This window comes from Hyperoodon ampullatus (genome assembly GCF_949752795.1).
Source record: "Hyperoodon ampullatus genome assembly, chromosome: 1".
Taxonomy (NCBI): domain Eukaryota; kingdom Metazoa; phylum Chordata; class Mammalia; order Artiodactyla; family Ziphiidae; genus Hyperoodon; species Hyperoodon ampullatus.
Genome location: NC_136914.1, coordinates 63,821,854 through 63,882,801, shown reverse-complemented (window position 1 = coordinate 63,882,801; position 60,948 = coordinate 63,821,854). Strand labels below are relative to the sequence as shown.

The 60,948-nt window shown below is 40.0% G+C and overlaps 1 protein-coding gene across 1 annotated transcript; it reads right to left on the bottom strand.

Annotated features, from left to right (window-relative positions):
• Positions 1-261: 261 nt before the first annotated feature.
• On the bottom strand, positions 262-13,186 carry KAT6B (lysine acetyltransferase 6B; the record flags this gene model as incomplete). The annotated part of the gene is made up of 7 exons (XM_079710756.1): positions 262-328; positions 2,431-4,948; positions 7,620-7,911; positions 10,180-10,506; positions 11,102-11,261; positions 11,578-11,809; positions 13,162-13,186. 7 exons carry the CDS (start codon positions 13,184-13,186, stop codon positions 262-264), a joined length of 3,621 nt encoding a protein of 1,206 aa, XP_079566882.1.
• Between the last annotated feature and the right edge of the window lie 47,762 nt (positions 13,187-60,948).

The following is a 60,948-nucleotide window of genomic DNA, read 5'->3' as shown; positions in this document are numbered from 1 at the left end:
CACTTCCAGGCTGGGGCAGCCTCTTGCCTGAGGTGTGGATCCACTGGGCTGCTAAGATCCTCAGCAGCTCCCACACAGATGCCAGCAGTTGATTCCAACAGGCAGCACACCATCGCTACCTGCTCTGAAGGGGTATGAGAGGTCTCCTTTCCTACCAGCAAAGCACCTTAAAGCTTCTCTTCTCCTCGTGGTGATGACAGCCCTTGCAGACGCGTCTTCTTGGAAGCCCTCCTCAGCCACTACAGATATTCCCCCCACTGGCTATGCAGCTGTGGGGAGAAGGGACCAAAAGATAAAATCTTGACACCAAGCCCAGACTGCTTCGTAACTGTGGGAAAAGATAATAAGGGTGAGTGCAGAAGGCAAAACCCTGCCAGGCATCCTCCCTCCATTGGGACCTGTGATTCGGGGCTGTATGTACTGTGCTTTCCACATGGGTGCCAAGTCAAGCATTCATTTCAAGGCCTGTCACTTGAATAAGCAAATGTTTTAACAGTCAGAACTTTCTCTGAATGCCGTAAGATAACGTTTGTGAACAATGACTTTTTTTTTTTAAATCTAAACTTTAGATTCTAAAAAATAACATCCAATCACTCATGCACAACAGAGCAAAACTTTCACGCCTTTTTCAAGAAAATGATTTTTCAAACATACAAGTCCAAATTGGGTGTTTTTTGTATTAACCTTTAAAAAAATGAAGTTTGCTACCACTGGACTAGGCCCTGAGGGGAGTTTATACAGACTGTATAAATGAGGCAGCTGGATATTTGGGCAGGATCCCTTTGCAAATGAAGATCAAAGTCAAAAAGAAAAAAACAAATTCACTTTATTTTAAAGACAATGATTGGCATACAGAAGGTATGCACTAGCATAAAATAAACTTTCATGAAAAGCATTAAAATCCATTATAAATTAATTTATTAAATAGGTATTTGGTATATGTGATGGTTTTATTAGATATTACTCTTATTTATTGCCAACCCCCTCCCACAAAGTCAAAACAAATCAGAAAATCTCTTAACTCCGATTTACACTAAATAATTTATTTTCCCAAAATGTGTATGTGTTCTGAGATGTGACACATGATACAGTTCAATTGGTCATTCTCTTATCAATCATAATATGACAGGACACAAGAGGCTAAAAATGGCTCATCATAATTTATTTTATGTTAAAATGTACAGCTTTTTTTGTTTTTTTTGTTTTTGTTTTTTTTTCTTGAAGTGACTGACTAAAAAGAGAACAGATAAATACAAGAGTGTCGCTGGCTCCTATTTTATACAAGGATTACGCCTCTCCTGCTTGGCCCTTACAGTCACCCTGTACAGGTACAAAGGCTACAAAAAAGGAAGCAATATAAACAGACACAAATAACTTTTTTGCTTTTTTACATGCGATTTGTAAGCTTAGTTTGAGCTATTCACAAGCTACTTCTCTATTTTTCCTTAAAAAATAACTCCAATATTTTATAAAGATAGAAAAATCTACAGATGGAATGAAAATGTAAAGTTAGAGGCATTTCCATAAAATAGCAACTTTACACCAAATTCACTATTTTTTTTTAAATCCTGCCAAGTATTTGGACATATATGAAATGTTTCAAAACCTGACAGATAAACACTGAGATATGCTTCATTCAATAAACAGAAGTCTGCATTTATAAAACAGAAAGCTGCCTTTTTTTCCCCAAAGAAATCTGTCACCAAAATGGAAAAGGGTCTCAACTTTACACCAAACATTTAGCAATAAAACCCTTTTGACTAACCAAATGGGAATAGCTTTTATAGCTCTTTACAGTTTTATAATTAACAAAAATATAGTTTTTTTTTAAACCCTCAAATTAGGGCACCCTAATCAAGGCAAAAAACTTAAGAAATGGCTTACCGTTAGCACAACACTTGTACAGTACTACAAAATGCACTGTCACTAACAAAGACATTAGCGGCATGCTGAAGTGTCACCTCAAACAAAATATACAATAACTGAAATGCTAAAGGCATTTACATGGAGTAGACGGGGAAGAAAAAAAAAAAACTCTAGGTTCAGTATTAAAACAGATAATTGGGGGTGGGCTGGGGCATGGGGCTTGATATCCACATTGTTTAATGGAAGCAGGCACAGCAAGTGGCTGCCTCCAAACTGTAGTCCAAAGAGAGGCCTTCCTTTGCAGAGAATTTCATATAAAAGTAACAGAAACAAAGGTGCCAAAAAAGAAAAAGGAAAAAAAAAAAAAAAAGAAGAAAGAAAAACAACTTGTATAAGGCTTTCTGCTGCATACAGCTTTTTTTTTTTTTTTTAAATAAATGGTGCCAACAAATGTTTTTGCATTCACACCAATTGCTGGTTTTGAAATCGTACTCTTCGAAGGTATTTGTGCAGATCAATCCAAGAGTGATGCCCAGGGGTTTTGTGACTGCCCATTTTGCCTACCTTCTCATGTAGGACCCATTGAGAGACTGTTTGGACATGCCCGGGTTCATGTAGCCGTGATGCCCGGGGGCCGTGTACATCATGTTACTGTGGGGCGGGGTCTGCATTGGCTGCTGGGCATATGGCTGGGTTCCCATCATGCCCATCTGCATCTGCATAGGGTATTGGGGCGTTTGATTCATGTAGCCATGATTGCTGTGGTAGCCACTGTTCATCATCGGCTGGGACATGCTGTACCCATTCATGGCATTGAGAGTGTTCATGTTCATGTTCACAGAGTTGACATTGTAGGCTGGGGATGGCATCAAGTTCACACTCATGTTCATGCCTCTTTGCATCGTTAAAGTCCGTGCAGGACCCTGCATGGCTACAGTCTGGGAGCGCCCATAGATTTGCGACTGATGGGTGGCAGCGGCTGGTGACAGAGATGCCGATTTGGTTCTCATGGAGACGTGGCCCTTGCTGGCAATCTGGGTTTGCAGTCTTTGGCTGTGGGAGATGCCAATGTTTGATGCAGCCATGTTCCGTTGCAAAAGAGGCGGTGGCAGATTCATAGGAGGAGGAGTCAGGTTGGGGGGTGGGGTCATGGTAGCTTGTGCTTGGGGTCCCCCAGGGACCGAGTGTGGAGACTGAGAAAGCTGAACAAGCCCTGTGTTACTTAATGGTGTGGACAAAGAGGCACTGTTTGCATAGGAAGTTACAGCAGCGGAATGGCTGTAAGGCAATGAATGATCAATAAGTGTATTAGTTAACTGCTGTAGTTTGGCAAGGCTGAAGGTGGCTGATGGCTGTGGGTAATGCCCAGCCCCAAAATCACTCTGACCCATTCGTTCATATAAGCCAAGGTTGGTACTGCCGGTCTCGGGGATCTCAGCCAGCTGCATGGGCGGCGTGAAGTTAGCAGCCATGCTACACTGAGCCAGCTGCTGGCTGCTGCTCGGGGGCCTCTCCACCACGCAGCCTTGGGGAGACTTGACGCTGCAGGTTGGGGGAGAGCTGATGCTGGTCTGTTGCAGCATGCTGCAGCTCCCACCGATGTTGGACATCTGCTGGGTGACAGCACAGCTGCTCTGTGTCAGATTGCTGGAGGTGAGGTTGCTATAGGAGCAGCTGTTCTGTGAAGAGCCGTTTCCACAAATGCTGCCACCCATAGTAGAATCATAGCTGCTTGGGTTCTCGTAGTTCTCAGTCGTACTCTCGATACTGCCCAGGTCACTAAATCCGCTGTCTACGACTTGCTGTGAGTGATCTGAAACGGATGGGACATCCATCATTGGACTGGTTTCCATGTTCTGCAAAGATGGCACTGAGATGGCATTTTGATCTGGGCTGATTTGGGCATAGCTGTTTTCCAGGGCAGGGACACTTGGACTGTTGACAGAACGTACTGACTGGCTGGGGTGGGAATGGACGGATGAAACTGGGCTGCTGTGGTCTGACTGTTGGCAGTCGTCTAGAGTGGCGGCGATCTGTGGGCTTTGGTCTGCGTGAGTGTAGTTCTGTAGGCTTCTACAGGCCTCTTGAGTCTCAGCACAATCCTGAAAGGTATCGTCCTGTTCACTGTTCTCCTGGGTCAAGGACTGAACCGCTTGGACGGTCTCAGAGTCGATTTCCAAGGTTGCTGTGTTTCCCTCTTTGAACTCAGAATCTACTTCTTCACTGTTCTTTTGGTCCTGCTCCTGTGCCTGTTCTCCTGCGGGTTCCTCATCAGATTCAAGGGCAGTTTCAGTGGCTCCAGCAAGCTCCTTAGGTTCACTGTTACACGAAGCTGTAAGGTCAACGCCGCAGTCCACTAGGACCTCTGGGTTTGAATGACTAGGCTGCACACTAAGGTCTAAAAAAGCCTCCTGGGTTTCCAGTACTTCTTTGAAGGCTTCTCTTGGGCGTTCTTCCTTCTCCGATTCAGCAGACTCCATGTGACTGTCATCTTCATCGTCTGCATCATGCCCCTCATTGTGAGATGGCTCTTCATCCTCTTCCTCCTCCTCTTCATGATCATCCAAACGCACAGGGTCTTCTTTGTCCGTGCAGACTTCTGGCTCCTCTTTTTCCTGGCTTTTGGCACCACAGGGGTCTTTTTCTACATTTCCTTCTTCTTCTTCTTCTTCCTCCTCCTCCTCCTCCTCTTCCTCCTCGGGTTTGATTAGATCGTCTTCAGGTTTTTCACCTGGCGATTTATTTGGACTTACAGGTGCACACGTTTCCTCACTTCTGTTTTCGTCCCCAGGCAGCAGGGGTTCCACGGCTTCCTTGACCTCCTCCTCAGTCCTGGTGGGAGCGGGGCTGGTTTTGTCTGCTGGAGTCTCCTTCTGTTCTTCCACTGTTACCTGGTCATCGGGCTCCATGGGTGTTTCTGGCGGGGTGTACAAGTTCAGTTTAAATCCAGTCTTCCTCTCTTTATTTGGTCTCCACTTAGATAGACCACGCTTTGTTCCTTTTGGCCATTGTTTGCACTTTAGAGGTTCAGGATTGTCTCTACTGGCTTCTTTCAAGTTATTTGCATCATCATCCATATTGTCTTAGTGAGGAGACAGAGAGAAAGAGAGAGGAAGGAAAATAAAATCTTAGAAAGCATCACCATGAACAACTTGAATTCATTCTTCTAAATAATTTAGCACATACTGCTTTCAATTTAGCATTTTAAGAGTTGATGCTAACGACACAGTCAAACCTAATACAGAATAATATTGTGGTATAAATGGAGTAAATAACCTAGGACCGGAAAACAATATATGGTGCACACATCACACACCTCCACACACAACCCACTCTTAACAGAAAGTTGTGCTTTTTATAGGAAGCACATGGATACAGGCCACTATAATAAACGTATTTGAGTTTGACAAACAAGACATTCTCTGATACAAAAGCCTGGAATTCCACAATGTAAAGAGAATCAATTTGAATATTTGCAAATTAGGAAATGCAGGGGAAAGGGTTAAAGTTAGCTCATATCCCAATCACCACTGTACTGGAGAAATGACTAGAACTAACTGGCATATTTATCCTGAGAAAGTGAACTTCAGCTTGTGGACATTTACTGGATTGAAATGATCTCAGATGACATTATTTACTTTGATGTGAATGTTCTCTCTGGCATAAAAATAAACTATGTACCTCTGAAACAAATGAATAAATAACTAAATAACCAGAACATAAATACATCTGTAATCTACTCCAGGATCATCATTTCTGGATAACACAAACTATAATGTAATTACCATGAAATTATTGAACATTTAAAATACAGGTATTCTTTTTATCACTAATTCTATCCACATTGCATTTTGAATCAATGTGCAAATGTATGGTATGGTTTGAATATTAAATAAGAAACAAACCATAACTGTCGAGTTCATTTTAGCTCAGCTAATCTTATTTTTACTGTACCTACATGCATATATGAACATGAATAAATATGTAAATATATTTATATATTATAAATATATTTATATAAATATAAGCAAGCAAACAAGTAAATATATGAATAAATACAAACATAAAACACCCAAGTCTTAAGATATTTATAAAATTAAAGATTATACTGATCTCCTAGAGGGGTCAGTTTAAAGGGAAAGCTTCACAAAGAGAAATAGCCTTATTAGAAACACTATTTTGGAGAACAAAAACAAGATCTAATAATCAGTGCGGAACAGAGATCCCTTTTGCCAGATTGGATATCTAATCCTATCAGTGCAGAACAGGGTAAGCTCTTAGCTCATTTATGTAATAAAAGGATTACACGTAAACTTACCTGAATGTATTACATTCAAATTGGCTAGCTGAAAAGATACGGTGCTGTAGACTGATTCCTTCAGAAGTGCAAAGTACAATCTCCAGTTAATAGACATCTCACTATGTTCATGTCTATACATATGGACAGGCAACAGGCATACTAATGACCTTGGATTCCACATTCTTATTCCACGTGCTACTAGACCTATCAGCATTTGTAGGAAACCCCTCTAAGTCAGAAGGTGAGTTTTCCAATAATTATTTTTTAAGAAAGAAGATCCTGAAAGGAATCAGGTATAATATGGCAACTTGGAGTTTTTAAACGCAAGTGGCACAAAGTGGAGCATGAAGGCAGTGATGATTCATGTGCAGGCTCCCAAGAAGACAGCTAAGAAGTGGAAATAAGGCTCAAATTCCACACCAAAAAATGACCTCTTTCTGCAGTTGTTTTGTATGTTTATTTAAGGAAATTAACAAACAAGGCTTGGTTCCTCTATACCCAGGGTGAAATGTCACTGCCTCAGCGAAGTATGTATGTGGCAATAGTATTCTTGTTAATTAAGAAAGTCAAGGAGCTGCTTGCTCATATTCTTAAAACTGTGGCTTTTCAAAGGCAAGAGTGATAACCTGTGGTTTCCAGGGAAGTGAGATGGCCTGTTCTCTAGACTGAGATAAAGTAAGGTTTTGAATAGAGTCATTTCCATTGTAGAGTACAGACTGTCCCACAAATCCTCACGATTCAGCTGGGAGCTCAAGTTCCCAGCCTGACAGGCAAGGGATGGTTTCTTTTAAATAGGGCATCAAAGAGGAGTCAATGGTGTTTAATATTTTTTTTAGAAGATGGGGTGGGGTGTCCCTGCCAATAGCAACTGTAAAACAGTAATTTGAAAGGAAGGATAATCTCCTGATTTCCACATTATCCTATATTATCAAAGCTAATAGTGATGGTGTGGGTAGGTTTTAGATGATTCTTGATAAGAACATATCCAAAGACACCACTGATTATAGGACACATCATCAATTTACTAATATTTGTTTTTCAGGAAAAAAGAAACTACTGCATTCAATACTCACACATCAATAATAATATATACCCTGATTTCAGAAATGTTAAATGTGAAAAAAAGTACATATTAGAATCAAGGAAGTGCAGTGTGTTTCTTATTGACAGACTTCAAAATTTTTGAGGATAAGCCAATTTCTGGAAAGTAAGATGAACCCACCTAGAGGGATGTTCTGGCCTATGTTAAACTTCTAAAGTTGTTGAACATAAAAATCCAATTCCAGGAAGAAGGGATGGAACCTTTTATGAATGAGAAAGGACAGATGAGCACTTATTTCTGGTGGGTCGGTACAGCCTCAGAAATGCCTCTGGGTAGAATTCAGGTGCCTGCTTTTTGGCAATAGTAGACAGATACTCACAAGGGTAAGGGTTTTATAATTCCTCCACTTACTTCTACAGGGGTCAGCATTCTTAAAGCAATGATTGTCTTTTCCTTCCTCTTCCTCTGTCTGTCTTTTCTTCCCAGGCTGATGTTGGAATGCTTTTCTCAGCACTGGCTTCCCGCCATCCTCCTCTACTTCAATCTCACAGGTAGGCTCCAGCTGTGGCATTGGCCTCTCTTCGTCTGAGTTGTCAAAGGGCTCGTTCAGTACTTCTGTCGTCTCTGAAATGGTCTCAGTTGTTACACTGCTGTTGATCCTTCTGCGTTTACGACCCCTTTTCTTCTTTAGCACAAAAGGCCTCTGAAATTAATGCCAAACATAATACATCAGAGCTCATGAGAAATTACAGTGTTGAGTCGATATGCAGCAAACATGTACTGAACGCGTGTCTGAGACTCTTACACATAAAAACTTCTGTAATGTCTTTGTACTTAACCTTCCATTTGATGTTTAACATCCCTCTCGGGCTCCTACTACAGAGGCAAGTGCTTTCCAAATAAAACAATTGTTTACTCAAGCAGATGCTTTGAGAGGGAACATCCTAGCAGCTGAACTACTGTAGATTTTAAAAGCCAAGGTTTGCTTTTCTAGCATATATTTTCCAGTAGTACCTGCTGGCTTCAAAATCCTGTATACCATAGTGATTAAGTCATCATGGACACCAATGTTTCTATAAACGTTTCAACAATCAACTAGCCACTGGGTCACTCATTTTAATACTTGATAACTGTTCAAGGAGCACCTACTCTGTGCAAAGCACTGTAAGATATATGATGGTGTACAAGACTAGCCTACTTGTTCCCCATTTCATATGACGTCAGGAATGATGCAAAAGAAGAAAGGGTACCTGAAGAAAGAATTACTCTGTTTACAATGTTAGAGTCATGTATTGGTGGCTGCAGGGATATCACTGATAATTTTACTTTTTTTCTTTTCTGGGCCGTGTCGCGAGGCTTGTGGGATGTTAGCCCCTGGCAGTGGAAGCGTGCAGTCCTAACCACTGGACCGCCAGGGAATTCCCCAAATTATTTTAACATAGATGGCATCTAAAGAAAATCTAAAGACATGTGGAAAGTGTCTTATTTATATAAGATATAAATTTTTTTTTCTAATTGTACTATGGGTTGGCACAAATGACTCTCCATAATTGCAAATATAAAATGTTTTTTTTTCTTCCAAGCAAAAAGTATTCAATGATACAAAATTCAAATATAAGAAGAACAGGTAGATTTGCTGCTAAGATGTAATCTGTCAATAATGGGTCTGAAAAATTATTGAAAATACATTGCAAAGAAGGGTTCAATATGCTTGGTTAAAACTCAAACTCTAAGTAAACTGTATCCAAGAATTATCATGTCTCACATTTTTAACTGTATGAATGTTCACTGAAGTGCACATATAAATCCTGACAGTCACATTCTGTAATTTAACACTTATAATTATTAATCCCCCCAGCTGGCCTGCTCTCTCCGTAATTCATTAGAATTTTCCCAAACATAAGTATAGCCAATATACAGAACTGGTTTTCTTTAGGTTGAGTCCATTTATATGACAGTAGGCATTTATCATGCCGTGGATAATTCTGGTTTTTGATGTTTTTAAAACAAATTTCTTTTGTTGTATACATAACGAATACATTTTCCTTGTAAGAAATCAAAATATTATTCATAAGCCTAAAGTCCACTCTATGGGATGCTCCTTTCTAGCACCTCCCCACAGCTGCCCTTCCACTCGAAGATTGCCGGGCTTAGATGAAGGCATGCCAAGCTGGGAGCCAGAACAGCAGGTTCTTGGACAGACACCACGTAGGGTGGCCTTGGGGCACAGCCTTAACTTGTGCTGTCACTATTAGTCTTGGCTATCTTGCAGTGTCTGGTCCCTCTCTATGTCACAGATAGATACTAAAGACAAAGATATCAGCTCTGGGTTGAGCAGTTACCTAAAGACAAAATCAATTTTTTACTTTCTGCACAGGGTATGTGTATCTAGAGAAACCACCAGGCTACTAAGATATGAGACATTTCAGTAATGTGTACTTGCATAAATGCAGAATAGCATTAAACTGAAGGGCTTAAAATACCTTCTAACAATTCTATGCCAAGAACAAGAAATAGCATCAGGAGTGCTGGGCTTGGAGTCTGAGCACTCATCTGGTTCTGCCTCCATCTCTGAAGAGTTGTGTGACCTTGGACAAGTCTCCTATCCTCTCTCCACCTTGGTGTTTCTATCAAAATTCACTGAAGGGTGGTTTAAGTGCTCCCCTGGGCCCTTTCCTGTTCCCATAGCCTGATTTACTCCAGTCCCATGAACCAGCAGGTGGCAGTAACTACCAGACTAGCAAGCCTGCCTGTCCCTGGTTTCCTGTCACAGCACTAACAAACCACAAAGAATAAACATAATCATGACTGTAAGATAAACGATGACGATACATGATCAGTGGGACTGGATACAAATAAACTACATCTAAAGAATGGAGAGTGAAACAAATACTAATAGATAGAATGTTTGCAATGACAAATAAGATGTGATTGAAACTGATGCAGACGGAAAATCTAAACAGACACATACCTTTCTCTTTATGGCAACTGACTGTGGTTTAGTCAACCTTGGAGGAGAGCTTTGAATATTTTCTTCTTCTTCCTCCTCTTCCTCCTCTTCCTCCTCCTCTTCCTCCTCCTCCTCCTCCTCCTCCTCTTCCTCTTCCTCTTCGCTGCTCTCTTTAGACAGCTCCATTAGCGGCCCTCGCTCCCCGGCCACTGGCCGGCTCTCCGGGGAATGCAAATATTTATTTTTCGATTGTACTTTTGCAGGTGATTGCCTACTGTTAGCTCTAGATGACAGGATTTCTTGCTCCTCCTTTTCCCAGCAGCTAGCTTGTTCCATTAGCCGCTCAGCCTAAGGGGGGAGGGTAAAAATAGCGGGCCAGTGAGAGGGCAGTTACAGAGCCAGAGCCTCTAAGGATCAAAGGCAAAGGACCTCTAAGTCGTTTCTGATCAGGATAGTCAGCCAGCCAAGCAGCATTCCAGCTGCATCATCTCAGAACTCTTTTGCATCAGTTAGGATAACAAATCAAAGAAGATTGGGTTTCATGGGATATTTAGCGGTATTAATGATGCAGCAAAGTGGTTTGAGTCCTTTATCACTACATTACATGCTCACTGGCATGGAGCACTTTAAGCAAGTTCATAAACACAAAGAATCGATTGACATTGCAGCCTTGGAGCTCAGCACCAAATTTGATCTGATTACATGCTGTCAGTAGTGAAAAATGCTGCTTTGTGATCAATGATAAATGTTTCATTTTTCATACTCAATTCAATAAAATTATCATGTCTTACCATGCAACCTCAGTTAGGATAAATTAGTGTCCTATCATTTCACGAGCTCTCTCTAGATGACCAAGCTTTTGACAATGATGTTAATGACTTCCTGAGCTTCAGAATGCTACAAGATTGAAGTTACACAACTTAGGCTGATGAAGCCAAATTACCTCTTTTTCAGCTTCTCGTTCTTCTTCAGAAACTGCAGCATTAGAAATTAAAATTGGGGTCCACCTCAGACTCTCTGGATCAAGCTCATTAGTCCGGGAACAGGTTTTCAACTTTTCCATGTGGCCCAATATCAACTTTTCCCGTCTAATGATGACAAATCTGTAATGTGAGGAGGCAGAACAAAGTGCAATCAAAAGCTGAAATTTCATTTCACCTTCACCTATTGATGTATGCTAGCACTAATATTACCTGGGTTAGGAAAAGCCAGAAAGCTCATCAATGAAAGGGTACAGCAAATTGAAATCTGGGCAGCAAAAAAGCGTCATTTCCTGTTTTCTTTTTAGGAGAAAGGTTTTGATAATACCGTTGGGGAACCTCTTATCTTTAACTGGAATGAATCCACCTCACTTTAGGGACCCTTTCCGATGTAAGATGCTTAAGAGGCAGCCGGGTCGCCCAGGGCACCAGTACTCACCTGCCGTCCCTCTTGTCAATCATGTGGAGGTGCTGCAGAGTGGTGGCGATGTCATGTGGGCACATGCCCGTAGCTCTGCTGATGGCCTTGATGCTGATGTGCCGCTCATGGTGGTGGTAGAGATATTCTAAGATGACACTCTTCCAGTAGGCCAGGTAGGAGAGACGGCCCAGATCAGAGAGTGGCTTTTCAGGAGATCCTGCTTGGCCTTCTCTTCTAGAAAGCAAATAGCCTAGGGCAGAAAAAGCAAAAGTGGACCTCACTGTGGTGTTTTCAGACGTTGGAACAGGGGCCACTTGAAATAATATAAGTTGCAACAAGGTAAAAACATCACATCAGAGAAGTGCATTAATTTTATGTATAGTCTCTTCCCAGCTACAGTGATTTGATCTCCACGAAGTTTATGCTCCTGAATCTTTTATAGCAGCCCTGTAAGTCAATTCACGTAGCTGGTGGCAGCATTCCAGACATACACTGTGGCATATTTAACGAAGCTAAGGTTGAACACATTACTTCTGATAAGTCTCAACGTCCAAGTCCCCCAGCTTTAGATCCTTTCAAAAACTAAATGTCAGGCACTCACTCAGAAATCCTGTCGAGGGACCACCCCGAACATTAATGGGTGAGTTGTTTTCCACAGGAAGGACCGAATGACCCTTTGACAGCTGGGTCTTAATAAAAGCGAAGGGCCTCTGTTGACTGAGATCCTATATTGCTTGTTACATTTAACTAGCGGCTGATCTGAAGCTTTGTTTTAGGACTAATAAAAGAATGTCTTTTAAGTCAACTGCTGCAACTCATATCAGCTCCACTAGCTCTATTTTCACCTCTTTCATGGAAATTAATTTATAATCCAACCGTTGCTCCTACAAATTAAAGCAAAACAACCTCCTTAAGACACACTGTTTCATGTGAACTCAGAAAAGCCCTGAGCGCAGTATGCTTCTGAACGCACACTCGACAGCATTGCTGTGAAGGTTCCTTGGCAAAGGAACTTTAAAATGAGAAAGACTTTAAACCCACTTGAAGGTAAATGAATGAAAGCTGGCGGCTGTCTCGGTAATTAAGAGCCACTTATGGAGTAGAGAAGAAATGTTATAAACTAATGATGTCTACCTTGCTCTAATTATCTATTTCAACAGCCTCACCTTCATGAACTTCCTAAATTTAAACAAACATCAACCACATACAGTAGGTGGCAGCAATTACAAAATCATGCTGCTCTGTAAACCACCCAAATCTTCAGCATTTTTCTTCTTTATCTACATTTTCAAAATGGCCGCATTTTCAAGGATTTTTCTCAATTTTGGATTTTTTGTTAGAAGAAATCAATGCCTCTGATGCATTTTCCTGCCTCTCAGAATCACTGTAAATGCAAAAATATAGAACAAGAGATTCACTCTGACCCTGGAGGGGTATAACCACAACATTTTGCATTTTGATGGTTTTAATCTGAATGCTATTATAAAGGATAGGCATGTATTTAACTTTAGGTTTTGTTGAAGTCTTTTTGACTTGTCTCTTTAACTCATGTTTAAGTGCAAAGTATTTGATAGAATGCGAACAAGCACCACAAAATTTGACAGTCAAACCACTGTCGACACGTCATTCGGCTGCACACCAAGGCTTTCAAGAGCAGTATGTCAGGAATGCTAACGCTGACGGCCACTGTGCAGAATCCAGCCCAGATCGTGCCCTGTCAACGTGGAGAAGAGCTCTCTGTCACCAGAGTACAAAGTGTGCCCAAACTTCAGAACACAGATAATTGGCACATCTGTCACCTGCCCCCTAAGTGCCTGGCACATGCTGAGAAATTTACTCCGTCGGCTGGAGGCCCCAGCTCTGTACTTCTGGGGCAGCGGGTCAGGGGGAGGGTAGGGGAAAAGAGCCACAGTATCGCGGATATGGGACTATCCACTTTTGTCCAAGAGACCCCGCCATTAAAAGTCTCCTGCAGTGACTGTGAAATTCCCTAGCCCCTCGTTGGTTCTTATCTGAACCCCACAGTTGGGGACAGAAAGCCCCCCTGCCACCACCCCAGCCCAGCAGAAAAAATCTCTGTACAACCAAAGTGGTCAGAAGGTAGTATGTGCCCTCCCTACCTTATATCCCCACTGTGATGAGCAACCTTACCCAGGAAGCACATGTATTTCTTTGTTCTGTCTTCTCTTCCCACAGTCCCTACACTGGGCTAAGAGAAAGCAGCCAGAATCCCTCCCAAACGTAGTTTACACAGTGCAAGCTTTTACACCGTGAGGTAGTAGCATATACCTTCTCAGGGCCTGAGACCAGATGCGTTAGGCCACTGGAACTCTCAGGCAACCTAGGGTCTGTGGAGGGAGAGCACCTAGGCATGGACCTTTCAGCACCTGCTGTTCCCACTGTGTTAAGTGGCTGTCTCCTGGGACACTCCCTTGGACACAGTCTGTGGTCTGTGACTGAGCCCCACCGAGCCCACGTATACCACGCGCACTGGACATTGACAGCGAACACGTCTGTACTGCGCTAGCAAAGGCTGCAAAGGCTACCGACACCTGCCAGGAAGTGATACTTTCCTGGATGCGGGAGAGAAAAAACTGCAAACCCAAACTCCAGCCAGAAAACATCAAGCAGGTTTTCAGGGATGATGGGCACCAACATTACAGACCCCACAATGCCACTGTCTGAAGGCATCATTGCACTGTCTGCAGTTAGTTTTCCCTTCTCCTCTCGGACTCACGAGCCCCTCAAGGAGCTTACACCAGTGGAAGGAACTTACACTTATGCTAAGAGCCATTTGTAAGCCCACGAAGTCTCCTCCTGAAGGAGAAGTTTTTGGTTCAAATGGAATCCATTTCGACAACCAAAATAACCAAGGACAAATTTCTGGTTCCCTACGAGTTAACTGAAATCACTGGTAATATGTTAAAGTATGTACAGCAGCTTAGCAGGAAAAGCTGTGCCATGTCAACTCTACTCCGTTTGTGCACGAGGTTGATGTAACACATGATTTAAATGTTACCTGCAGCAGGCACTTGTCCTCAAAAAAGCTGTAGCTGGTGGCACTTCATGACTTGACCTCCATAACATGGAATGTTTTAAATAATGAATTTCTTGCCATCTTTTGTTTCCTTCTACTTTTTCTAGGCTCCTTAAATCATCATTACTATAGAGCCCATGGACATAATAATTTTTGGTAAGAACATTTACTTATTGAGTGATTATAGAGATGTGGTGCTTTAAGTTACAGCTCTTAAATTTAACTTACCAAAAAGATTCCAAATAATTGATCTAAGATGCAGGGAAATAAAAAGCACTTATCTTGGAAGCCGGTGTATTATCCTGAAGCATCTGAAACAAGTACAATACACCCCTGGTGAATAGATTCCCGTGGTGCTCTAACACCTTTCCTTAACTCAGGATACTTTCAATCAGAAAACCTGAACTACCCCTGGGGAAACCTGGCTGTTCAGACTGGAAACAGTGATGTTTGTGGGACAAATCCCAGTAGCTGCAGTGTAATTAATTGCTGGTGAAATTATTCCCTTTAAATTGTCTGTGAGCCAGAGGTGCTGGCAAACAGCACTTACTCTGTGATCGGGAGACTTGCAATTGAAAGCTGACTGGCCCGTATACCCCTCATCCACATCAACTATCTTGATAACTATCTCGAGGAAACTAGCTGCTTCTTTGGCTTCACTGGAACTACTTACCCAAAGGAAAGTGAGGTCTGAGTTTCAGTGTATGGACCACACACTATATTCAAAAGATTATCAAGGTATTTGCTTACAGGGAAAGTAAGAACAAGGTGATGTCTGCAAAAAAGTAAACGTTTCTAGGCTGTATTGCATGGGACCCAAATTTAACCTCACCTCTGTTAAGTCTGACCTACTTGTAGTAAGATAATGAGTCCTCATGTTAACTACCTCTGATCTCTAATGTTTGAAATGGTTAACTCTCTCCTAGGGGTTGGAAAAAAAAAAAGTGGTAGAGAGTTGCTTTCCTGTAGTCAGATCCATTAGGATAAGGAAGGAACTATCTGGACAAGGTCACGATTTGTTTTCGCAGCCTAAATTCCCAAATTAGCTCAACTCCCAGCATATTAAATGCAAGGTTAACCCTTGCTTAATATGAAACATTCCTTCCTTTTAAACAAGTAATATTTTAAGAATATTAGACTAGACCAGAGTGGAATAATGTTCTTCAGCAAGCGGGTAGGCACAGGTAAGGATTTCCCTCCCAAAGGCAGCCACCCTCACCCTTGCACACCTTTTTCTTCTACCACCTGGAGCCAAACCGTATGAACTTCCTCAAAGACAAAAGGGCAGACTTGGGCAAGGTACTCCCAAATCCCATCTATCTGGATTATATGGGTTTGGAGTAACTAGCTGCTTTTAGGGAAAAATAATCTTCAAGGATTACACACTTTTCATCGGACACCTGTTTAGCTCAGCAAACCCCGCTGAAGGGTTCTTATCAGTAGTCAGCACTGGGTTTGCAAGCCTGGGAGCTAACAGCAGGCCAGGGATTTATGGCCGCTCTTGATCAGAGGAAATCCAATGGCTCTAACCATGTATCTCATGACTGGCGACGGAAATTCACTGGTCCACGCTCATCTGTTACTGGTTTCTGGGGTTAAGCAGCTCTGTGACCAAGTGGACAAATGGCATGTCAGTTTAAAAGGTGGCGATAAGTGAATTTCACAGGCTATTTACGTCTCCTCACTGAAATTTTGTGGTGATTTTGCAATTAGTAAAGAAGGAAGCTGAACCTTAGCCTTCCTACTGTTTTAAGAGACTAGGGGTATTCTAAATGATCTGGGACCTGCCTGAATTCTTACTGCTTTCCATTTATTAAAAGATACAGGGGCTTCCCTGGTGGTTCAGTGGTTGAGAGTCCGCTTGCCGATGCAAGGGACATGGGTTCGTGCCCCGGTCCGGGAAGATCCCACATGCCGCGGAGCGGCTGGGCCCGTGAGCCATGGCCGCTGAGCCTGCGCATCCGGAGCCTGTGCTCCGCAACGGAAGAGGCCACAACAGTGAGAGGCCTGCATATCGCGCAAAAAAAAAAAGATACAGATGCGTCCCCAGTAAAATTGGAAATTTTGAATTTTTGAGATATTTTGTATTTTAAGAGTTTGGTTTTGAAAATGTGGAAGTTTAAGACATCGCTCCCATAATTATATGGGCTTGATGTAATTATGTAACAACTTGAATAAACATTGCTTGACTTCTCAGTCTACTGTCTACAGACCAGTGGTCTTCAGAGCATGGTACCAGACTAACAGTATCAGCATCACCTGGGAACTTGTTAGAACTGCAAATTCTCAGGCCTATGAATCAGAACTTTTGGGGGCAGAACCCAGCGCCCGGCCTTAAGCCCTCCAGGTGATTCTGATGCACACAAGTTTGAGGACCATAAACTCTGCTGTGGGGCTGCTGACTTTGATGGGGATGTGAAAACCGCCTTGTGCGGTAGGAGAGCCAATGAAGAGACAGTGGGACTGAAGAAGCTCAGGTGAGGAGACCTCACCCAGATCCTTGGTGGTAGAGAATTGGGGACAGGAATCTCCAAAGCCCCACCATACTGAAGTTTAGCCAGGGTCACTGAGTCGCAGAGTGCCTTTGTCCATAGCTTCTATGCCTATGCTTCTCAACCTTCACTATGCAAACAATCACCTCTTGTTACAACTGGTTTCTGATTTGGTAGGTGTGCGGTGGGGCCCGAGATTCTGCATTTCTAACAAGCTCCTATACCATGAACCACACTTGAAGAGCAAGGGTTTATACATTAAATCAGTGATTCTCAAACTTTTGGGTCTCAGGATCTCTTTACATTAAAAACAAGTTGTTTAAGAGCTTCTGTTTATAAGGGCTATAGATATTAATTTTAGAGAGAAATGTGACAAATATTTATTTATTCATTCATTCATTAAAAAAAAACACCCCATAAACCCATTATGTGTTAACATGATTTTCTAAAATACGAAACAAACAAACAAAAAAAAGTGAGAAGAGTGGCACTGTTTTACATTTTTGCAAAACTCTCACAAAACTGGCTTGAGAGAAAACAGCTAGATTCTCATATCTGTTTTGGTAATCAATCTGTTGTGATATCACAGGTCATGAAATTCTTGACAACTCCACTGAACGCTCCTGGGGGAATGAGAGTGAAAAGGACAAATAGTATCTTACTATTACTTTGAAAACAGTTATCTTGCACATTCCCTGAAAGGGCCTTAGGGATTCCCCAGGGGTCCCTGGACCATACTTTGAGACCATCTGCATTAAATAAAAGATGAGAAGAATTTTTAAAAGATGGGCAACAAGGCCACAAGTATTTTAAAACAATATGGCACTTACTGAATACAGTATAACAGATCACAAGAGGCACTACAGGTTGGTTAAGGGCAAGGGTTCTAGAGCTAGACTGCCTGCAACGTAATCCAGGGTCTGCATGTTCCAGCTATGTGGCTTCGGGCAAGTTATTTAATCTCTTGTAGGGATCCCTCATCCATACAATGTGGAGAGTAATCATACTGATCACTTAGGGTTGTCATAATAATTAAATGAATTAATACAAAGCATGCAGAACAGTGCTTGGCATATTACAGAAACCCTATGAGTGTTAGCTATTATTATTATTCAACATATTGAATGAATAAAATCTCAAGGTGATCATTTGGTGACTAGACATCCTTACTGTAGGGGAAATAAAATTTGGACAGAAGGAGACAGACTGCTGTATGGAGTCAGACTGAGAAGAGCTCCTTTTCCTTTTTCCTACTTTCGCCTGAGATGCCTGAAAACCATTCCACCCACTCTACTGCCTCAGACAGTTCTCCTCCCACCCCCACCCCCATCTAACCACCCAAATATAAATTTAATTAAAGGAAGAAACTATGAAAAAGCAAACAAACCAACAAACATATTCTGCCTTGAAGAACGATCTTAAGAAACTGGCGGCTGAAAGCTCCCAGCAAGCACAGTTCTGTGCTGCCTAAATTCCCTTTGGCCCTTAAGTCCTTAACTTCAAGGACTACCCTCAGGAAACAGCAAGCCTATCAAACCACAATAACAATGATGGCTGGAGGGTTTCAGCAGAACCCAGGGACGGTCCCAGAACAGATGAAACAAAGACCCAAATGTTCTAGAAGACCCAAGTGTGTCCCTGGGAAAATGACCTGAGCCAGTGAAACCCAGAGAATAGAAACAGCCAGTTTTTGGAGGAGGAGGGCTGGCTACCCTGGGTCACATGCCACCCTGTTTCTCTAAGCCTCCCTTTATTTTGTTTTTATTTTTACTTTTTTAAACATCTTTATTGGAGTATAACTGCTTTACAATGGTGTGTTAATTTCTGCTGTATCACAAAGTGAATCAGCTACACATATACATATATCCCCATACCCCCTCCCTCTTGTGTCTCCCTCCCTTCCACCCTCCCTATCCCACCCCTCTACGTGGTCACAAAGCACCAAGCTGATCTCCCTGTGCTATGCGGCTGCTTCCCACTAGCTATTTTACATTTGGTAGTGTATATATGTCCATGCCACTCTCTCACTTCGTCCCAGCTTACCCTTCCCCCTCCCCGTGTCCTCAAGTCCATTCCCTATGTCTGCATCTTTATTCCTGTCCTGCCCCTAGGTTCTTCAGAACCTTTTTTTTTTTTTTTTTTAGATTCCATATATATGTGTTAGCATACGGTATTTGTTTTTCTCTTTCTGACTTACTTCACTCTGTGTGACAGACTCCAGGTCCACCCACCTCACTACAAATAACTCAATTTTGTTTCTTTTTATGTTAGTCGCCCTTTAAAATCTCCCTTCTCAAAGATCCCACCAGCTCCTCCGCAGACTGCTCTGGTGCTGGGCTCTCCCTCAGTCACGCAGCGGGGCCACTGGTCTTTCTTACTGAACACCCCCGCCTCTCTCCCAAGTCTAGTGGAAGAGGAATGAGGGGAAGCTGTATGATTGGGGCATGAGGCCCCTGCTGCGCTGTGTGTGCGCGTGCGTGTGTGTGCCTGCGCGCGTGTGCATGCAAGCCTACAAAACCATGCTGAAATTTACCAGATGAGTTCCATGATTCTGTGAGCGGGTATGGCCTCTCTTGAAGGGGGTGGTCATTCTGTGTGTCAGTCACTCAGGGAAAAGGTAGGTATTTATATGAACTCACGAAAACAAACTCATAAGCAGGGCACCAGGAGGCAGGAAAGGGGACTCTCCTCCCTCTGTGGTGCCCTTGTGTTGAGGAGGGTGAACATCTGTGAATGAGTTCCTAAGCTGGGGGTGACCAGGGCTAGAGACAGACCCCTGTGAGACAGCCACAGGGCAAAGATGAGTTAATGGTGTTTTATAACCGATAATCTAATTGAGTGAGACTGCATCGCTTTATTTCTCCTTTTTCTATCTTCTGGTCTAGCCCAATGGTTCTCAACCCTGGCTGCATACCAGAATCACTCAGGGGCTTTAAAAAACTACAGATGTCCATATCCCACCCAGTCTCAACTCTTGCCTCTCAAGCCACTCTGGTCTCAGATGTATTAGAGGGTATATTAGGCAAAGGGTCTTGGTGACTATATCTTGGCCAGAATATTAAGTTGGGGTGCAACACCAATCCCACTTCTCCATTTCTGTCTCCCCAAATGGCTGTGGTTGTAGCAAGTAGAAGGTGAATCTTGGGCGAAACAGAGACCTCTAAGAGCTGAGGCCAGGGAGGAGAGGATCACTTGGCAGAGAGGTCTGTGATAGACTTCACAGAAGCTTCACTTATTTAAACATCTAACTGAGAAACATTTGTTTATGTATGGCATGTCCCACACCAGCAAGGTCCTGGTCTGGTGTCTTAGAACAATTTAATTTTTCTTTCTAAGAAGATGATCATATATGAAGTAGATTCAGTCTCTCAATTTTCTTGTTAGGAAAACGAGGCACCTCTGACAAGGATAAAATGATGAGCGAATGAGAGATGTTATACTTTGTCAGTATCACTTATTCCCAAACTAAAATCATTTGGGGAAGGCAAGAATTTAAAAAAATATCTTTCCTTAAATATATTTGGGAAGTAACCAGATTCTTCATGAGGCCCTTGCCTATTGCAAATTAAGTAAAGCTCTGACTCATCACTCAGAGGCACCTCTGGTTAGGTAACAGCAATACAGTACGGGTACCATGACCTCTGAAGTGACAGAAATTAGAAAGACATGTCAGAAGAATGCCCTCCTCTTTGACCTTTTGTAGGTTTCCACAGTTCAAACCACTTTTAAATTCTGGAAACTTTTGGAAAAAACAAATTTACCCCCCAAAATTTTTTTTACGATGAAGTAATTTGGCATTTAAAAATTATGTCCTTTCTTGTAAATAGGCAAAAGGTCCACATTGGAGATTCAATCTGAAAAACAATTTCAGAAACTAATTTCTTCCAAGTTGAAACCTGGATAAAATTTTCATATTTAAGTTACAAAATCCTGGTAACAAGAATTTATCTTTGAACAGTTACAACATTTTAAATACCGCATTAAACCCATACACACTTCAAATAAAGCATCTCCTCTGAGCAAGTAACTGTATGTACTCATAACACTTGACCTGTGAGACCATTCTCCTGTAAAACATTACAACTGAACCCTCCTTTAAGTAAAGTACTAAAACCAAAAACTGGAGATTCTTTTGACCACTGAGGTTCTGTGGTTCTGGGGGGGTAGCTGAGATAGTTCATTGTCTGGTCTAATCCTCCTGGCCGACTGAGGGGGAGCATTTAAACCAACGTGGACACTGGCCACTGATTTCAGACCAAGTTCGGAGATAAGACAGAAGAGCAACTTGCCTTTCCATTTGTTCTCCCACAACTCCCCTAAAATACTGTGTCTCTGTGTGTGTGTGTGTGTGTGTGTGTGTGTGTGTATTTACCTGCTAATCCTGGGTGATAAGCTTTCACACGGCAAACACAAGAATACAGCAAGACTGAAGAAAGAAAAAAGTGGGAAGAGAAATCTCTCTAAAATTTTTCTTTGTTTTCAAAGTACATTTCAAAAGGGATTTGTCAGTCTTTGAGACAACTTTCTAAAATCAAAGCACAGCCTATCTCTCAATCTGATTGATCAACTAATGCTGAAAATGTAAGGCAGAGAAACTATCTCTAGTTGTCCTCAGGTCATCTAGACAAACAGTCCTATTCTGCTGGTCTACAGAAGTCGAAAACTTCTCTTTTCATTCATTTTTTATTTATCTCCTTATAAGCTTTCAAACAGGATTCGAGGTAAAAAGCCTCTGGCAATAAATTGGTATCCCCACAGGGTTACTGATGAGCCCTTTCTGACAGATGCGCAGGCTTCAGGGGGTGGGGTAGGGAGCTGGGCTGGGGTGAGGTATTCAGTCAAGTGACTGGCTGGTTTGCCAGTGGACTTGGTATCATGTAGGTATCTAGCCTTTAATCCTATAGGGATCTTAAAGCCCAAACTGGCTACAGTCAGATGTTAGCTGTTGGAAAAACAAAAACCTATGCAATATCATCACTAGCAGTATGAAAAGACATCAGTTTTTACCCCTTCAGTTAGTGGGTGATACCTTTCTCAAAGTCCACTGTTTAGATTGGCTCCCTAATTCTAGCAGTACTTAGAGCTGAGAGTTCAGTAACAATGTATTAATATTACCCCCCGTAAGCCTTTTTACTCTGTGGTCACTGTTAATCAAAGAATGTCCATCCAACTTTCCAAGCGTTGGGATGGTTTAGCAGTGCATTTAGCAGCTGAGCGCCCACTGTGTTCTAGGCACTTTTCTAGTTAAGTTGTAGACAGACACTCCATTTTCCAAATTTAATAAGCAAAAAAGCTCTGGGAGTTTAATTTGTTAACCAGTATGCAACTGTTGAACACAAGAACCACAAACTACGTAAATAACAGGAACTCAAATAGACATGTTAACAGCTAAAGTTCGTTTTTAAGAATCAATTCAATATGCTACATGCAAGCAATCAATTACACTGCAATCATCATTTACAAATCAAACTATGATGCGGATACTCGTGGGGGTATATACAACTAGGTGGAAGTATGTGATTAAGGACAAACAGATTGAAACTGTGAATTATATAACTGTCTCTTGTAATTACCCTGCTTGAGAACCAAAAGAAACTTCCTGTATAATTTTGCAGGAGAATGTGGATCGAGATATAGAATTGCTTTTTATTTGGTTTTAACCCTTCAACAGTTATTTAATTATGTGCGATGAGGTCAAAGAAAGTTTATGCTTAATTTATGAAAAGTTGGCAGGGAGGTATTTCAAAGTGATCCTCTGAGAAGCTCCAGATTATTCACGAAAACTGAGGATTTCTCTTCCTTTTCAAGAAAGATTTATCTAAGTTATTTGGTAAAATAAAGAACATTTAAAACAAATTCACAGGCATCATTCATTTTATTTCCTCTCTAAAAACATTCTTTATGGTCTGCAAGTTTTTAACTGGATGTAACTGAAAGCTGCAGGTGCAGAAGTCTGTCAGAGCCCTCAGACGCATCTTCTGCTTTGGTAGGAAAAAAATCTCATTAGCTTCCTTAAATCATGGGGAAAAGCTCCAACACTAGGCAAACCATAGGGCAGGACTTCTAATCTATGAACAGAGAATCATCTGCTTCTTAAGAAGGAGGAAGCCTGTTTTTGCAATAAATAATCAGCAGAACCTTGTTTCAGCATATTTTAAGACATTCTAGCCTTTTTCTTTCCCTTTCTTAAAATCTAAGTTTTTAACATCTTTTCTTTTCTGTAAGCGCTGTTTCTAGTGCCTAAAAATCTTCCCCAAATATTAGAACTGTTGAACACCTGGCATTCTAGGTGGAAGGAAGGGCAATTTCCTACACTTGCAATGTCTTCCAGTATTGCTTTCCCTCATTTTGGATTAAAAAAAAAAAAAAAAAAGGAAGGAAGGAAAGATGGAAGGTAGGGGATGGAGGAAGGGAGGAAGAGAGGGAGGGAGGGAGGAAAGAGAAAAGTCCCAATGCTGCAGTGTCTCTGTATCTTCTTGGCCTTTCTGTTCCATATTTTCTCCTCAGTCCACCCCAGTTCTGCATAGCCATTCCTTGCCCAAATCCTCTATTTTATCACCTGTGTTAACATACAGCCCTTCATTTATGTTTCTCTAGGTTTAAGAGTAGAAGTGTAATTTATAGGTATGCTATTTTTCTAATGGACTTGACTCAACACGTGAGAGGATATGATTCTAGTAAATTTCAGTACATTTCCTTCATATAAAAATGATTCTGCGAAGTCTGACATAAAGGTGATACCAATACACCAAATACCCTTGTACTCATGTTTCGATCTCAAAGCAGAAAAGGTGAAAAACTACATCTTTTAAAAACATTACTGGGCTTCCCTGGTGGCACAGTGGTTGAAAGTCTGCCTGCTGATGCAGGGGACACGGGTTCGTGCCCCGGTCTGGGAGGATCCCACATGCCGCAGAGCGGCTGGGCCTGTGAGCCATGGCTGCTGGGCCTGTGCGTCCAGAGCCTGTGCTCCGCAACGGGAGAGGCCACAACAGTGAGAGGCCCGCGTACCGCAAAACAAAACAAAACAAACATCACTAATATAATGCCACCAATAAATAAGAAAAGTTTTCCAGCTCTAAGAGTTACAAAAATCTAAGCCCTAAAACACACCATAGGGCACAACCTCCTATTTTAAGACCACCACTTTCTTTAAAAAACAAACAACAACAAAAGCAAAAATAAAACACAGATACAAAAAATGACATTAAACAAATATATACAGCTTAATGGATTATTATAAGACAACCACCCTTATAACCATCACTCGGGATCAAGAAATAGAAGTTTGCCAGCTATCCTCAAAAACCTCCCACTTGTCCCATCCCGTTCACCCCTCCTTTTTCCCTCATTAAGTGACCACAATCGTGACTAATAGTAATCCCTCGTGTTTCTTTATACTTTTAACACCAAAATGTCCCCAGGCACTACAGTATAATCTTGTCCATTAAAAAAAAAAGAATAAGGAATGTCTTTTAAGTCTCTTTTAATCCATGGGTTCCCCCCTCCACTCCCTTGTTCTCCTTGTAATTTATCTGCTGATGAACAGGGGCCATTTGACTACAGTTTCCTAAATCTGGATTTTCCTGATTGCATACATCCAGTGCAGTTCAATTTGTTCCTTTTTCCTCTGTTTTCCTGCAAAATGGCAGCTGGGTCCAGAGGCTTGATCAGACTTGAGTTCGATTCACTGGCAAAACTACAGATGATGGTATGTTCCTTGATCATGAAGCATATAAATTGTGTCCCCCTTTTTGCAATGTTTGCTGCTGCTCTTGTTCAATGTCTAGATCCATTAACCATTAATTCACTGGTCAAACTGCAAAATGTGATGTTTTAATTCTATCATTTTAATTCTATCACTTCATTTCATTTATTAGCTGGAATACGTTTATAAAAAGATGCTTGCCTTCATTTACTATTTGGTTACCTAGTGGTATAGTTCATATAGGAAAGGCAGGTTAAATGCTTTATTTACCAGTTTGCAAGATAAGATACTAGTTCCCATCATCCTCTTTTGTTTGTTTTAAAATGTCATCATGAATGTGTGAGGTTATACATTTGATGAGTTTCAATTAATTGCAATTGTTATCTTTATTATTATATTTAATGTCTAGTGGGAGCCTCCTCAAGTTGAATCCTGAGTCCTTTTGACAAGACCCTAATATAATTTTTGCCTCCTTGCTGTCTAGTATGAAACAAAGGAAAACTCCTTTTACAGAAAGAATTCTCTACTTCATTTTATTATTTATTTATTTATTGGCTGTGTTGGGTCTTTGTTGCAGTGCGTGGGCTTCTCAATGCAGTGGCTTCTCTTGTTGTGGAGCACGGGCTCTAGGCGCATGGGCTTCAGTAGTTGTGGCTCACGGGCTCTACAGTGCAGGCTCAGTAGTTGTGGCGCACGGGCTTGGTTGCTCCACGGCATGTGGGATCTTCCCAGACAAGGGCTCATGCCCCCTGCATTGGCAGGCGGATTCTTAAACACTGAGCCACCAGGGAAGTCCCTCTACTTCATTTTAAATAATGGTTCAATTTGGCCCCCGAAAAGGACATATGCAAACATACTGGGTATAGTGAGGTCTACTTATATTACATTTTCCTCAAGATTTCAGCAACACTTCTTTCAATACCTTCTGCTGTATTTTTTTCAATGTGGATAAATGCATAACTGAATTACTTTTAATCCACCCAACTATTTTTAAGCAGTTTATAAACATTAATTTAAAACAATTTTGTTGAAAAAAGGAGCTCCTCCATGATGTTAATTCAAAGCAGGACTCAACATGAATAAGTATAAAACAAGGTTTTTATATTGGCAAACATGAAAATGTAGCACTAATATTAGAGCAGAAACACATTAAACACAAACCTATGGGGGAGAAAAAAAATCTGATTTCTTTCTTTCTTTCTTTCTTTCTTTTTTGGCTGCACCACACAGCTTGCAGGGTCTTAGTTCTCCAACCAGGGATTGAACCAGGGTCCCCAGCACTGGAATCGCAGAGGGCTAACTCCTGGACCGCTAGGGAATTCCCCAGATTTCTAACTAGTATTTTCCTAACAGAATTCTAAACAAATGCAAGAAAATTGCTTTACCCAAAACAAATTGATATTAAAAAATTACTACCTTACAACCAGCTGAAATTATAAATATATTATTTAGAAATACCCTCATGAGAGGATATTATCAAACTATTAGCTTAGAAAATTCTACTTCAAACATACTACTACAAGCTGGAAAATACGTTTATGGGGAATATAGTTCCCTTGAAACCAAAACCAGGTATAGCACTAATTTCCACCAATCAGAACAAAATCTTTCTTGCTCTTGGTTTAATAATGGAAAAATGCTTCCCTTGCATATATCTTAACTGGGAAAATGGAGACAAGAGTTGGAAGCATTTCCTCCTCTGCACTGATGGAGCCCCACACACATGGCATACATGGCGGGGTGAATCCTCAGTGTGTCTATCCACTTCCCTGTGGGCAAAAACTGGGGCATTTATCCTGATGTTCTCATCACCAAGGCCAACTCTGGCAGAGCATGTTGACTGAAGGAAAGGATGAAGGGATCAATGAGTGGAAAACAAACAAAGACAGAGAGGAGATCTGAGATCAAGCACCAATTCTGCCATAAGCTGGCTGGGTGAATCTGGCAGGTGTTGTCAATGACACAAAGAAGAGGACTCACTACATTTGGGGATTAATTTATTCACTCACTCCCTCAACAAATCTTTTGTGGGCTGGCCTCCTACATGCGTGGCACTGTGCTTGTGGTTTGGAGTTTGGCAGTGAACACGTCCTAGGCCCCGTGACGGTGTTGCCAGGGTTCCCTTTACTCCTTTTTTTTTGGCCTCGCTGCACGGCTTGTGGGATCTTAGTTCCTCGACCAGCGATTGAACCCGGGCCCTTGGCAGTGAGACCATGGAGTCCTAACCACTGGACCGCCAGAGTATTCCCAGGGTTCCCTTTACTCTTTTTTTTTTTTTTTTTTTTTTTTTCCACTTTTGGCTGCCTTGGGTCTTTGTTGCTGCGCACAGGTTTTCTCTAGTTGTGGTGAGCGGGGGCTACTCTTGGTTGTGCTGTGTGGGCTTCTCATTGCGGTGGCTTCTCTTGCTGCCAAGCATGGGCTCTAGGCATGCAGGCTTCAGTAGTTGTGGCACGCGGGCTCAGCAGTTATGGCTCACAGGCTCTAGAGTGCAGCCTCAGTAGTTGTGGCACACGGGCTTAGTTGTGGCACACATGCTCCATGGCATGTGGGATCTTCCCGGATCAGGGCTGGAACCCGTGTGCCCTGCACTGGCAGGTGGATTCTTAACCACTGCGCCACCAGGGAAGCCCCCCCTTTACTCTTGAAGGCTAGGTTTTCTCATACTAATTATTGGAGTGGAATTTGCCCAGTAGTGGGTTTCAAAATGACTTGCTGAAAATGCCGGTCAATGCTAGAAATCTAAACAGACAAAAGATTTGTTAAAAAAAAAAAAAAAAAAAGAATCCACCTACATGCCAAAATTTGAAAAATTCTCAGCTACGTAAGGCAAAATGGTAGCTGCAGACCGTATGTTTCATATTTACAATGTTTTCATTGAAGCAATGAATACAAACTATTGTATAAGAGCTACTTATTTGCTCTTATTTATGACAAGCTTAGTTTAAAAAAAGATACATAAATAAATCGTTAGCTGCACTGCCTCATGCAACTCATTTCAATGTATTCAGTAAAAGTCACCCTCTGAATAAATCACTGAGAGCTCAATTTTCAACCTTGATGTTATCTTTAGCATATTAAAATATAGTGTACTTCAGCCCAATGTAATAAAGCAGTCATGACAAAGGCTTCTAGTGCAACATATTATAATGAGAAAATAAGGAAAAATAGCCATTTTCCTTATTATATTATAAACTAGGAGCCTATTAAAATATATGTCATCATTATACTTGATCACACAGGTCAAAACATGTCTTCTAAAACCCAGCAGAAGTCTGAGGATATAGCTGCTGGTTCTATCTTCTAACAAGTGTCACGGTGGAGGTGGGGAAGCAGTTATTTTCTCAGAAAAGGCCATAAAGGACTCGAGCACAATTTCAAAAGCATAACTTATTATTCTTTAATGGTTGCCTTGCCTGTGCTCACCCAGGGAGGACAGCTGCTGGGAAAGCTCTGCAGAGAGAAGCCTTCTTGACAGTTTCCAAGGACTAAAGTTGGAATTCTCCTTCCAAAATAAATGCATGAAGAAACGAATTATCTGATAGAAGTAAGGAAAAGATAAGTGTCTCTTCGACCAACTGTGTGTAAATGTGAATTCTGTCACAGCTCTCATTTCTCTGCCCAAGGTTTATAGTAAATTAACGACAGCCTCCTTTCTGATGCAACTTATATGATCCTAAAATAGAGGCTGCCCTTGAACAAAAATACCAGACCTCAAAAGAAGGCAGGGTGTACCTGACATCATTTGGAAGTAGGCAAACGACACCTGGTTAATTATGTTCTAATAATATAAAATTCTTCTTCTTAAGAATCATGTGTGAGAAGAGAAAGTACATTAAGAAAGCTCTTCCAGGGCTTCCCTGGTGGCGCAGTGGTTGGGAGTCCGCCTGCCGATGCAGGGAACACGGGTTCGTGCCCCGATCCGGGAAGATCCCACATGCCGTGGAGCGGCTGGGCTCGTGAGCCATGGCCGCTGAGCCTGCACGTCCGGAGCCTGTGCTCCACAACGGGAGAGGCTGCAACAGTGAGGCCCGCGTACCGGGAAAAAAAAAAAGAAAGCTCTTCCAGAGGTAATTCATTTAACATTTATTCAATATATAATAAGGACCTACTCAGTGCCAGGCTCTTCCAGGTGGTGAGATTACAGCTGAGAACAAAGACTCTACCTCCATCATGGGTAATAAACCATGAATATGTAAGACATATGCAACTTTCTAAATGATTTTGCACTTACTCAGCCTAGAACATGTTTTTTATGGTCAGTGCCATTGAAAAAAGAGAAAATTATTAAATAAAAGTTGCATAAGTAGGTAAATACCATATGTCAAATGTACAGCTCTTTCATTCAGTTTGCTTAACTCCTCACAGGGGGTCAGAGTGTTTCAGTCATAGATCATGTACCTAAGACACACTGTCATGGTCTCTCAGAACACATCTTTGATGCTTGGCTTACGGGGCTCACAAATGGGGGAAAGTGAAATATTTACCCTGCAGCCTACCCAACAGAGAGTTTATGCCCCTAGGGAGTGCTGCATGACTTCTACCCCACCAGGGAGAAGAGAGAATTCATATGCCTGCCAGGGTAAAAGGATAAGTCTGCTCAGGGTGAGGTGACTGGCACCAGAGCTATGAAGTTAGCACCATCTCTGGCTACCTGGACTGGTTCCTGGGTCACCTGTTGGAAAGTGTAGCCCTAAGTCAACCACAATGGTGCAGAGATGCCCAGAGACCCTCACTAGAGCATCGGGTGTCTCACCAGGGCCTGTCAGGCTAGGACCCAGCTCCTGCAGTCTCGCCCTGATGTTGTACTCAACTTGCCCTCTGAGAGAAGCTAGTGACTCCTGTCCAGTCTTGGTTCTTTAGAATTTACGGTAAAATGTGGTACACTGGAACCCAACCAACCAAATTACTTAATTAAAACTCCTACTTTCTGGGCTTCCCTGGTGGCGCAGTGGTTGAGAGTCCGCCTGCCGATGCAGGGGACACAGGTTCGTGCCCCGGTCCGGGAAGATCCCACATGCCGCGGAGCGGCTGGGCCCATGAGCCATGGCCGCTGAGCCTGAGCGTCCAGAGCCTGTGCTCCGCAACGGGAGAGGCCACAACAGTGAGAGGCTCGCGTACCGCAAAACAAAACAAAACCAAAAAAACTCCTACTTTCTATAGGAGATAGGCCAGTCAGGATCAAAAAGTCGTTCCAAAAAAAGCAATTTTCAGGTAGGATGAAATTACTCTAAATCTTTGCTTAATAGTATTCTTAAGTTTTATTTAAATTGTGTTTTGAAAAAAAAGTTTGTAAGTGGTAGCTCTTTTAAAGTAATCTACTGAAGGCTATTAAAACCGGAAGTTGCTAGCTGATAACCTGAGATACTCTGAAATGTATTCCTCTATTTAGATATATAATATAACATTTAAGCTAGTAGCTAGCATCTAAGATACAGGGGAAGACGTTTTCTCTTTGAGAGAGTTAACATGATTAGCCTCTCAACATCACACCCTTCTAGGTAGAGACGCAGGATGTGACTTTCTAATTCTGCTTGATTGACCTAGAAGGGCAGAGAAGTAGGGAGAGCAGGAAAGCAGAGAGAAGATGCTTTCTCATCTAAGTGGTGCTTCCTCAAGAAATCAACCAAGAGTTATAAGGAGGGTAAAAGAAAGACAAGCTTAGGCCTGGATTCTCTGAAGTACCTAACGAAGAGATCTCTGAAATTAGAACCAGACCGGGGAAAGAATGAGGGCGTGGAAAATTAACCCATTAATTGTCAGTGAGAGTGAAACTAGATATTAAATTGTACCCAGAAGCAATCCTTCCATAAAAGTTTATTGTATTTCTTATTTTCCTTAAGTCCAGGTGTGTGTGTGTGGCCACACACACACCATTCTTAAGAAATCGGAACAAGTACAAGGACACTGCTAACCACACTTGCGATGTGACCAAGTTCATAACTTGTAGGCACAAAACTGGGTCATCTGCAGCCATCTTCTAGCAGCACACACTGATGACAGACTCAGTTTGTAAACAGTATACATTCCCCATGAAAGCCAAAGTGAAACCTCTCAACATATAAGATCATAGAAAAGAACAGCAAAGGGGATTTCCTGAAATGAGTGCCTAACTCATTCCACCGCTCCTAATTCCTCTAGAGTGAGTTCTGTGCCATTAAGTACAACCCTGACACATTGTACAGTATTTTAATATTGAATAAAGAAAGCCAAGAACTGAAGCTGCTTACAAACTTTTATGAGTAGCCTACAAATAAACAGACAGTCGTTTTTAAAATGACTGAAGGTACAGCTAACTGACAGCTTATGTAATTGACAAACTTGTCATCTGTATACCAGTCTCAAGAAAACTACAGATTTATGTTTGTAGACTGTTGGACTCAACTGTCATCTACCCTTTATAGCTCCCCTAAGAGTAAGCCAAGTGTGAAACAAAGAAGAAAAAGTTAATACAAAATTTAGAATTCTTATAATTCAAGTTAGTATGTTTGATTATTTTAAATTAGCAAAGAGTATTGAATTTCATCAAATGCCTTTTCTCAGTTTGTACTAAACAACCCATCTGGTTATCACTTTTTGTTTTCTCTTTAATTTTATCCATCAGTGCTCCAGTCTCTCTAGCTTAAAAACAGAAACAACCTACAGCCCTTGACAGTCGAGCTTTTTGAATCTACTTCTTTAAATTCCACTTATACACAGTCCTCCAAAGTATACTTTTTACACCTTATCTTAACCTTCTTCTCTGGGGCACTGAACAGTGGCTGGGGAGTGACCTTAGACAAGTTTCTTAGTGTCTCTGTGACCTGCAAAGAGAGATGATAACAGTAACCAACCTCCTAGGGTCTTTGCAAGGATTAAGCGAGTTAATGTGTGTGATTCGGGTGACAGTGCCTGACACATAGTAAGTGCCCTAGAAATGTCAGCTATGATTATGAGTACCATTGTTGTTGAAATACTGACCTCTTTTGGCTTCCCTGACATCATTTTCTCTTGATCCTCTTCCTACTTCTGGACCCTTTACAATTTTCTTGATGACTTCATCCTCTATTAGCCCCCGGAATGTTGGAACTCCAAGAACGCCATCCTCAGCCCAGTTTCCCTACACTCTCCGTGGGTTGTCCTCAATCACACCTATGGTTTCAACCACTATGGCACGCCCACGATTCCCTGTAGGCTCCCCCTACTGCATACCCTTACTGAACTCTGAACTCCATGGGAAGCTGCACATGGATGCCTAAAATCACAGCAAAGGCAACATGGCCAAAGCTGCACTCACTACCTTTCCAAGTTCAGTTCATTCACTTATTCAACTAGTATTTGCTGAGCACCACTAGGTGCCTGGCAGAGTTCTACCTGCTTCAGAACGAACAGGAAAACACCTGCCTCATTTCCACACATCCTCATTGCCACTGCCCTACATCAGGCCTTCCCTGACTTGCTTCTTAAATTAATTTGCTTTTTAGTTACAACAAAAAGTATAAGGAAATTAAGATTGCCTGTAATTCTAATTCTAGAGATAATCTGGAAGTGTATTTCCTTTCTTTCTGTCCATACACTATTTACATAATCGAGAACATATTATATATACAATTTTGAAAACCACTTATGTATCATAAGTATTTTGTTATTTTATTAAAAATTCTTCAAAACATAATTCTCAATGGCTAATAATATTCCATTATAGGAATGTACCATAATTTTCTCATAATGGTTCTCTCTTACCTTTGAATACTGAGGTTATTCTGTTTTTGTTTTTGTTTTTTTTTCCTATTGTCAGTAGTTTCCTCACCTTTACAATGAGGTTAAAAGCACACATCTCAACAGCTGATGTGAGGACAGAATGAGTCAGGACTCCTAGGACGGTGACTGGCACATATTAGACACTCAGTAAATGTCAGCAATGTTGCTGCCCCCAATGATTTTCCTTTTCTGCACATTCTGTGTTCATGTCCTCTGCTCATTTTCCCATTAGGGTTTATGTTTTAACACTATCAAACCTTTACTTTTATATTTATTTAAATACTACAGATATCAAAACTTTGCCTGGTATGCTTGTTGCAAACATCTTTCCCATTATGTTTACTTTTAAATATTAATACTTTTTCCTACTTAGAAGTTTTATACTTTTATACAGTGAAGTTTATGTATTTTGTGTGTGACTTCTTTCATTCTTTTAATGCTTAGGATGTCCTTGACCATCTAAAGATTAGATAAATAATTAGATATCCTTTCTTCTACATTTTTTCTTTTTAAAAAATTTTTTTATTTTAGTTAGTTAGTTAGTTTTAAAATTTTTTGGCTGTGAGGCATGTGGGATCACAGTTTCCTGACCAGGGATCGAAACTGCACCTCCTGCATTGGAAGCGCAGAGTCTTAACTGCTGGACCGCCAGGGAAGTCACCTCTTCTTCTTTTTTAATGTCTTTATTTTTTATTTTTCTTAATCCCTAAGTCTTTAATCTACTTGGAGTTTCTTTTGTTGTTATCCAAACATCTAACATGTTTCCTTACATGGCCACGCTTTTGAATATGCTGTTTCCCTCAGCCTGGAATGTTTTCACTTTAACTTCTCATGCCATGAGCTCTCAATATCTACTGTAGAAATGTATTGCCCAGCAACTGATGGCTTGTCACACCTGGCAAGAGCTATGTCTTCTTCATTTTTGTTGCTGGTATATAGCAGAGTGTAGGCTAAGGTGCCCCAATCAACAAATGTTAAATGAAGAGGTAAGAAGTGAATCTTCTCATCCTTCTCCATTATCCAGTTTAGAATCTGATAAATGCATTTACACAAACACACAAGTAAGTGCTGATGCCAGCCTCTTTCACCATGACCTGGCACAATGTCCTGCAGCCTACTGCTGAATCAGCTGCTTTCCCTGGGTCTCTCCCAGGTCAGTCAAGGAGCATGGGTTTTGTATCCTGCTCCCCAGGCAGGGTTTGGGCTCTGCAGACTTGAGTAAAAGCTCGTTATCTGCTGGGCAGTGGCCCAGCCAAGCAGAGTCCTAAAAAACTGAAAGTATATATAACAGACTCTCACCACTCTGTAAGAATGTATCAGTCAAAATCTGCCCAAGCTACTTACTATAGCACTTTTAAAATTGTGACATATTGGAAACAACCTATATGTCTATACCTAGGAGACTAGGTGAATAAAGTACATACATCCACACATTGGAGAACTATGCAGCTGTAGAAGAAAATAAGAAGATCTCTATGAAGTAGCACGGAGTGATTTCCAGGATATATTCTTAAGTGGAAAAAAGCAAAACATAAAAGACTATCTATAGTATGCTACCTTTTGTGTAAGAAAGGAGGAGAAATTAGAAGACACACAACTATTTTCTCATTTGTACCAAAAGAAACACAGGAAGGATAAACTAGATACTAATAAGATTGGCGACCTGCAGGAAAGGGTCAGGAATGGGACTGGGGGAGGGAGTGGAGGGGAGTGACACTTGTCTGAGTATACCTTCTAATATAGTTTCAACTTTGAAAACCATGTTAATGTTTTATAGCCTTAAAAAAAAAAAACAAGGATAGAGAAAAACTAAAGTGGATAACAAACAGAAACAAATAAGCCTAACTGTATTTCAAATGAATAATATAACCTCCCTGAAGGGGGAAAAATTAAAAAGAACTAACCTAACTAACATTTGGAAATAGTACTTTAACTAAAAGTACACTCAGGGTAAAGTCAAAAAGAGCTACATACAAAAACTGACCTGTGGTTAGGAGGTTTGTTTTACACAGTGGTATGAGCTAGCAATTCTAAAACTACTTAATGTGTATTCTAGGACTGAGCACATAAATAAATATATCATGGGTAATGGAAGTCAGGTTTCTCACTATCGGAGAAGAGAGTTACAAACGCAGAAATGTGGAAGGATAGACTAAAACCTTGCAGTGGTGTTGATCTGGAATGCAAAGGAAGTGGCTGAAGGATCAGACATGTCACAAGGACACAGGAGCCAGCTTGAAGCAGTTCCCACTGAATAAATCTGGGGCAATTTGAACATCAAAATACATAATGGCAGCAACAGGTTATAATCCAAAGAATAAAATAAAAATCCATGAGTACTCCATAATTATATAAAGACTAATGAAATAAATGAAGTAATTACTTAACTAAAAAATTAATAAAGGAAGCTCTTCCCTACAGCAAATGTCAACAAATAAGTAGAATATACAATGGGATTTTAAAAATCACCATTTGGTAGTTACCAAAGTAATAACTATTTTAGCTAAGAATCATAAATAAATGCTAAAAGTAGTAGGTGAAAATTGGGTGAGAAACAGGATATGTACACAATCCCAAAGTATCTTCTTACCAGATATTTACTGATTACAAAGGGAAAAATGTTATTTTACAATGAAGAAACCTGAAAGGCACCACCTTAAGCAGTGATGGGACAGATAACTGATCCTGTAATCCTGATAAGAGGCACTGAGGAGGACCCAGCAGCACTTCTGTGGTGTTCCTGCCAAAAAAATCGAGAACTTGAATATGACCATGAGAAAACATCAGACAAGCCCAAATTGAGGGACACTGTACAAAATAAATGGCCTGTACACTTCAAAAATGTCAAGGTAACAACAAAACAAAACAAAAAAATGACTAAGGTATTATTCCAGATTACTCAAGAGACATAACTCAACATGAGATCTTGGACTGGGGAAAAAACATTTCCCGCCCCCCCCGGAAAAGGGCATTAGTTGAAAACTGGCAAAATTTGAAATTTGAACAAGGTAGAGAGATTAGATAATAGTGCTGAATCAACATTAACTTCTTGGTTTTGATAATTTGTGGTTACATGTGAGAGCATCTTTGTTTTTAAAAAAACACTCCGAAATAGTAAGGGTAAAGGTGCTACAGGTCTGCAATTTACTCTCAAATGATTCCGAAAAAGAAATACATCTCAATATGATAGAGGGGGATGGGGAGGGAGTGGGAGGGAAATAAAAGCAAAAAGCAGATGTGATTAAATGTCAATATCTGGGGAACTGGGGTAGAGAGTATATGGGAATTCTTGGTGCCATTTTTATAACTTTTCTCTAAGTCTGAAATTATTTCAAAATTAAAGGAAAAATAGTAAGCCGGATAAGGCATTGCTGGGCAGCTCTGGCAGCGCATGGCCTGGCAGGGAACACGCGGCTGCCCCAGGATCCAGCAACACCCTGGGAGGAAAAGCAGCTACTTGCCTTGTCCTGGGCAGCTCGGAAGCAGGAATCATAAAAGTTTTGTGGGACGGAGGCTTCTCTGAAGTTTTGAGATGCCTGGTGGGGATGGAGAATGGTGTGTGTGTGTGTGTGTGTGCGTGCACGCGCACGCATGCGCGTGTGTTTAGAAAGAGATGGGGAGGACTTTAAAATTTTCTGACTGAGGGAGAGAGGGAATCTCAGAAACCAGGAGAGAAAAAGAGATGGAGTATCAGCTTCAACCCACGACAAGTCACTCCTTCCTCTAGCCACTTAAGTTTTGGGCAGAGTTACAAAACCCCTGAGTTGGTTTATGAGCAGATTGGGAGTTGGTGCCCTTTAGTCACTCTGGCAAAGCTCTGCAGATGACCTCCTGGGCAGCCCTGCTCAGACACATCCCAGACAAGCTGTCCTAGGAAGAGACAGACAACAACATTATTCCAAGGACAGCATTTGGTCCTGGGATGACCATTCCACCTGTTGACTGTCCTGGAGAACAGTGTTCAAAGCTTTGGATTCACAGTTCTTTATATACACACAACACATCATTTTTCACTCATGTCTGTGATCCAGTGTGCCAATGGGCAGCTGGGCAGAGAACAGCTTTCCTTCTGTCGGTATCTTGTTTTGGCTTCCTAAACCAGCAGTGATTATAGACAAAATAAAGATTTCCTGCCTTACAACTTTCTTTGAATTACTGAAAATACCTCACCGACCAAAAGACCCTCAGGCTCATGTACAAACAGAAATAAAATAAATCTAACCGTTAAAAGTTTCCTTTAAAAAACAGAGCAGATTTTAGAAAACCTGTAACCCCAGTTATCTGTTTTTCCCTGAGTTCTGAAATGTAAGGTTGACAAGGATTATGCGAGGTCATGGGGTTTATCTCCTACTTCTGCAAAAGACTGGATCTAATCATCATAGAAAGATATTTATCTGCTATTATTTTAAGTAACTCCAAAGAAGGAGATGCTATCAGTTTTTTCAGCAGCCTACTCTATCTTCTTTAAAACCTGTGTAGCCAAGGAATTATTTTTTCGCTTTAAATTGAATTTCTGTTGGGTTTACACCAGTCCCCATTTTCTCTGAGTGCTATAAAATTCTTCTCCGGTCTTCTCTTCTCTGAAGGAATAGCACCAATTCCCTTTCAACTTTATTCAAATCATTCATCATACTCCTTAACCCTCTCCAGTGCAGGGTGATACCAAGGGTATATGAAAGAGAAAATCTAAAATGACACCTGTAGCACTGCATTGTCTGGATGCACCCTAATGGATGGCATTTATCATGATGGCCCTGAGCCATCCAGATAGGTTCCCCTGTGTTCCCTAGTTCATGTTTTAAAAAAACAGAGTAGACTCTAATACAGTTTTCAAATAAAATGGTTAACATAAAGATTTAGCATTTGAAGGGAATGTCTTTGTTCCTGGGTTGTTATTTTATGCATTAAGGCCTCAGTACCAGATCACACTGTACAAGTAAGAGGCTACTGTATTTAGAGACTTGCATTTTTACCTGGTAAGTACCAGTCCCTTTTAAATTTTAGGTGGAAAATTATCATGGGCAGTGACCATATCACTTGGGAGATTCAATACAACTTAACAAAAATACACCTAATGCAGATTATTGAGTGCACTGTCCACCTGAATACAAAAAAGGTATCCAAGGAGTTTACAGTAAGTTGGAAGTATGATACTTAGATCAAATAATTACCACAAAAGAATGAATTGAGTCTAAGTGCTATACTGCAGAGACATGGAGCAAAGAAGAGAACGGGATGAAACTCCAGGAGGTGGGATCAAAAAGAAGAGGCTCCTGAGCTAGCTCTTTAACAATGGGTAGGATTTTGAACAGACAGAGGCTGGAGAAGGAAGAAGTGGTCATTTCAGGAAGGGACTGCACAAAGAATGGAAGTATGGGAACCTGCTCCAAATATTTGAGCAAATGGAGATTAATATATGAAATAATACATGAAAAAGCCTAAAACATAGGCTGGAACTAGCTGTTGGAAGATCTTGAATATTGAGCTAAGAAGTTTGCCTTACTCTGTAAGCATGCAGATACTATCCAAAGTTTAAGGCTCGAATGGCTGCTGTGCATACCAGAAATTATAGTATTTAGGAACAACTTGTGAACAGCGGCCCCAAAAACCTCCAAAACAACACAACTGGATTTGCCCTTAGAACTCATTACAACTAGGACTGTGAAGTAAAAATGGTGAACTTCTGGTAAGATGGCCCTCCATGGGATAACTCGATCAAGAAAGAAGAGTAAGACTAGGGCAACAAATTAAATAACTAGAAATGTCATCTGAAAATGTAAAAATAATCAATAAAGATACTTCAAAAAAGAATATCCTTCAGTGTCACTAAATTATACAAATCCGTCCAAAGCTGCTATACGGTTATATTTTACACCCAAACTTTAACATTTCAACGTCTAATAATATAGATTTAGACTCAACATGTTACTTCATGGTTTTCCTTGAGGACATTTACATTTTGCTTTTGCATCTGATGTACCTTATGAAAATTACATGATCTGCTATATTCTCCTTCTTTCAGTTTAAAATCTGGTAATGAAGAAGCACACAGTTCCTAGCGACAGATTTTTACAAGTGATTATTATCATGGGATACCCCGCCTTCGTGTTATCTGTATACTTTGAATCCATTCTCCAAATGCAGCCTTAATACTACATTAACACATCCAGTATAATATAAACAGGGAGAAAAAAACTACCAATTTTTTAAAAACATTATCCTATGCGTACTTTAAAATAGTATTCCGATTTTCACTGAGGAGACTCAGAAGATACAAGTGTATAAAAAATATTTCTTGGGCAACCTCTAGATACGAACACTGTAATAATTTCTGTAATAGAAAAGGGAAATTAACAAAACAAGATATTTATTTCTACCAGACAGCCTAGAAGGATAGGCTACCTCAAGAATTGTTTTTCTGAAGATAAAGATCCCTTTCCTGCTCTGTACTGCACAAGATTATAGGAAAAATTTTAGAAAGCTGAAAATCCTTTTAAATAACACTTCCTTTGGCTTTAATCACAAATAATTGCCTCTTTTGGTGCTAATGAGCATGAGCCCCACAGAATGGAATGTAATTCTGCCGGTTCATTCAGGGTAATGGCTTTGTGAGCTGGTGACACTGCCGAGAGATCGGAGTCTCAATTTCCTAGAGTACAAAAGTGAGCAGCAGTACATTTTTCACTTGAGGAAGATTTTCTAACCTATGTAAATATAAGTAGAAAACCCGTTATCTATTGATAAAAACAACAAAGTAGGTTAAATAAAGTTTTATGTGCTACTCTCCTTTAACAGCCCTGGATCATGAAAGTAAATAAAGTACTTCACTTACTGAAATCAATGAGAAACCGTCCAAATCCTTGCCTTTGGTGCTGGGGCATGATCATTATGCAGGAGACGTTATACTTCTGCTGGCAAAGCTTTTCCTGAGGGAAGGAGAGACAGATCAAGTATGTCAGAGCACTGCTGAAGTGGGCAATTCCCTGCACCTGCCATCGTCCTTGTACCACGGTCCACTAAGGTGAGCCAATGTGTTAGGTCAGGATCAAGCAGAATAATCCTACCGTCTTAATCAATCAAACTATCAGCTAACAACAAACTACCCACTCCAGGCATGCCTCTCAATTACATCTTTATTCTTGAATGTCAGTACCATGAAATATGAATAAAGAATCCAAGGAAATGTGAGTCAAATGAAACAGAACACAGACAGTATGGAAGAAATGTTTTCCGTGCTCAAACAACCTGGGAGATGGGGAGGAAAAAAAACAAACAAACCATCCAGAGAGTCACCCAGCGGGGTCAGTTAGGAATACTTTGCGAAAGGCCCCAGTGAAAGTAAAATACTGTATGTGTGGGTAGACTTACACAAATACATTTCTCCTATGAGTAAACAGTCAAAGTAAAAAGCTGGAGAAATAATTAATATGCATTTCAAAGTAGGACAACAAGACAAAAAAGACAACAGCAACAAGAAATCCCCAAGCCTCCAAACCAAAGTGGAGGCCAAAATATTACCAACAGTCTGAAACCAGGAGGAAGACTGGAAAGAATATGGTGGGAAATGGTTCTTATAATTCAGGAAAAATTTGCAATTTTCATGGGATGTGGCATCAGAGCAGCAATATTTTCTTCAGGGTACACAGAAGCTGCCAAAACCTACACAGAGGAGATCTGGGAAAGGCTTTTGAGGTTGTGAATGCTCTGGCCAAATATAAACCACAAATTAGATTGACCACAAATGGTACTAACCACACCAAAGAATTACTTAGGAACACCCAGATCTTTAATGAACCTATTTGAAAGATCACAGGAAATGGTTGTAGAAAAAACTCTACAGGGCAGAATTAAAGAGTCCTTTGTGAAAAAGATGTGCTCTTGACTTTTGCACATTTGTGGAGTCTCCAAGAAATGAGGAGGAAGAAATGATGTGTGTCAATTTTCCTAAGAAACTGGATTGTCCATCACTGGCTGTGCACATCTGTGGCAAAGATTCAAATAATTCGTCTACTTTGCAAAGTCAGACAAATGGGTCACAAATCTAAAAAGAGATGTACTCCGGGTTTAAGGATTCATCCTTGATGCCAGTCTTTTCTTTGTCCCAAACTATTCTTACCTGTATAAGATTTTTGGAAATCCCACCCAAGAGTTGTCCCCCACCCCAGCCCCTGCCTGCTGCCCTTTAACACATTACTACAGCTAAATTCTAATCTATGGATAAAATAACTCCTCCTCCTTTCCCTCCTGTTTTGAGTCATCTATTATGTGCTTGGAAAGTCACATGCATGTAATGGTTTACCCTGAACTTTTCTAGGTCATCTTGGCCATTCTCTGGCTATAACATCTAGAATTTGGTTTAAGTATAACCCCAAAGGGCCATAGTCCTTCACATTCCAATTGACATGTTAGAATATGGTTTAATTTGCGTCTAGTCTTTTAACATGGCTGTTTTTTAGATTAATTTTTGTTTTACTGCACTGCCAAAGAATATAATAGTATTCCGGGTATAGTAAGAAATGATAGTAGTTGCTGCCATACTATAAAAGAAACTGTGACAAAATGTAAAAACTTTAGCTTGTTCTACGTAAAATGTTGGGCTCCCTGGGAGGAAGAGAGGCAGAGATTCGAACCCCAAGAGTTACCAAGAACTGAGACCCAGAGGCCAACTTGAGACAAGGCAGGACAAGGGCAGCAGGCACCACTGAGCATCCGTTTTTAAACTCAGATACGTTTAAAGAAACATCATTTTGGCACAGGGAGGACAGTTATGACCACTCGTCTTTTCAACTCTTTGGAGAAAAAGATGTTTACACATCTATACAGAATGTAAAATGTTTTATAAGTTATATAAATAGATTTCCTAGTTATTGTTTCACCTTGTGTTAATTCTCTATCACCTTTCGAATCCATAACCTATAAAGTTAACTTTCTTTTTCGCTTTAGAGCTTTGCCAAATATGTGGATTAAGACGTTGAGGCTGTTTTCCACGAGTGCTGTCACTTATTCCTATTTTTGTTTATGGTCTCTGGATTGATTCTTAAATTTAGAAGAACTTCTGTATGCAAAGGACCTTCATATATATTCTATCTTTTGATCTTCCATGAAAATGACACTTCCATTAGACATTCCATTTACATTATGCAACAGTAGAGTCAGTGAAATTCACTTATCACCTAACATGCACACATACATCATAAAAAAAATAAGATACAGGGTTTGGATCATTTACCTTCTGCCTGGAAGTCTTATAATTACCATCCTGGCATATTAAACTATTTCCTAAGTACCTAAGAAAAGTTAAGGTCATTACCTGGTAAATATCTCCAAACTCAGATTTCCTTTATTGCATATGAGTTATTGTTTCTCAGAAGCCTTTGAACAGAAGAATGTGAGAGAATTGCTCTGAACCAGTGAAAAAGGCAAACTACATCCACTCACTAAGTCAAGGGCTCCCCTATGTTAACAGCTGGAGATAACTTAGGCTTTCTAAAGGTGAGGCTGCTTTAGATCTTAAAACAATAGCACAGAGAATAAGAGACAAAAGAGTAAAACCAGCCATTATATTAGCTTAACTGTCCAAATGCCAACGTTCTAACTCACTGAGATACTGATGACCACAGAAGGAATGCAACGAAGAGAAATGAGAATTATCTTTTAAATGCTACGTTACACTGAAACCTTCATGTTGACACCACTTAGGGGGAAAAGGGAAATAAGCTTAACATTTAGAAAATGAAAGATGCTAGGTGGTCTGCAAGGCAGCAATTATAACGTTACGTGAATGCTGACGGTCGAGACAGCAAACAGTGCTGAAGTCATTTACACACTTCCTAGGCACGATGCTTATTGTTTTTTTTTTTGTTGTTGTTGTTTTTAATGAGCTCTGAACAAGAATCTGAGCTTTTCAGAAACATGTGTCACTTATTCAAATTAGAGTCATAAAAAAGCCCTGTTTGAAGAATTGGGCTCTACCAAAAACATTTTGAAAAAGAAAATGAAGGTCATACTGGCTCTTGTTTTACCTTAGAGAAGTATCCAACCAGATGACAGCCCTTTTCATCATTTTTTGTAAGGACATAAAAAAGGAATGGCTCGACATCATAATACAACGTTTTGTGGTCCAGGAAGAGCTTGGCTAACAAGCAAAGGTTTTGGCAATAAATTTTGCTCATATTCCCATCAACCTAGCAAAGAGAAACAGACAACATTATTTAACATAAAAATACCACTCAAAATAAAATTGTTTCTTTTATACGGTATTTTGGAAAGTATATAATTTTATTTCCAAATCCCAAACTGAACGATTAAAACACTCCATTAACCAAGTATAAAGTTTACCAGAAAATAGCTGTCATTTGGCAAATCAGAATTCCACCTTTTCTCTTAAATTGGGGTAAATTCTAGGTAGCTTAAATTTCTCTTTACCCTACCTGAAGAAAGGCCACACTGCTAACAAAGAAGTAATTTTTATTTGCAATTTATTACGAGTAAAAAATGAATAGGCAGGTCCTCTCTGTTTGAACCAAGTAAACTGGAATTAAAGAAATGTAAAACGATCAAAATACTGCTCGAGGAAGTTAAACTTTATGTTGCTTTCAAAAGGGCTTCACATAAAAATAAAATAAATAAACTGTATTATCCTGATTCCTTAGAAGTGTGGATTAACAAAAGAGGCTTCCATTTTGGTTTTATTCCAAGCATCATTTTAAATATAATTGGAAAAGATAAAATTTCTGTGTTGGGAATACTTACAGAGAAAGTGAGATGAATTTCAACCTACAATAAGTACCATGATTACAGTCTACTTCTCTTCAAAATAAAAGAATCAAGCTGTGATACTCACGGTTACAGACAGGAGGCTAGGCACAAATGTCAATTTCTTTGATCAAATGTAGTTACTTGTTGAAAACAGAAAGCACAGCAGATTCAAGAAGAATTTCCCTAACACTTTTCTTAGGGGAAATGGATGTTTGCTAACCAGAGCTCTTTAACAATGAACTTGACCGTTCTCAAGTCTCCTGTGGACCATACAGGTTCTCATATTGCACATTATTTTTAGACTTCATATAACTATTTCCCTTGGATGAGACCTAGGTCCCACACATGGCAACATAATCAAATATCGGCAAGGGGCACAGAGGATACAATTCTCTCTTTAATTAAAGGAAGTTTTTATGTATTTGGGAGGATGGTCCTTTTGGAAATGGTAGCATATTACAAAAAGACAGAGATGTATGTATCCCTGAACCAGAAAAACAGAGAGATGACAATGCTGAAGCAAAAGTCTTGTCAGTTGTGAAAGGTCTAAAATGGCATGCTTTCAAGAGGGACAAAGAAAAGATAGGAAAGCAGTAATCTGTGATTATTATTCATTTATTTTATAAGTTACTTAGGACACTGCTAAGAGAAAATTTCCTACATGCTGTACTCTTAGTATTAACTCAGATTCTAGAATAGGGAACTTGGCACTTATCCAATCCAACTCCTTCAATAATGTTTATGCATAAATTTTACAGATCTGCTTCTGATTTTTCCCCTTTCATCTCTGTATAGTCCCAAAGCACCTACCCTGAAATAGACCATTCTTATCAGGCTAACAAGACTGAGTCTCTCTTACCCCTGAGAAGACTCTCTCTGGATTTATGAGAGTTTCACCCCCTCAGGCAGAGTTATGCTCATTTATTTAACAATTACTTAAAGCCAACGTGTTTCGCCCTTTGAGAAACAATGATTTTCATTTTCCTTTGGTTAGAAGAAAGCTTCCAAGGCATCAAGGAAGGTGCCAAAAGTTAAGTGGAACTTGTGACATTCATTAATTAAGGTTCAACTGAGAGCAGCTCCGTTGTCTCAACCTGTTGGGGCTGGCCAAGTAGCATCCCAATACTAACAACAGGAGGACAGTGACTTGCATTCGGCTTTCTCGTTAGCCCAGTGGTCCTCACTGGGGGTGACTTTTGTCCCCCAAGGGACATTGGCTACGTCTGGAGATGTTTTTCGTTGTTCTGACTGGAGGAGGTGTGGTGCTACTGGCATCTAGTGGGCAGAGGCCAGGGATGCTGCTAAACGTCCTACAATGCACGGGATGCCCCCTACACTAAAGAATCATCCAGCCTGAAATGTGAACAGTCCCCTGGTTGAGAAACCCGGTGCCTCCCGTTTAGTAAGAACTAACATATTATCAAATCTTCCTAGCAACAATACCCTTCTTCCTTCAAGCTTGCTGAAAGAGCCTGATATAACCAGGAAGAGGAGCTTTAAAAAATCATAAGATACAGCTGGGAGTTACATGCGCTCTCTGATGAGTCTTGGGAAAAAAGTAATGGGCCCAAAACTGTCTGAGAGAGGAAGCCTGGTCCATGAGAGAAACCTATGTATGACCCTCCCCTACGTTAAATTTAATGCAAGGCATTACAGACAAGAATTAAAGAGAAATGTGGGGCAGAATAATAAATTTCCAATCTGAACAACTCAGAAAAAGAGAATCCTAAAGTAAAATTGTATTTCAGAGAAAGAAGATATCATATCTGCTGTGAAAGGAAGGCTTGTTCTGAGCATCCAGGAATGAAAGCAATGTACCAAGATGGCTAACAGAGAAGAAAATAAGTCAGGGCAATGGAAGTGCTCAACCAGAGTGAGAGAATTAAGAAGGCCTGTGACTAGGCAATAACAGGAAAAAAAGGCATGGCCTCCTCAAGGTACAACTGACTCAGCTAAGCTGGATCCCTGAAACTGACAATAGAACGTGATGAAACAATGAAATGATATAGCGGCAAAGACCTTCTGCTACTAAATCAATTCTGAAAACACAAAATGTCTTCAAGAACACACAATGACAGACACATGGCCACAAGGGGTTCCTGTGAAGAGCAGAGTTCTCCGGGGGTGGCCATCTACCCAGATGGGGGTCGGGGGAGTCCCAACATCTGCTGGGGTCTCACCAAAAGGATTATCTACCCTGCCAAGAAATGGATGGAAACACAGGTGGTTGTGTATTGAGGAGATATGTACAGCTGCTCAATTCCCTGGAAGAGTGAGCACCTGCCAGACATTGGCTGGAGCTGCTGAACAAAGCTAATTTCTCCTGCCAAAGAAAGTAGAATTTACAAAGAGCTGAGGAGACCATAAATTCACTGGCAAATATATCTGGTGCAGACAGGGATTTGGGAGAAGACAAAAAAGTTAATGTGATGGAGTAGGAATTCATCATCAATCTCAACGGTTGCTTAATATGGTTAGAAAAACATTCTAAAACATGGAGATATTTGAAAAAGCAGTCTGAATTTCAGTGCCAAAACTGAATATACTTTGTACCTTCTACAAACAAATCAGTACACAGTCAACAGTTAGAAACACTAGGTTTCAAATGCTGAGTTTTTTTATTTACACATGCTTACCTCAAATACTGAAAGGTCTTTCCTTCGGTAAATTTCATTTGCTGGAGGATGAAACCATCCACACTTCCTTGAGTGTCTTAACAAAATATTTTTACTTTTCATATATTTAAGACAGAATTCACACAGGTAAAGCTTTGGTAATCTGTTGAAATTTTAAAATCAAAGAATATAATCAGATTGACTATACTCCTGGGGAAAAATATTAAATATTGTTCTATTTTCTCTAAGCCATAAAAAGGCTGTATAATAGTATTTGAAAGAAGTAGTTTCAACAAAAGAAAAAGAAAAGAGAAAGCCAGTAGTAGAGTGTACAAACCTTATATTATTTTTCAATCTAATAATATTTGCTGCCTTTACTTTGCGAACAAATAATTTGTTTCCTTAGAAATGTCCTATAGAAAGAAAGGTTTTCAGACTTGGAACTATGACTCTAAAAACAATGGCATCCTGTCATCCATGCATATTTTTTAAATTTCAGACTTAATGCCATAATTTCAACAGTACGTGTAATCAGTGGTGTAACTATAACAATCTTTTACTCAGAGAGAAGTGAATTCATTATTTTTAAAACGATCTGTGTACTTATAAGGCAGAGAAGTCCCAGAATTTAGTTGTTTCCATATCTTATGGATGAGGTAACTTTAAAGTTATCATCAGTTGTACATGGTCTAAAGGAGTAAATATAGTCAAGTCAAAAGACCTTATTTGTTCCTACCAATTCCACCGACTCTTTGAATAACATTAGACAAACAGCTTTCTCTCCTCTGCTGACTTTTTCTCCACCTTAAAAATTATACCATTTTTTACTTGTGCCCTATCATGCTTGAGTGGACATTGCTAATATTTACAAGAGAATGTTTAAAAGCACTTTTAACATCTTTGGGGTATAAAAATGGGGAGAAGTGTTTTGCGAAGAATTAGATACAGACCCATCACAGTAATTTCAAATCTTGGATTCATATGCAAAATTATTCAAAGCTCTTAGAACACATGACTTATGATTACAAGTCAAAGCTCATAGGTGTTTTTCAAAAGTTGTTAAGGAACATACAGCTAAGTGATATGAGCTGGGAAGAGAAACCAAGACTCCTGACTCTTAGTTTGTCACTTAACTTCTAGAACACCCTCCTTGTTTTCTCTGATGATTGGGCAGACACCCACGAGAAAGAGAAAAGGACGATATCTATTCTAGAAGAAAAGCAAATTTGTGATTACCAGAAACTTTGCAGGCTAAAGCATTTGAGAAGATACTAATAAACTGTGCCCTGACATACTTGAAGGAAAAAATCTTTTCACAAGATACCCATTTTTAGATACATTAGTTCAAGACAATTTCACAGCTAATCTTAGTTCAAGACAAAAGAAAATTCTAGTACCATTATTTTCTCTTCGTTTTTAACAATTTAGTCACAAATGGCTCTAAAAGTCAAGATTTGGGGAAGGGTCTCTTAAGGCTACCCACGCCCATCTACTTTCTCCCATTTTTCCTTCTTTTGCTATAATTTCTCTAAAAAAACTTGACAATAAAATGCCAGAAATCAGAGATAAAAGTAACAGGCCTAATTAGGAAAACAAAAAAGGCAACTGAGAAGAAACTACCAAATGTTTTACAATGGCTAATTTTTTTTCTTGATTTGGTTTCTTACACAAACAATACTTCCCCAATTAACCAAAGAGAGAAAAAAACGATCTAAAAGTTAAAAGGCAAAATTCACAACACCTGTGTAACTAAGGCATATAAGGCATTTACATACAACAGTGAATACTATAAGAAGGTACTGGCAAAAATAATAGTTTTGCAAGCACTTAGACTTGACTATCAGGACAGCCCTGGTGGCACATTGGTTAAGAATCTGCCTGCCAATGCGGGGGACGTGGGTTCGATGCCTGGTCTGGGAAGATCCCACATGCCTCAGAGTGACTAAGCCCGAGAGCCACAACTACTGAGCCTACGTGCCGCAACTACTGAAGCCCACGCGCCTAGAGGCCGTGCTCCGCAACAAGAGAAACCACCGCAGTGAGGAGCCCGCGCACCACAACGAAAAGTAGCCCCCCGCTTGCCGCCACTACAGAAAGTCCACACGCAGAAACAAAGAACCACTGCGGCCGAAAGAAAAAACAGAATTGACGATTAACATTTATGTCCTAAACATCACCTAATTCCAGCTTTAGAATGTTCCTTCCTTACATATGAGACATTAAGGTTGTATACCTGCCAGGCTTATTCCATTACCTTGCATATTCCTGTGGGTAAGGCGAGGAGTACCAGGTGTGGATTTCGTATTTCCCGAATTCTATTACAGACGGGTACCGGCCACAGTCTTCTACTCCACTTTCACACTCTATTTTCTGTCAGACAGAAAGAAAACAAAATATGAGGATTTCTCCACTTACATTTTGGTTCTTTCACCAGTGGGTATGAAAATCTATCAAGACCAGAACACTAATCGTAACCGTGAATGTTCATGTTGTTGAAAAAAAACATTATAAGCCCTTGTGAAATAATAATCAACTTTGTATAAGATTCATATAGAAATACCCTAAGAAACAGTATTAGGAAAGATAGGAAATGAATACCTGTTAATACATACAAATGTCCATTGAACTAAATTTAACGATCTGCTACAATGTATTAAAACTGAGGAAATTATAAGATGATGTGGCTGTTACACACTGTCACAGTCCCCTGTTCCTCCACCAAGTAATATTTAACCCGACTGTAGATAAAGAATCAATTGCGAAGTTTGCAGTTTGACTCCCATCTCCTTTTACTCCCATGCAGGAGGTTAAGAACTCTGCTGGCCTGATTCACTGTGGCATTCCCTGGGTCTAGCCCAGTGCCTGACACAGACAAGAAATGTTCTTGAATGAAAACGCCAGTGTTACCAGGTTGAAAAGAAAGGGCCTTAGATTTAGCAGTAACTTTCAGGTAATTGCCTGCTGTTCATCACGTCTATATACGAATGCCAGATACGGTCCCCCAAAATGGTCATATTTAAGGACTTCAAATCTCAGTGATGGCAGGGCGGGGCGGGGGGAGGTGGATTTAACATTTTATCTTAGCCAAAGGAAACACTACAAAGAATGCAGAATGAGGAACGGAAATATCCAATGGCCCCGCAAGTAGAAATAAGCACAAGTATTTAGCCCAAGTGGTTGCTACAAAAAAATAAAGTTTAAGAGCCTATAGATAGCCCCCTACTCCCCAGAAAAGGAAGTGAGGTGGGGGTGGGAATCTATCCATGAATATGGTGCCCTGGAAACAGAATGTGGTCTACTGTCAGAAGAATTCACAATCCATAATAAATTTGTCTTTGAGAAGTCCAACAGCCTTTCCTTCCAACGTTTTGCTGACAATAAGCTATGTAGAGTTAATATTTTAAGGAGAATCATTTAAAGAGATTACTGGACAATGAAAATAAAAGTGATTACAACTGATCATGCAACGCGATATTGCCTTCGCCAATGCCCAACAGTTAAAATCAGGAGACATTTTTCATATGGCTGGCCACCTGTGCTGGAAGAAACATCGGTCAATTTAAAAGTGATGTTCTTCTTTTTGTGAACGATTTAAAAGGGCTATTTTCTTAATTTGAGCAAAAATCATCAGAAATCTATTCCTTCACCCCTAGAAGCATTTTTCAAAGTCTGCCTCAATAACTGCTACTCTGGCCTATTCTGTGAGACCAGCTGAGCCATTACCAACTTTTAAGAGTGGAGACAACTCTATATAAAGTCATTACTTTCGAATGTAGAGTCAACAAAAATGATGGTAACAGTTAAAGAACCACAAAGGATTTTGAGGGGGATTCTTTATAAAATCAAGGCAGTTAATTTCATAGTACTCATATATAAAGGTCACGTATTATCCTCATTACTAGAATGCAGTATCCTGGCCTTACCTCCCAAGACAGTTCCTGGGCCTGCTTAAAAACATCCAAATCCTCTTCAGTAACGGTATCCTTGTTTCCAATCACATTTATATCTGTACTTTCTTGTTTGATGCTTATTTTGATTTCTGTATCTGTCATTTAAAACCAGCAGAAAGTGTATTCACTGACTTGCATCATGAATAACCACCATATAATTACCAAAATGGCACCAAATTACCAAAGTGGGCAAATATGGATTTTTTTTTAAGCTTTATTAGCTTTTACATCTAAGCACTGCTCACAGATCCAGCAGTACCTTTTCCCTGCTGTACCCAAATTGTTATTTGAATTATCGCTGTTGTCATCTTTTTATAGCTTCAACAAATAAATGACGGAAAGAGCAAGCAATACAAAGCAAAATCATAGTTTTCAACCAAGGTTAGAAGGCATATCAATGTCTAGGTATAGAATTCCCATGAACACGTTTGAGATAATAAAATCTACCACTTTGTCCAAATGACACATTTTTGGCTTTTGTTTCATAAAGGGTAGCAAATGTAACGGGCCAATTTGTTAAATGAAATCAGTTTTCTCCCTGAGGTGAGTACACACACAGACACACTCACATCCAAAAGCACACTTCACAGAGTCACAGATCAGGCTTTGCTGAGAAGGAAGCAGGATGAACTTTGTCATGAGAAAGCAATGGACAGAGGGAGACGAGGAGCTGACGTCCCCACTGCCGGAAGCACAGACAGCACATGGCCACGCAGCGCTGTGGCTGAAGAGGTAGCATGGGGAGGAACATGGCAGAGGCGTTAACAGTGCCTACTCATGCGGGACTACAAAGCCATAAGCAATGCTACGGACGCATCTGGGGGGTCCTAGTGTCACTACAAATGGAAATAAGTCATAAAAAGTGGGAGAGTATTAGTTGGAAAAACAACATCTTGGAGGTTTAGTCAGCATTAGAAAAAGGTCAAAGTTTCACTGCTTCTGTATGAAAGTGAAGTGAGAACAAGAGAAATAGCTAAGACCTATGTGACAAATAGGAATTGACTGATTCTTTTTTTGGGGGGGTTGGGGAGAAAGGGACGGGACGCAGGTTTGGTTGGAGCTTTGACCTTTTGCTTACCATCATCCTGATCAGGTTTAATCCTTCCGTCTGTCAAGCTCCCCTTCCCTGGTGAGGGGGTCCCCATCTGAGGGGTCACTTTATATTTTAACCTGCCTAGCATCCTGTGCTTTTTAAGGAAAGTTGTTCGCTTGAAGTGAGCAATTGCTTTAAAAATACGTCCTCTAGCCATCCCCCAGCTAGAGGAGGAGGGGTGAGAAATAAATCTACTTCTAATATCTCTTTTTCCAAAGAAATGGGCTTTTGATTTTGCCGTGGAAGGGAATTCGATTTTACGACGCATACGTTTAGGTGGTGCATAACTTGGGTGTCCCTTTTGGCGAGACTGTCCCTGAGTGGTATAGATATGAGAGAGCCCATCAAAGAGTGCCTTCAGCTGGCTGTTATTAGTGAGACTGCTAAAGGAGGGCACACTGGACTGGCTGGAAGAACTCTGGGGAGAGGTAGAAGAAACAGAAGTGCTGGACTTTTGTGAACTGGGGCTCTGACCAGAGATGGGGGTTGCGGGTGGGAGTGAAGAAGGTGGAGGTTTTAGCTTTTGTGTGGTACCTGGAGCCAACACATGAGAAGTGCATGACTGTTTCTGAGAGACCTTTTTCCTTGGACGATAGTGCTTTGAAAAGTCTATTATTTCACCTCGTGATCTGCGACCATCAGGTGATGGTGTAAAAAACTTAGTAAGGCCATCAATGAGCCCTTTGGTTTTCTTGTTAACTTTAAGTGTAGAGGCAGAAATGTAGGTGGAGGTGGTGGTGATTTTGGTGGTGGCACCAGGCCGAGTGGGGTCTGTAACAGCCAATCTGCTGCTTGAGTCCTTCCCAGATGCAGCATGACCAGATGAAGGTGTGGTACAGACTTTAGTCTTTTGACCCCTACCAGGTGACCCCCTTCCTGTGAATGCATTCATGGATCCTTCATCACTGGTTACAGACCTAGGCAAAAATTTAGAGAATAGTATCAGCATTTAATAATAGAATTATAAAGGTATCTAACACAAGTTTATAGCAACTAGATGCATTCAATGTGCTTAAACTTAAGAAACTGAATTGCAACCCTAAGCGCTGCTTGTGTGTGTGTGCCTCCACCTAGGTGTTTCTCTGTTGAAACAGGTTGCAGCCCCTACACTGGCATGTCATGATTCTCCCAGGGCCCATCCAACAGGTAATGGAAGAATCATGTGGAACCAAGGGCAATATGGATAAGAACATTTTTGAAGAGACTAAAAGATCACCCAATGCTTTCATTATAATTAAATAAAAATGTGACCCCTTGTGTCGTCACAAGTAATTATGATTTCCTGAAATATCTTTTTTAAAGTATTAAAGGAAATAAGTCATAAGTATTATCTAGAGCAAAAGAAGAAGCTTATCTAATCTCTAGTTAGAATAATTTTAACTCAGATGGAAAATTTATGTAAATAGAATTTGGTTACATCTATAAATTAGTTTTGTTTTTTTTTAAGAAAACATTAAAAGATACCCTCTTCCACTTAGCACTTTATGCTTAGGATGATAAGATAACCAATAATACTCTCTAGGTAGAGGAGACAATTAATTACAGCATAAAATACTGCTGAAAAAAGGACAACAATAGCAAAAAACTGAAGAAATGATTAAAGAAAAGCTACAGCGGGTCAGACATGACATGGAAAGTCTGGTGAAGAAGCAGCACATTTACCATGGTCATTATCAGACACTTGGCATCAGAATCTTTATACACTGGTTCTGACTGCTGTTTCAGTTCATTTGATGCTGTTTCTGCCCATACAGCTGTGTGGTCAATGGAGACCGGAGGTCACTCCCCTAGCACACAGCTGCTTACAGGAACGGCAGCTGCCTGCCCTCACCTCAGGCTAGGGCTTGGAAAGCTACCCATTTTGCAGCAGAATTTTATTCAACAGAAACATTTGCATGTGAATTATGGCAGTGCTGGGGCCCAAGAATGGAGCTTAAAAATTATCAACTGAGCTGAAGGCTAGTAATGATGAAATGGAAGCCTGAAAATGATATGATCTTGAATTATAAAAATATCTTAAATAATTACAAATAGAAGAGCATAGCTTAGTGGTCATCCTGTACACAGAGATTTAATGAACAATTTCGGCAGTCAGCTAAAGGGGAGGCTGGCGCAGATCAACAGAGTGAGCTACTAGGCTCATCCAAAGCAGCTCAACCGCCAGGAGCCTCACCCAATGCCAGGGAGTCAGCCAAATCAGGTTAGAGCTAGAGATCTCTAGTGTCACAGTGAGAGTTACCAATAAACTACTCATCCAGGCTAAAATGTTTCACATCAGAATGCTACATTTGGACTGTATCTGGAATCAATTGCCCAGAAAGGATAATACGCTTATAAAGCATGTAAAAAGGAAAACTCCCTAGACTGTCTTAAAAATTCCTAAGCTCAAAGGACAATTTTGGACAAACAAAAAGTTAGGATTGGTGCCAGATGCAATTTTCAGCTGTGTCCTTTGTTTAGAAAGTTTATATCCTAATTTGGTTTTTTTAATTGGGCCCTGAGGATACAGTCCCATTTCGGGAAAAATGCTTACACTGGACGAATGCAAAAACATAATTTCTACTTCAAATGATGCTAATATGAAAGATTTTATTCATGAATAGGTTTCATGTTTGCCTCTGGAAATTAACACAAATTCCATATTAAGATGTCCACCAGTTAGAAGGTTTTCATAACGTTTCATAGAACACTCTAGAAAGGAGCATGCATTTTTCTATTTCTCCTTTGGGAGATAAAGGTGTGGGAGAATACTGTTTTTCTGAGAGCAGGTAATAAAGTGAATTGCTTCAGATAAAATTAGCGGGGAAAGAGTAAGCAAGTGAATTAGACACCTGGTGTTTCTTCACTGTGTGTGCAGAGCTCTATTCATTTCTACATCACAGTGATCCTTTCACTAAGCCTAAAGAGAGGGGCAACGGTCTTATTGATAGAGCTGCTTCAGATATGCAAGTCTACTGATTTCATTTCTAAACATCTTACCTAATGTTGATAGTCAGTCAGTTCTATACTCTATATAGGTTAAAAAAAATACATCCATTTCTCCTCTTATCTTTTCTCTACTTCTCCAAGTAACTCCTGCTAAATGTTCTACTTGGCTTTAAAGGCATCTATGTGGCAACAGGCTAGAGGAAATGGGGCTATCATAGTAGAACTGCAGTCTACCGCAAATATATTATTTTGTCTGTATGTTTGCACACATGTGCACATACGAAATGGTCTTGTCTAACTCTTTGGAGGCATTAGGACAGTCATTTGCAGGTTTCTCAGAAGCTCCTATTTCAGAAAAGGGAACTTAAAAAGTTGTAATACTAAATTAGCACCAGAAAAGAAGAATTTTTCTAAAACGTTATCTGGGGCAACAAAAGAGAGTCACTAGAGATGTGAACAAATCCCTCTCTTGTTTTAAAAACCCCCAGAAAAAATATTCATATAAGTAAGCTCTTCTAATGTTCAGCCAATAATAAAGTAGACAGAATAACTGTTTCCAATTCTTACATTCTGCTTCTATCCTGCTGCTTGAAAAATGTCACTTAGCATCACAGATACTGCCAACAGAAGACCCCGAAATGCCAACTGTAATTTAAAATGTTATTTTCAAAAAAATTTCCACAGCTTATGCAAAAGGAGAAATATCCCTCATCCCTTGAGTTTGTAAAAACGATACTAAAAAGATAATGGAATCTAAGGGGGTTACAATCAACTATATCTTAAAGCACAACATAAAAGATTTCTTTTGATAAGATCTCAACCTACAACAATCGTTGCTTTAATTTATTTTTCGGTCGTCCAATGGGTTTTGCATATCGTCGTTTTATTTGTGCAGCTTTCTCATGAAGTAGTTTTCTTCCCTTTTTCTTTGGTCTGCAGACTTGGCAAATCCACATCCCTGAATTAATATATATATGAGAAAAATATTTTAATGTTTGATTTTAGGAGAGAGATTAAATATAAACTGCAGCTGTAATAAGCTGCCCAAGGATGCCTGTATGCAGAACTTGACCCTAGAAGATGGATCACTCCCTTCTGTCATTCTCCTCAGGAAGCTGTCATTAAAGGTCAATTTCCCCAGGGTCAAGGTGCTGAGAGCAGAGGGCTGATCCATCTCAGAACTCTTCCAATAAGGCTTTTCCCAACATGTCACCAAGCTTCCCTCGACCATGTAAACACACATGAAAACCCAATCTTGTCAGATATTATATATCTTTTGATTTGAGGGAGACATTTTCAAGTCAATTGTTTTTTTGAAACTTCTGGGGAAAAAATATTTGTTTTATCGTCTCTTTTTGAAAATTTTCTAACTAAATTATAAGATATAGTTTTTAAAATTAAAACAAAATGTTTAAGTACTATGGAGCTACAATAATTAAAACTATGCACCTGGCATATGGAAGCAGGTCAATGGATAAGAACTGAAAGGCCAGAACAACTGAAAAGTTTAGCATACCATGAAGGCTGTATTTCAAATCAGTAGGGAAAGGATGAAACGATTCAGTAAAGGGTGATAGAACATACAGCTGTCTATCTAGAAGCAAAATAATTATTTCCTATCTTTTATAAACACAAATTCTAGGCAGATGAATATTATATGGCAAAATTAAATGTTACAAGCACCAGGAAAACTATGTGGATATTAATATCATCTAAGCATGACTGACATGTAAGACTGAAGCCATAAAGAAAAAGATTCATGGATTTGACTACATAAAAATATAAAGAGCTTCTGCAAATCAGTAAGAAAAAAGTGAAAACCCCAATGGAAAAATGATTAATGAATAAAAACAGGTGCTTTACAAGATGATATACAAACAGCCAATAATCAAACACAAAAAAAGTTCAATTTCACTATTTAAAGAAAAAAATCAGACATCTTTTTTCTGTTACCTAATTGGTAAAAATTTTGAATAACACTGTATTACCTTGAATCTAAGATACCACTGACTATAAGATGCATCTGATTTCAAAGATGTTAAAATGTTTTTTTTTAAAGTGTGTCTTAGATTCAATGAAATATAGTAATAGTGAGTGTTGGTCATTTATACAGGGAAACAGGTATTCTCATACACTGGTGGTTGGTCTGAAAACTGATACAACCTTTCATGTACACAGTCTTTGATCCAGCAATTCCTCCCGGAGGAATTTATCTTAAGGCAATAATTGTGGATGGAAAAAATTGGAAACATTTGTAATATCCACAATAGGGGATGGGTTAAATAAGTTATTCTTTTCTTTACATGGGGTTGCAAAATCAATTATGTTCAGGAACCACCCAGGTGTAATATATGTGACTGAAGCAAGCTGGAATGTAAGGCAACAGGTAGCAGTGAGACTGAGGCAGAATGGGGCACTGACAATTCAAATGCAAAATTTAAAAAATATTGCACCAGCTCTTCTGTAACACAGTTAAGAGAAGTTTTTAAAAAATATATAGAGAGATATAGATAGATAGATAACCAACAAAACATTTCTGTGGCCCACAGTCACCAGGTTTGTAACCCCTGCTCTATGTACTATGGAGTTTTACACACTTATTAAAAAGTATGTTTAGGAGAACATTTAATGATGTGGGAATGTGAGAAGCCATTGTTAAGAGGGAAAAACCATAAACATGTACAGAATGTTCTATTTCTTTTTAAAGGGGTGGGTGGGGGCAGGGAAGGAATTTCTAATTGATTGTTCTTTTTATTCCTTTTTGTCAATCTATATTTTCTACATCTTTCACAATGAAAATGTATAAATTTTGTAATAAGAACGCAAAGTTATTTTTAATGTTTAATATGTTATCATATGAGGAAAAGAAGGCTGAGTTTGACTGACTACCCGATACATAGAAAAGAAAATCCATATTCTATATGGATATATCCATGTAAGATAGTTCAGATCCTCATGTTCAAAATTATCAACTAATGGCCAAGAAAATGGTGATGGCTCCTGTAATTGGACTTTTCTGGAGCCATCATTATCACCATCATCGAAAATAGGTAATTTCTTACCTCTGAACACTGTACTGAATAACATGGAGAGTACTCTAAACTTTTGACCTACCTAATCTAAACTTATTCTAATAGGGGAGTGGTTTCAGGAGAGGAATGGTCTTTTTAGTCCTGTGGATGAATTAGAGTATTTATTATATACATTACCCCCAAACTCAATGCTTTTACACTTCTCTGCTCACAACCTGTGCCAAACCCACAAGTATAGGGAAGGTAGGAGGCATGAAAAAAATGCTTAAGGAACCTGTATACTTCTGAGCTGTCAGACATTAGGACCAGGCTAATGTGTACATAATAAAACACATTTTTAAATATGGTTTAAAAGTTCACCTTTTGGCATTCTGGAAAGTGGGGGATCACAGCACTCCATATGGAACCCTCTATCGCAGGAGTCACAGAAAAGCATATTATCCTGCAATATAACATATTAGAGACTAATTGAGACTGAAATCAACTGTAAAAGGCCACAAATTCTTATGTTATCCAATTAACAAAAATAAAATATAAGGAAGGAGCACCACGATCCCTGTTGAAATGTATTTAAACATTTAAAAATAGCAACAATCTATAAAAATGAAAAACCTTAACATTGAAAACTAACAATTTACCTGGAGACAGACTACTGAGAGCCATACTTACTGCATTTTTGCCTTGGATTCTACATGCACTGCATGTCTTGCATTCGATGCACTGCCACCTTAAGGCCTTTACGTTTGTTGTTAATTCAGGACAAAATTTCAAACAGGATGGATGTCCTATAAGAATAAAAAGCAAATTACTTTATGGGACTGGTGCCTTCAATTTTTTAAACTCCCGTTCCCTAATATTTAATAGATGGTGATGATGTCAGCCAAAGAACCTTAGGAACTTGAAAGTACAAAAAGATCAAAGAGGGAATTCCCTGGCAGTCTAATGGTTAGAACTCAGAGCTTCCACTGCAGGGGGCACGGGTTTGATCCCTGGTTGGGGAACTAAGATCCTCTGCAAGCCGCATAGTTAGGCCAAAAAACAAACAAAAAACCATATCAAAAAAAATATATATATATATCAAAGAATCCAAATTACACTTTCCTGTCTCCCCCACCCCACCCCCATATGTGAGAGAGTGACTGTAAAAATGTTCTCCCTAAGAGAAATTTGGAAAATTTACACCAATTCTAATCACAAGTCTTGGAGAACTTGAAGATAACGTATGCTCAAGATCATGTTCTCACTCCTGTGCCTTCTGTTAAATCTCTTGACCTCGCCCTCTTCGTCGATCACAATCTACTCCGAAGTTTTCTGGCTTGCCAGCCTGCGAGGAGAGTGCGGAAGTTCAAACAATTCCTGCTCTCTGAGTATAATGAAATCTTAAAACAACAGTTAACTAACTAAAAATCTGCGGCTGCTTTAACATAATACAACAAGCAAATGGAAAAAAGAAAAAAAAATCCAATAGCATACAAAGAATGTCCCATTGCTGGGATACACAAAGAAGAAACTATTGCCATCTTGCCCCTGGGACGCTGAACTTAAAATCTGTAAGTAGGAGTAGAAACAGTGAATTTGGAAGTTGCAAGATCCAGGCTAAATGGAATATGCCAAGAAACATACCCTTAGCAAGCGTTCCCCCATTTTTCTGAGTGTTCAGATTTTCTGCACTGTTTTGGACACACTTTTCATTTAGCAGCTCTCACCTCACAGAGGAAAACTGGAGACACCGAGGGGCAACGCCATTCAAGGAAGCCAGCCAGGCTATGCTGAATAATAGATTGCGCCAAAAGGTTTCGGGAGTGGGAGCCTAGACTCTTTGGAAGGCAGTTCAGTTTAAAATCTGATGGTCTTTTATCACATAAACCTAAGATCTCCAAATTTGATTTTACTTTTCTAAATCTGGTCTTAAAACAGTAAGAACGTTAGTAAATCCCATGTGAAAGAACTTATAACCAAGCTGCAAAAGAAACCTGAGGGGTAATAAAAAAAAAAAAAAAAAAAGAGCAGATCCTGCAATTTCAAAACTGTTTTATAATTTCCTGACTTTGGCAGGCTCATTGTTTAAATATGTAGTTTGGGTTGCTGCCAAAAAGGTCCTCCTCCCTAAAGCTTAACAGGTGCTTCATGAAATTCCACCCACCAGGAGACTTGGCTTTTTGAAGTAAAAACATTCAAAATCAATCATCAATACTGTTAATAAAAGCACACTATTCCTGAGTTTAAAAAAAAAAAATCTAAACATCTGTATTTAAGATGTTGAGCAAATAAAATGTTGTCATAGGATTATGACCTCAGGCAGGAGAGACACCCAGGCAGATGCATTTAACCTATGACACTATTCTTTTACAAGGGCTTCTCTCATTCAAATGAACGTGGGGGGGAAGAGTTTAAATATATAAAAATGGTTATCAATCACCTCTGTCTGCTCAGGAACAGCAAAGACAGCTTGCTTTTTGACTTTAAGAAGTACACTCTGAAGGGGGAGGGGAAGTTCTACTTTGATCAGGTTTTCCCCCCCCTTGGGTAGTGACGGGGGTAAAAACTCAAGTTTTAAAGAACAGCAATTTAAATTCCACCCTTAAAATGGGTCCCATCAGCTTAAAAGTATACCATTTACTTCTCTTTTTTTTCCTCCTTTTTTATTACTTCCTGTAAGTCATACATCACTAGCACATATGACCTCAATTTCATGCACTAAATTTTTCTCTACATTAAAATCTGCTTTTGTACTTTATAGCTCAATATCCAGCAACTAAGGTAATTCACATCATATTATATAGCTTACTATTTATTCTCGCAGATATCCTATGAAAAATACTTTTTAATAATTAATTGTACATTTTGAAAGTTAATGGATTTCAGCCACTTTTAATCAAGAGCAAGGAATATGTTTCCTCTTATTGCTTTCTCTCAAAGTAATATTATATCTCAACTACTACCACTTAAGCTACCCTATCAAATTCTAAAATCTTCAGCCTATCTTTTCTTTAGGCAGCAATCTTACCTTTATTTAGCTCAAGAGAATTGGCCATAGATCCCTTCCAGCTCTAAATTTCTATGATTCTGTAAAGGATGCTGAGGGATGAAGAAACATTCCCTCTTTACTTTCTCACGGCCAACTTTAAAATAACACAAAAGACTGTAACTGAATCTTGACATACTACTACACAATCTACAATAATTAGATAAGGACAAAAATACTATTGATAATGCAAGTCCTTACCTCCCATTTAGCCATTCCATAAATTCAACAATTCCCCCTAAAATTTGGGTTCTCTCTGATGACACAATTCAGGGCGGTTTACCTTTCTGGAGTTTGTTTTATTTTTGTGGTTTGCAATTTATCTGATTTGAGAACATAATATATATATTCATTCACTCATTCATTCCTATTACCAGCATATACTAAGCACTGGTAGCTTATAACAGTTTTATCTAGCAAAACCAGAGGAATACTGTTTAAAATTAAACAAGTACCAGTGAGACCACAAACCAGTAGAAATGATTTTTGGAGTAAGTACTATGGGAGAAAAAAAAATGGGCTCTGTAGTAGACAGAATAATGCCCCCCAAAGATATCTATACTGTAATCCCTATAACTTGCAAATATAGTACCTCACATGGCAAAGGGGGCTTTGCAGACGTGACTAAGGGTACAGGCTTTGAGATGGGGAGACTATCCTGAATTATCTGGGTAGGCCCAATCTAATCACGAGTACTTAAAAGCAGAGAATCTTCCAGCTGGGTTAGTAAGATGAGATGAAACGAGGAGGAGGAGAGGTTCAAAATAGGAGAAGGACTCCACCCAGTGTGGGGGAAGCCACACACAAGCCAAGGAATATACGTGTCCATTAGAAGCAGGGAATGCCGTTCACCTGACCACAAGAAAATGGGGATCTCGGTCCTGCATACGCAAGGAACTGAATTCTGTCAACAATTTTGTGGCAATGTGTTATAGCAGCAACGGAAAACTATGAAAGACTCAAGACACTCGGTCCCTCGGATTGGCTATCTGACCAACCATCTGTCCATCTGAG